Below are 72,089 nucleotides of genomic sequence, written 5' to 3'. Positions count from 1 at the left end.
TCTTACTTTATGTATTAAAAATTATTGATATAGATATGAATATTGCTATGGATATAGATATATAAATATAATTTATTAATTCCAAAAAAAATTATTGCAATTTTTATTAGCTTTGTCCTAATTTTGCTATGTGTCTTACTCTTAATATGTTACCCGACTTAACTACATTGTAAATTACCATCCCTTATAAAAATAAAGTTTTATAATATAAATATAGATAAATAATGACGTTGCATATATCATATAAGTCAAACCAAATATTTTGTTAAGCACCTAAATTAAAGAGATAATATCACATAAACTAAATCTTGAGTTGGAAATATATCATGAAGGAAAATCAGTTAAATTCACTCCTTTTGTTTATCACTTGGACCAAAATTAAAGGGAGAATATTCCTTAAATAGAACTTTAACTATAGAAACATTTCTTGAATAATTTAGATTAGATTTTGTCATAATCCTCTTAATCTATATTAGATTTTGTCATAAAATATATTTAAATTTTGTTTTAAAAGTGCCAAGTGGCTTTTTCTCAGTAAGCCACTTGGCTTAACCCCATGCTTCACTACTCTTCTTTTAATATAATATAGATTTATTGGGTTAGTTTTCTTTCGATTGAGTCAACCGGCGAAGGTCCTTTCTAAGAAACAAGTTCTAAACTCTTTCTAAATTAAATACAGCAAAACAATGGTGGAAAATGATATAAATCATTTTCCTAGATCAAGAGGATCAAGATTTGACCTGCCAAAGAATTTTGGTAAAGAAAAAAAGACTGTACCATTTTTCATGAACGGCATAAGGAAAAAGGGTAATAATCTTCTATCTATGGTGCTCTTCTTTTATTTTATTTATCCACCATAGTCTTTTCACCTTTGAAATTTCTAGTCCTGTTTTCATCTTTTTAACTTTTGATCCTGATAAACTATTTAAATTGACCAAAAATTTGGGGTTGTGTCACTAATTGATTTACTTGGCACGCATCTAAGACCATCTCCAACCTTAACATCAAATTTCACATCAAAACGGTATAACACCAAATTTACTTCAATCATTACACCATTTATTACACCAAAAAAGAATATTTCTTCTCTCTTTTCTATATTATTATTATCTTCTATTTAAAGTTTATTTTTTATTTCCTTTAGACAAATTCTATCTTTTTTCTTCTTCATATTCATCATATATAATTCGCATTCACCACTTATATAATTATTTATTATAAAATTATTTTAAAGGATAAATCAACTAAAAGTGAAATCATTGATAAAAGATAATTAAATAAATATTACATCATAGTCAAATTTAATTTCAATTTTAATGTATCCTCATTTGATGATCTTTTAATTATAATGTATTTTTATTTTATGTATTGTTATTTTTTTTTAAATTTTAGTTTTCACTTTTTAATTTTAGCAATATTAGATATCTTACATTTGCATTTTTTATTTTTAAATAATGGTTATATTTCTTTTTATACAATTATAATAATAATAAAATTAACTTATAATTTTATGTAAATATAATATATACAAAAATTAATATATCAAAAAAATAGGATATAAAATAAAAATTATAAAAATCTTAATATAAAAACTAATTATATACACAATATATGATAAATTAAAAGTTCAAAAAAAATAAAAAGATATATAAAATAATAATAAATCAAATTTGGTGTTAATGAATAGTGTCGCACTAAATTAGGTGCAACACTATTCACGCACTATAATGGTGCAAGATTTGGTGTTCCATTGGAGCAAAAAAGTACCAAATTTTACACCAAATTTAGATTTGGTGCAAAAAATAATGCCTTGGAGATGCCAATAATTTAAGGGTGTCATATTATGGTCAAATAAATCTAGAATTGACTACAAAAGACTATAATTCACATACCAAGAAGGGGGAAATCATTAGGTGAATTTTTACTATATTCATATCTTGATGGACATAATAAGAAAATAACACTTAAGGTATGTAGTTTCGAAAGTAAATTATTTTTTTCTTCTAAAAACAAAAAAACAAAAAACTATTTCTTTAAAAGTTCAACTATCAAATCTTAAAGGCCGATACATAATTTAAACAAGTGTTCTAAAGTTAGTAGGGTGTTTTAATCTTTTTATTTGTTAAGTCATATTTTATTAATACACTTATAAACTAATATGTATAGTCATGTATAACTTGTGCAAACAAGAGGAATAGCAACCAAACATAGCACCAAAATGTTAGAACTTAAAGAACCAAACGTCATAAATAAATTATCTTTACGTCACAAATTCTTATTAGAATCTCTGCATAACTAAATGACCCTTAAATTTGTTGCATCACCATCCTCTCGGTTGATGGATTAACACTCTCTAATAAGAACTAATATGAAGAATATATATCAACATATAAGATTACATTTTTTTTCAAGTCATAAGAAGATATCTATAAAAGAGAAAAGATATTTGCCGCTAAGGGTGTTCATCGGTCCATACATTGAGATATTACACTTTTTTTAGTTCATATTTTCGGTATTTGATTTCTTGAAATGTTATACCAGTATCATATCTAACTAAATTCTGTATTATACAATTTTTCTCCTATCAATTTTGGTTTATTTGATCCGGTAGTTTTAATTTGTTTAGTTTGAATATTACCTAGCGCTTAAAGCCATAACCTATAATGTTCTAAATCAAAATACTCACAAATACAAAAATCAAAAGATTCTAAGATCACCTAACTGTTGATAATTTTTTTGTCCAAGCAAGTATCAACCCATAAAGAGAAAAAACATAAAGGAATAAATTAATCATTGGAAATATTTTGTTACTTATCCGAAGTTAATTGTTGAATTTAGAGAATATAGCAAGAATTAATCCAATAGATGCAACGACAAAAAACAAGTAAGAAATATCCTAAAAATTAGGGGTGGCAAATGGACGGGTTAGGCTGAATTTGGATGGGTAAAGATGGGTTAGGTCAATAAATGGGTCATTGTCCAACCCAACCCAAAGTGTACTTGGACTAAGATGGGCTAAACAGTGGATCATAACCCAACCCGCCCAACTTGACCCATGTTTTAGAACCATACTCATCTCGCATTAAAAAATCTTTTACCTTAAAATGTGTAAGTTGAAAAAAATTTTACGGGTGAGGGGAGGGGTTGGGGTGGGTGGTTGGTGCAGAAAAACGAAAAAATAGAAAACAGAAAATTGAAATTAAAAAAATAGTAAAAATTTTTTTAGGGGGAGGGGGAGGGGGTAGGGCATAGGGTGGGTGGGTGGTGTAGAAAAATTAAAAAAACAGAAAATTTAAACCAAAAAAAAAGTAAATTTTTTTTGAGGGGGTTTGCGGGAAGGGAGAGGGAGGAGGGTAGTGTGGGTGGATGGATGTTGTAGAAAAACAAAATAACAGAAAATTGAAAATACAAAAAAAAAAAAAAAAAGAAAAAAAAAGAAGGTGCAGAAAAACGAAAAAATAAAAAACAGAAAATTGAAATTAAGCTAGTCTTCTTTTTGATAGTAAGAGATAGAGAAAGAGCTTATTAGCTTATTTCAATTTCGAGTCTAAGTTATTGAAATCTTTATCTTCTTATCCCTAAAAAAAGTAATTTTTTAGGGGGTTTGGTGGGGGGGGGGGTGTGGTAGGGAGTAGAGTGGGTGGTGTAGAAAAATAAAAATAATAGAAAATTAAAAATACAAAAAAAAAAGTAAAAAGTGAGGGGGAGGGCTTAGGGTGTGTGGGTGGTGCAGAAAAACAAAAGAATAGAAAATTGAAAATACAAAAAAAGAAAGTAAAACTGGGGTAATTAAGTAAATTTCTAGATAAGTTGAGTTGAGATCCTTTTGTTTTGGGTGAGTTTCATGGGTTGTATTTGGGCTGATTAATGAGTCAGAATGTGTTATAAAAAATAGAGATTTTTTCCTAACTATACCATATATGAAACCTTATTACCCTAAATGTGCATAGTTTGTTAATTACCCGCCCAGTCCACACTTTAACTACAATTTATATACCATTCGACTATTAGGCATTAAAAGGGCAGAATATTCCCTAAAACGCGCTAAAATTAAGGAGACAATCTTGGTGTTAATTGATTCTACATTAAATTCAATTTTTAAAAAGGGAAAGGAGATTTCTCATCTGCGTATTTTTCTCCAGAACTACAATTCAAATTCTCGAAAAAAAAGAACGAACAATTCAAATTTTCGAGTTTCAACAACTCAAAGTTGAAAAAATCTGTTCTTCCATATATTTTTCACCATTGATAGCCATTAAAAAGCTTGAAAGCTTTGAATTCAAATTTGGGTTTTCAAAAATCATTATTTGTTTGGATTGGGTGTTGTTGTAAATAATTCGAAATATGTTTAGGAGTTTATATCTCAATTTTGAGGGGTTTTGGTGAAGATTAGACTTTGGTTTTGACTGAATTTCAGATTGAAACTCGAAGAAGAAGAAGAAGAAGAAGAAGAAGAAGAAGAAGAAGAAGAAGAAGAAGAAGAAGAAGAAGAAGAAGAAGAAGAAGAAGAAGAAGAAGAAGAAGACATATTTCCAGAAATTGTAGATAAATTGTAGATTGGGAAGACTAAAACTTCTACAAATCTTCTACAATTATGTCGAAAATGTCAATTATGCTACAATTGAAAGGAGAATTGGGATATTAAAATTCAATGTATCCAGTTTGTAGATATCTTGTAGATAAATTATAAATTATTTGTATTCTGATTGTAGATGCATTGTTTTCTGTTTTCACAAATCCAAAACGACTAAAGCTTCTACAAAATCTTCTGCAAAAAATAATCTACAATTTATCTACAATTTATCTACAATTTCTACAAATTTACTACATTTATACTACAATGAGAAAAAATATTGACAACAAAATTTGCTCTTCATCTACAAAAATCGTCACTGTTTATTGGATTGGTACATTGAACTTTTCCGACTCCGGCAATTGGATCGTGATATTTCCATCCGCAGAAACTGTAAGCACGCGATTTTTGCCCTATATGAGAATTACTCCCAAAATATTCCAAAAATAAAACAATTTTTTGATTGTTTGCAATTGTTGTGAATTTTGTGTTATTTTTCTTGTATTGTTTGCATTTTTGTCTGTGCATGTTTATTTGCTAAATTAATAAGAAATACAAAAATATGTCGCATTTGCATTTAGGATTTAGGTTTGCAATTATGAGTAATTAAGTTTGTTTTACAAGAATGAAAATTATAAAAATAGGCATCTTTTGCATTTTTAGCATTTAATGTCCAAATTGTGTGATTTTATTTTTTATTGATGTTTAATTTTGGGTGATAATTATTATTAGGAGTTAATTAGTATTTTAAGATAATTTTGGTTTTTATAATTTATTTTAGCATTTTAGTTTTATTAATAAGTAAAAGAAAAGAGAACAAAAAATAGAAGAAAATCGGAATTGGGTCTCCTCTTCAATTCTAAATTTAGGCCCAAAACACCTCTACCCAACCCAAAACCTCACCGGGTCGACCTGACCCAGTCTGCCGCATAACCCAAACAAATCCCAACCCCCCATTTTTCACTCTTCATTTCCCCAAACCCTAAAACACCTACCCGCCCCCTCTTCTTCTCCTTCCAAACCCTCCAACCATGGCTGCCCCATCTTCATCTTCTTCTTCTTCACTTCTGCTCACCTCAACCATGGCTGCCCTTCCCCCCGCCTCTTCTCCTTCAACACACACACACACGCACGAGCAGCCCCACGACCATCCTTAATCTTCTTCGTCTTCGACAACTCTAGTCGAGCTCGAGCCCGTCAATGGCAACCTTTTCACCTTCTTCTGCTTCGTCTTCACGTCGCCATGGATGCAGCAGCTGCCCCGCCGTCCATCTTCCTCAGCTGAACGACCAGCCATGAACGACCCCCCTCCTGCTTCGTCTTCCAGCCGTGAACAACACACACAGCGCCACCAATACACCACCTAAATCCGCCATCGTTTCTGCTACGTGAAGCAGCCCAACGACCACGACAAGCAGCGTTGTTGCTGCTATTGTTGCTTCTTCTTCGTCGACTGAACTCCATCATCACCGGAAATGGCCGAAAAATGGCGACGGAAGTTTGTTTCATCAATGGAATTCGTTTAAAGCTCGTGGAGAGTTCGTGTGAGTTTGTCGACTGACTTTCAAGTTTGTCGTTCCATTTGGTGTAACGTTCCTATTGAGTCGAGATCCATTAGGTCGTTGACAGTCTTGGTTCGAGTTTTTCTATTGCCGTTCGAGTTCGTCGTTGTTCATTTCCGGTTAGTTGGTTTAAGTTTCATTTCTGTCCGTATTTTGTTTGATATTTTCGGATTTGAAATCATTATATGTTTAATTCTTTTCTTTTCGTCGTTTATCGTTTTTTGATTATTTCTTCAGATTGTTTTATGTTTTTGTTTAGTTTAATATAGAAGTTGTTGGTGGTAATGTTGTTAGATTTAATTTGAAGTTCAATTGATTATGGAGTTTAGTGATTTGAATCTACTTGTTTGTTATTGTTGTTGAATCTGAAAGTAGGTTTGTTGTTGAATCTGAAAGTAGGTTTGTTGTTAAAAAATATTGTTCAGTCAAAATAATTCCAGTTGTTTCTTTGTTGTTCATCATTTAGTTTGAATTTGTTGATTGAATTTGATTAGGAATTGGTTATAGCTGCTGTATTTTGGTTAGAATTGATTAGGTGAATTGGTTAGAGCTGATGGGGTAGAATGGTAAATTGCAGTATTTTCAGGGGTAGAATGGTAATTTCAATAATTTCACAGGGGTATTTTTGGAATTGAAAATTTGAACAATTATTTAATCTGAGTGTTCCGTCCACTAGGTACTAATAATATTAAATTAATATATTTTTTTAATACATAGTGGGGGACAAGACATAATGGTGGGGATTAATACATTGTTTAATATAGTGGGGGACAAAACATGCGGTAGTGGGGAATAATGGAATTAAATAAAGAAAAGATATGTGTTAGTGGGAACTAATATATTTGTTTAATATAGTGGGGGACAAAACATTAAGTAGTGGAAGTTAAAGGGGGATGGGTGGAAGATGGTGAGATTTTAATTTTAAATGTTTGAAGTTTGGCTATAAATAAGGGGTCTGAATATTGGAAAAAGGGGGGAATTTCGAAAATATAGAGAGGAGAATTCTGAAAATATTGGAGAGGATTTCCGAAAATATTAAGAGAGAATAGGAGATTTTCTGAATATTAAGAGATATTTGAGGATTTTTCGGAACAGAAAAAAGCATTGTGGAAATTTAAAGAGAGAGTAGTATACACCCGATATACAATCTGAATACACTGGATATACGGTTTCAGAAATTAAGGGTTAAACATTAACTGGTCTTTCAATCTGAAAAAGATTCACTTTGTTTCTACCCGTTGATTGTTGTTGGTGTTTCTGGATTTTCATTTGGTTTGTTCCTTGAGTTTGGTTGGTTATTTGCTACTACTTCACTAGTTGTTGCTGGATTTCTGCTCGGTTTTTAAATCTGTTGTTGGGTGTTCCTGTTGTTGTATGCTACTGCATTCCTGTTGATCTTCCTTTTCTTTTGCTTCCAATATCAGGTACACAACTGACACGCTGGTTACTGTAAACTGAAACATGAAGCATGAATATGAAATGAAGAGTTGAAGTTCTAAATTATCTTAGTTATATTCTGAATTTTATTTGTATATATACATTATTTAGCTTCCTCTAAATCAAAATCATGTAGTTGTTTAATATATATAATGGAACATCTGAAAGTAGCTTATTGGACGAACTGTCTATGTATCCCCTAAAAATAAATAAATGGTGTAGTAACTCTGTCCAGTTAGTTCGTTATTGTTGGATGATTATCATGTCTCAAAAAGCATGTTAGCTGATTTAGACTATTCTTAAACATTCTACAGTTAACTCATTAAACGAATAGACCGTTTCAGAACTTGTAGAATATTGTTTAGCTAGATACTATTGGTTAATTTTAGCATGTAAATGGTCTAGGATTAAAATTATATTGCCAAGTTTTTTTTTAATTTGACAAACTGTGAACATGCCTAGTATAATGTAACTAGGTAGTAACATATGAATGAGATGACCCAGGTCCAGTTTTGTGCCATACACGTTGGGCCTGGGTCCACGTTGGGCAACAGGCTGTCTATATTGTGTTTACATTCTGATTTAACAAATTGCGTTCGGAACCCGATTATAACAATTCGTAAGCATGTAAATAAATTAGGACCTTTTCTCTTTTATTTTTTTAGAGACAAGTTTAATAGAAAAATGTAGGCATTTTAGGATTATCTTTTTAAAATAAATGAGATGAGTCTCACCCAATAAAACGCACAAGTTGCGGGGCTCTCAATAAATGGTTAATAATTATATAGACTTCGGGATCGGTCGTTTAGCAAATTTCACGGCCTTACCCAAAATAATGATACGCTAGTCGCTTTAGGCGCGCCTTTAACAATTTATTTTCTTAAACTCGGGTGCACATTTATGTGACCCAAATCCAAATCTCAACAGAGTTGAAATATGTCGATAACCACGGGTACATTGATGTGACGTGGTTCGAGATATATTTTCACGATGTTGCAATTCTCTGTTAAAATAATAATAATGATAAAAACGGTTAAAAGTTAAAATTGCACTATAGTTTTGAACATGTATTAAAATCAGATATTTTAGCCATTACAACAATTCAAGCGACCGTGCTAGAACCACGGGATCCGGGGGTGCCTAACACCTTCCCTCGGGTCAACAGAATTCCTTACTTAGAATTTCTGGTTCGCAGACTTCATTTGGAAAGTCAATATTTTCCTCGATTCGGGATTCAACCGGTGACTTGGGACACCATAATTCTCCCAAGTGGCGACTCTGAAATAAATAAATAAATCCCGTTTTGATTGTCCTTTAATTGGAAAAAACTCCCTTCTGCGCCCTTTTGAGGCGGCGCGGGCGAAAAAGGAGGTGTGACAGCTCTGGCGACTCTACTGGGGACTCTTTCCCAGAACGTTTTGTTCAGGGTTCAGAATTCGAGCTTAGATAAATTGTTGTATTTGGTTATATATGATTTTCCTACATGCATCGTGCTGAACGTGCTATATGTTACCGCTTTGATATTATCTGAACTGTATATAAATTGTGCCGACACCCTTCTCTCTTCACCTCCGGGGATGTGCTTACTGGTTGAGACTCCCTATTCTGTTAGTGTCATACCTTGAAATAAGAAAGAGGCTCGGATAAGTTACTAAGCCGGATGACCTTTTGGTTCCCGGAAAGTTGCCCCTTCCTCGACTCGAGTTGTCCGCTCGGGCACACAGTCTAGAACACCGACCCAGATTTTGAACATAGAATAACGTGACTTCATGCCGGATCCTTAGTAGGAACGCTTATTTGCATCACGTTGCATTTGACTTAGGGGACTCAACACAGGGGTTGAGTCCGTCTAGGACTAGCAACCTGAAATGAAAAGACCATCCGGATGCATCCTATTTGTTTTCCGTGCATTTATTTGTCTCGCGCCCACATGCTGACCGACTTTTGAATATCAGGAATATTGTGAAATTGAGGAAAAGAAAAAAAAGAGAGAAATAGCGGTTAGGGAGTTAATTGTTTATTTTTTAAAAATCCAATGCCCAAATACTGTTGAAACTCTGCCGAAATTTTGAGAAAATGAAAAAAAAAATGTTTTATTAGTTTGTTTTACTAAAAGCAAAGGAAAAATAGAAAAGGAAAATAGTTTATCTTGCCATGAAAAATGAAAATGAAAAAGAGTCTTATTTTTAAAATAGTTTTTTTTATTTGTTTATGAAAATGTCAAAAATGAAAAGGAAAAGAGTCGTGCTTTGAAAGTGGTTTTGTTATTTGCTGCCAAAAATGAAAAAAAAAAGTCCTGTTTTAAAATAGTTCAGTTAATTGGGCGAACTACGCCGGTTTGATTCTCACAGGGCGTGAGATACGTAGGCAACCCTCATCGGGTCCAACCTCCCCTTTTGCTAAAATAGCCAAAAAAAAATGTGTCAAAATTTTAATTTTTGTCATAAATAAATCGGGTGATGCCGTTTTTGTCAAAAATAGCCGAATGTTCCCAAAAGGGACGCCGGAAGGCTGACTTTGTATAAACGACCACCTTTGGTCATTTTTTAGATTTTGGCCGGTTGGCCCACACAGCTGTGAAATCTTCGTCCCTGAGGCGTTGAAAGGCCGTGTTTGCAATATCGGGTCTTCTATTTTAAAAAGCAATAAAAAGAGTCATAAATAAGTCGGGTGATGCTGTTTTTGTCAAAAATAGCCGAATGTTCCCGAAAGGGACGCCGGAAGGCTGACTTTGTATAAACAACCACTTTGGGTCATTTTTTAGGATTTTGGCCGGTTAGCTAACGCAGCCTTAAAATCTTTGTCCCCGAGATGCTGAAAGGTCGTGTTTGCAACACCAGGTCTTTTATTTTAATTTGAAAAAAAAACAAAGAGTCAGCGGTCAGGTGAATACCGTTTGGATTTTTGGTCAAAATAAGTTGAGCCAGCTTCGGCAGTGTCTTAAACTGTTCTTGCCAAGATAGCCTTAGAGTATCTTTCAGTTGTCGAAAGGCTATTTTCGTAAAAGAACGGACAAGTTTATAAAGTGTCATAAAATTATCCTCCCTGACCTCAAAATTCATGTGAAATTTGGAAGGGGCCACGTTTGCAAAAATAACCGTTTGGTTGCATTTGTCAAACAGGGAAAGGAAGTTGGCCGTTTGTTTTTGAGTTTGTAAATCTTTTGATTAGAATATGTGGGTTGTTTGATTTTCGAGTTTGTAGGTCATCTTTAAACATTTGAAACCCAGTTTGTTTTATTATGAAAATTGAAAATTCCAAAAAAAAAATGTTTCATTGTTGTTACCTTTTATTTAGTCTGAACTACGCAAGGTCTGATTCATGCGGGGTCATGATACGTAAGCAATCTCCATAAGATTCGACCACAAAAAAAATGAAAAAAAATGAAAAGAAAAATGAAAAAAAAGAAAGAAAAATGAAAAAAAAGAAGAAAAATGAAAAAAAAAAAAGAAAAAAAAGAAAGGAAAAAGATGTTGTTAATAGTGAGGACCGACTGAGTCCATTCTAACCTGTTTTGTTTTGAATCGCAAAGAAAGTTAAGGTGGTTGGTTTGTGGTAAGCCTGAAACACAAGATCTAGGAAACCTGGTTGTAATCCAAGACAATGACGCCCAGAATATCACGCAGAATCCTTTACCTGCACATCATGATGCACACTTTGTGGGGATGAGGCCTGATGACAGGGAGCACTCGAATCCTATTGGGAACTTGTTGACCAAGGTTAATGATATTGAAGTTGGTAATGGTCTTGGCAATATTGATGCGAAGCTCAGTGGCTAAAATGTCAGGTTTGATAAGTGGGAGGACGCTCCGTTCCTTGGTTAGCAAGAGAAAAGCTTTTGGTGGCTTATTTTGTTGTTATTTCTATTGTCCAGATTATTCTTAGGGTTGTAATACGGATATTTTCTTGTGTCAAACTTTCTTATCTTTCCATTTTTGTCATAGCGGTTTGTTTAGTTTTGTCCAGGTTTGTTTCGGGATTTTATTCTGGTTTGTTTTTGTTTGTTTTGTTATTCAAACCATTTCACCGTTAGTCTAATGCAAAATCCGGTCTTTTATTATTTCCAGTCATCTTTTTGTCTAGTTCTTTTATCATTTTGTTCAGTGCCAATTCTAGTGACATGACATGCGCACACAGTTTGGTCCTAATCATAAAAGTTAATCATAAAACCATTGAGAGGTGATCAGAACATTTAAAGGAAATAAGGACGGTTTGAGATTATTCGGAGCTCGAGTCATGTGGAACTAGGGCAAGTAAAACATAAAGAAAACCTTTAAAGGCAAGATTCGCCAAATTGACATGAGGGTCGTTCATGATAATGAGAGTGAGAGTGTTGCCCAACGGTGCTTTAGAGATGACAAATGAAAAAGCAAATGTGTGAATATAATTGTCAAGTCCAGCGTCATCAGAAGAGGCCACAAATCTTTGTTTAATTGTGTTGTTTGCACTTGGCATGTTTTGAAGACTGGAATGACGAAGGCATTTTGTTCTGCTACCTAAACACTTTATCCTTCGTTACCCCTTTGAGCCTTATTTATTTTCTTTCATACCCCTCGTTCGGAATCAGTAGCAAAGGTTAGAAACACAAACGTGGAAGAAAAAAGAAAAAGAAAAAAAAGGAAAAGAAAGCAACAAAAACAACAAAAAAAACAACAAAAGAGAAAAAAAATGAAAAGAAAAGAAAAAATGATAACAAAAACAAAAGAAAGTTAGAAGAAAACAAAGGAATTGGAAACTACGTTTGACCTGATTCCTCAAAGAGGATACGTAGGCGCCTCACGGCTCGGTCATAGTGTGCATAAGTGTAACATAGTGTAACAAAAAAATAAAAATCCCCAAGCAAGAAACTAGGGCAGAAGTTATGCTTGATGTAAAGAAATCCGATTCCGAAGGTTGTAAATTTTGAACCCAAATCGATTTGTTTTGAGCCTTTAAAAAACCTTTTTTAGCCTATCCAAAATCCTACATTACAGTCCAAAGAAAGACCTTCTGATCAGTCTTCAAAAAATGCCAAGTTAGACAAATGAGAGAGTCTTACTGGTAAACACTCTGATCTCCAGCAGAAAAGAAATATGAGAGAGTCTAGCGGTAACACCCCAATCCCCAGCTGGAAAGTGATACAAATGATAGTCTTATCGGTGAAAATCTTCACGGGCACCATAAGGCGATGAAAGCTGAGAGAAAAACCAAAATGAGAGAGGCTTGAAAGTGAAAACCCTTCGGGTACTACAAGTCGAATAAAGATTTAGAATCAGATGGAAATCACCAGACGAAAGTTGTGAAAGACGATTAATGACGGAGGATAGGCCATATGTGCATGTCATGACCATTAGAGTTGGTATCCGCATTTGATAGGGTTTTATTTTATAGTTTCCTCATTAGAGAGTCATCTCTTTCCTTTGTCTTTTATTCTGTTCCTTTTTATCTTTCTCCTTTCATAGAAAATTCCCCAGTAGAGTCTGTTTGGTCAGAACAAGTGAGAAATGACTTCAAAATCTTCCATCAGCTTTCCAATTATGCAAGACGAGATCTGACTAGTACATCTAAGTGGTATAGTCAGCAAGGAACAAGCGCGAGGCCAGTGTCAAGAAAGATATCCCCAGCAAGAGGAAATTGACAAAAGGATGGACGAGTGTCAAGAGGGATATCCTCGCCGAAATCAAAGGTTATAGACCTCAAGGCCAAGGCTCGTGGACAAATCAAGAAAGAACAACGCGGAGAGCAACGGACATGATTTGGAAAATTCATATGAGACTAAAAGGTCGGGGAAATGCCAGCTATGCCACAAAAGAAGAGGGATATCCCCAACAGAAAAGGTTGTTTTCAGTGACACGAATAAATAAAGAAAGTGGTTTTATCAGCAAAACATTGCAAAATCCTTAAGGGGAATCAGCTATCATGGAAAAGATACATGGTCAGATGGAAAACAACGTTGAGAGGTTGGTGAATAAGGAATCGACAATAAGGTCCGAAGTTATCGCCCAAGTTTCAAGATAGCCGAACGACGCAAAGCAGGTCAAGTCGTTCTAAGACCAGCATGAATATCATCTCCAGCAAATAATATCATCCCCAGCAAGTTTTGATAGCGTAATGAAACACAGAGCGGGGAAGGGAGAAAGGGAAAAACCATCCCCAACAGGAGTGGCACAACCACTCACCATGTTTTAAAACTAACAAATTTTCTTTGATTTGAAGCAGGAAAAAGAAATCTTATTAATGGCGAAAAAACATGCAACAAGGAAGAGCACCAAAACTGGGGCAGAAAATTTTCTGCCATTGTCGAAAATTTTCTCGGAGGAATGAGGAAATCAATTCAAGTTTTAAGGGATAGCAAGACAGCACGATTTTAAGACAAACAGTCGGAGGTAAGACAATTTCAAGTTTTGAAGTTGGGTTCATCCGCCCTCGAATAGGATATTTTTGGTTCATCCGCCCTCGAATAGGATATTTTGGGTTCATCCTCCCTCGAATAGGATATTTTGGGTTCATCCGCCCTCGAATAGGATATTTTGGGTTCATCCGCCCTCGAATAGGATATTTTGGGTTCATCCGCCCTCGAATAGGATATTTTGGGTTCATCCGCCCTCGAATAGGATATTTTGGGTTCATCCGCCCTCGAATAGGATATTTTGGGTTCATCCGCCCTCGAATAGGATATTTTTGGGTTCATCCGCCCTCGAATAGGATATTTTTGGGTTCATCCGCCCTCGAATAGGATATTTTGGGTTCATCCGCCCTCGAATAGGATATTTTGGGTTCATCCGCCCTCGAATAGGATATTTTGGGTTCATCCGCCCTCGAATAGGATATTTTGGGTTCATCTCGAATAGGATATGATGGGTCTATCCGCCCTCGAATAGGATATGATGGGTCTATCCGCCCTCGAATAGGATATGATGGGTCTATCCGCCCTCGAATAGGATATTGAATTTAATCCTTCCTCAAAAGGACATTTAATTGGTCTCGACCCGAGTGGTCCTGCTTGTATAAATATTGCCAAAATATATATTTTCATAAATCATTGCCAAATGATTTATTTTTCAAAGTTGCTGAAGAAGTCAGGAGCCCGCTTGGAGAATGGAAGCTGAATTATTGTTAAGTTGTTGTTGAAGTTAGGAGCCCGCCTGTAGAACGGAGGTTGTTATATTTTTAAGTTGAAGAAGTCAGGATCCCGCCTGAAGAATGGAGGTTGTGTCATCTTTCAGAAGTCAGTAATGAGGAGGGTTACAAAAAAATCCCCAGCATAACAAGCTTTAATGAAGGGAGCAGTATCCCCAGCAGACCGAACAAAATGATGACACTTGTAAAAGCAAAAGGCCAGTGTCATCCCCAACAGTTTTCGAAAGAAAGGCACCAGAGGAAACGCAAGCCGACAAGAAAGCAAAGCAACCAGAGCGCGTGGAAGATAAATAAGATTTTGTAATTCCTAGTTTAGTCTAGCATCTAGTTTTCTTTCGAGCACAATGTAACAAGGAGATCGGTAAGCAGTAGTAACAATATGCAACAACAGTAACAGCAAAAAGCAGTCCCATGGTAGTCCCAGCTACCAAAACTTCCCGAACTACATTAACCTGATTCTCTTCTAGCAAGGGATATGTAGGAAACCTTTGAAGCAAAAGTTCGGTTAAATCTTTTTCAAAAAAATGCTTCACACGGAGTACTCGGATGGGCAAAAATCGCTCACTTTATCTTTGCACGAAAACTCTTCGTGTCTTCGGACAAAGAGGGGCAGCTGTAAGCACGTGATTTTTGCCCTATATGAAAATTACTCCCAAAAAATTCCAAAAATAAAATAATTTTTTGATTGTTTGCAATTGTTGTGAATTTTGTGTTATTTTTCTTGTATTGTTTGCATTTTTGTCTGTGCATGTTTATTTGCTAAATTAATAAGAAATACAAAAATATGTCGCATTTGCATTTAAGATTTAGGTTTGCAATTATGAGTAATTAAGTTTGTTTTACAAGAATGAAAATTACAAAAATAGGCATCTTTTGTATTTTTAGCATTTAATGTCCAAATTGTGTGATTTTATTTTTTATTGATGTTTAATTTTGGGTGATAATTATTATTAGGAGTTAATTAGTATTTTAAGATAATTTTGGTTTTTATAATTTAATTTTAGCATTTTAGTTTTATTAATAAGTAAAAGAAAAGAGAACAAAAAATAGAAGAAAATCGGAATTGGGCCTCCTCTTCAATTCTAAATTTAGGCCCAAAACACCTCTACCCAACCCAAAACCTCACCGGGTCGACCCGACCCAGTCCGCCCCATAACCCAAACAAATCCCAACCCCCCATTTTTCACTCTTCATTTCCCCAAACCCTAAAACACCTACCCGCGCCCCTCTTCTTCTCCTTCCAAACCCTCCAACCATGGCTGCCACGTCTTCATCTTCTTCTTCTTCACTTCTGCTCACCTCAACCATGGCTGCCCTTCCCCCCGCCTCTTCTCCTTCAACACACACACACGCACGAGCAGCCCCACGACCATCCTTCATCTTCTTCGTCTTCGACAACTCTAGTCGAGCTCAAGCCCGTCAATGGCAACCATTTCACCTTCTTCTGCTTCGTCTTCACGTCGCCATGGATGCAGCAGCTGCCCCGTCGTCCATCTTCCTCAGCTGAACGACCAGCTATGAACGACCCCCCTACTGCTTCGTCTTCCAGTCGGGAACAACATACACAGCGCCACCAATACACCACCCAAATCCGTCATCATTTCTGCTACGTGAAGCAGCCCAACGACCACGACAAGTAGCGTTGCTGCTGCTGTTGTTGCTTCTTCTTCGTCGACTGAACTCCATCATCACCGGAAATGGCCGAAAAATGGCGACGGAAGTTTGTTTCATCAATGGAGTTCGTTTAAAGCTCGTGGAGAGTTCGTGTGAGTTTGTCGACTGACTTTCAAGTTTGTCGTTCCATTTGGTGTAACATTCCTATTAAGTCGAGATCCATTAGGTCGTTGACAGTCTTGGTTCGAGTTTTTCCATTGCCGTTCGAGTTCGTCGTTGCTCATTTCCGGTTAGTTGGTTTAAGTTTCATTTCTGTCCGAATTTTGTTTGATATTCTCGGATTTGAAATATTATATGTTTAATTCTTTTCTTGTTCGTCGTTTATCGTTTTTTGATTATTTCTTCAGATTGTTTTATGTTCTTGTTTAGTTTAATATAGAAGTTGTTGGTGGTAATGTTGTTAGATTTAATTTGAAGTTCAATTGATTATTGAGTTTAGTGATTTGAATCTACTTGTTTGTTATTGTTGTTGAATCTGAAAGTAGGTTTGTTGTTATAAAATATATATGTTAAAAAATATTGTTCAGTCAAAATAATTCCAGTTGTTTCTTTGTTGTTCATCATTTAGTTTGAATTTGTTGATTGAATTTGATTAGGAATTGGTTATAGCTGCTGTATTTTGGTTAGAATTGATTAGGTGAATTGGTTATAGCTGATGGGGGTAGAATGGTAAATTGCAGTGTTTTCAGGGGTAGAATGGTAATTTCAATAATTTCAGAGGGGTATTTTGGAATTGAAAATTTGAACAATTATTTAATCTGAGTGTTCCGTACACTAGGTACTAATAATATAAAATTAATACATTTTTTTAATACGTAGTGGGGGACAAGACATAATGGTGGGGAATTAATACATTGTTTAATATAGTGGGGACAAAGCATGCGGTAGTGGGGAATAATGGAATTAAATAAAGAAAAGATATGTGTTAGTGGGAACTAATATATTTGTTTAATATAGTGGGGGACAAAACATTAAGTAGTGGAAGTTAAAGGGGGATGGGTGGAAGATGGTGAGATTTTAATTTTAAATGTTTGAAGTTTGACTATAAATAAGGGGTCTGAATATTGGAAAAGGGGGAAATTCCGAAAATATAGGGAGGAGAATTCCGAAAATATTGGAGAGGATTTCCGAAAATATTGAGAGAGAATAGGAGATTTTCTGAATATTAAGAGATATTTGAGGATTTTTCGGAATAGAAAAAAACATTCTGGAAATTTAAAGAGAGAGTAGTATACACCCGATATACAATGTGAATACATTGGATATACGGTTTCAGAAATTAAGGGTTAAACATTAACTGGTCATTCAATCTGAAAAAGATTCACTTTGTTTCTGCCCGTTGATTGTTTTTGGTGTTTCTGGATTTTCATTTGGTTTGTTCCTTGAGTTTGGTTGGTTATTTGCTACTACTTCACTGGTTGTTGCTGGATTTCTGCTCGATTTTTGAATCTGTTGCTGGGTGTTGTTGTTGTTGTTGTTGTATGCTACTGCATTCCTGTTGATCTTCCTTTTCTTTTGCTTCCAATATCAGGTACACAACTGACACGCTGGTTACTGTAAACTGAAATATGAAGCATGAATATGAAATGAAGAGTTGAAGTTCTAAATTATCTTAGTTATATTCTGAATTTTATTTGTATATATACATTATTTAGCTTCCTCTAAATCAAAATCATGTAGTTATTTAATATATATAATGGAACATCTGACAGTAGCTTATTGGACGAACTGTCTATGTATCGCCTAAAAAATAAATAAATGGTGTAGTAACTCTGTCCAGTTAGTTCGTTATTGTTGGATGATTATCATGTCTCAAAAAGCATGTTAGCTGATTTAGACTATTCTTAAACATTCTACAGTTAACTCATTAAACAAATAGACCATTTCAAAACTTGTAGGAATATTGTTTAGCTAGATACTATTGGTTAATTTCAGCATGTAAATGATCTAGGATTAAAATTAGATTGCCAAGTTTTTTTTTTTTAATTTGACAAACTGTGAACATGCCTAGTATAATGTAACTAGGTAGTAACATATGAATGAGATGGCCCAGGTCCAGTTTTGTGCCATACACGTTGGGTCTGGGTCCATGTTGGCCAACGGGCTGTCCATATTGTGTTTACATTCTGATTTAACAAATTGCGTTCGGAACCCGATTATAACAATTCGTAAGCATGTAAATAAATTAGGACCTTTTCTCTTTCATTTTTTTTAGAGACAAATTTAATAGAAAAAATGTAGGCACTTTAGGATTATCTTTTTAAAATAAATGAGATGAGCCTCACCCAATAAAACGCACAAGTTGCGGGGCCCTCAATAAATGGTTAATAATTGTATAGACTTCGGGATCGATCATTTAGAAAATTTCACGGCCTTACCCAAAATAATGATACGCTAGTCGCTTTAGGCGCGCCTTTAACAATTTATTTCTTAAACTCGGGTGCACATTTATGTGACCCAAATCCAAATCTCAACAGAGTTGAAATATGTCGATAACCACGGGTACATTGATGTGACGTGGTTCGAGATATATTTTCACGATGTTGCAATTCTCTGTTAAAATAATAATAATGATAAAAGCGGTTAAAAGTTAAAATTGCACTATAGTTTTGAACATGTATTAAAATCAGATATTTTAGCCATTACAACAATTCAAGCGACCGTGCTAGAACCACGGGATCCGGGGGGTGCCTAACACCTTCCCTCGGGTCATCAGAATTCCTTACTTAGAATTTCTGGTTCGCAGACTTCATTTGGAAAGTCAATATTTTCCTCGATTCGGTATTCAACCGGTGACTTGGGACACCATAAATCTCCCAAGTGGCGATTCTGAAATAAATAAATAAATCTCGTTTCGATTGTCCTTTAATTGGAAAAAACTCCCTTTCGCGCCCTTTTGAGGCGGCGCGGGCGAAAAACTAGGTGTGACAGAAACAACGATCGAAAAGCTCAAATAATATCAGGAAATTGGAGTGAAGGATTTTTGTTCCGAATTCTATACGAATCGGAGTCGCATGGACAAAGAGTTATTATGCCGAGTAACACATACAAAGCTGTTATTGAAATTTACGTATCATCTCACTGGTATGACGAATTTTGGTACTCAAATCTGCCTGATTCGTACATAGAGAATAATAGTTTGACTACCCGGAGAGGCCATGGATTGTACAGGGAAGTTTTATTGAATATAGATGAGCATCTGGTAGGATTCGTGGTTCCATTCCCTCTGATTTTCACAGGTGGAATTAATCCTCTGTATTGGGATCCAGTTCTTTCAACAGGGGCATTTGATTTTGACGGAGAAGAGAAAGAATGGGAGGGGGAAAACGGGCTGGTCAGATCTTAGTAATTAAGGGGAGAGAGAAACGTGGGATATATGGACACCTTTAATTAAGGAGTAAGAAACTGCCAATTAATTATACCTCTAAATTAATTATGGTATATAAATGGTAATTTGGTATGCTGAAATGTAATAAACACAAACCTTAAACATTGAGGGTAATAAAGTTTCATATGTGATATAGGAAGGTAAAAATCCCTAAAAAATATTGGGTTAACTTGGGCTCAGCCTAAATTGATCCATGAGCTAAAATATGTTTAGCCCAACCCATTAATCTCTGGGCAGTTTGGGCGAGTTGGATAAGTTTGGACTCAAATTGTCAGCCCTACCTAAAATCATGAAAACCTAGAGAATCAGAGTTAGAATCTTTAACCTATCTTGTTTCTCCATTTTTCTGAAGAAGTACATGGGCTTTATTGTTAGCCTCGACATGAATACCAAAAAATTCTTAGGTAATTTACTATGTTAAAGTAAATAATATGTGTATTATGTAACTAAGTATATATTTCGATATGGTATTGATATATTTAAATTATTTTTTAAAATACAAAATATCGTAGCTAATACCAATTTTTTTTTTTCTGAAATTTGAACCAAATACCAAGATATCGGATACCAAGTATCAAATTTTTTAGTCTTGGTATGATAGTTCGGTATTTACCAAATTATACACAACCTTATTTGCCGATATATGATTTGAAATTGACTAACTACACAATTTGTTAAATTTTTGGTCTAATATTGCATTAATTTTTAGGAAAAAATTAATTTGTATCAATTTGAGGGTAATTTTAAACCTTAGTTTAAAGAGTTTAAAGAGTTTAAAGTTGAGTGTAAATTTAAACCTTTATACCAAAAAATTGGACATGCTAATCCCACCAATTTCATGCAAGATTTCACTAATTATAAGGATTAATACGAGATGAATCGTTAATAATAAGAATAGGATGGACCAAAAGTGTAACCGAATATAAAATTGAACAATTTCAAATAGTATATGGGAAATTAAACCTTTTCCAAAATAATAAGCAATTTCGTTTCACCAGAATGATTCTTTTGGGACGGTTATTTCCTATAGCAAAGGTTGATACCTTATTTATTTTAAATAAATACCCTTTTAAAAAATTATATTTTATAGCTACCTTTTGATTTTTTATAGCCAATATCTATTTATGGTCACCTCCTACCCTTAAGCCATAAAATAAGCTTTATATTATTTTTCTCTCTCATATCCCCTCAAATTTCTCCTATTCTTTACTCCATATCTATTCTCCCTCTCTCTCAGTACTTCCCGATCTCATATCCTCTTTTCTTCTTGTACAATTTCAACAATTGGCAGTGCCTCTATCGAAGCCTTTCCAAAGATTTATTATCAAAAGGGGGAACAAATCCAGCGACGTCTTGCTTCCCAAATCCTTCAGGTGGCAAGTGGCCAATTCTTTAGAGTTTTTTTTTTCCAGAAAATCTTTGGAAATACATCGATTCTGAATGGTACTATTCGTGATTGATTCCCTACTACTTCTGGAATCTATGGAAACTTCGATCACGCACGATCTCCGATGCAAGAGCAGTTGGAATTAAAGGCGGTGCTGGATTGTCGGCAACCGGAGGTAACGGTGACGACGAGCGAGGACTAGATACTGATGTTGCTTCAACGAGACGACATTAGGGTTGTTCTTGAACAAAGACGACGGAGTTGGGGGTTAGGCAATTTGAATTTTCTGTTAATATATTTCAATATATCTCGTTGTATTTCATTGTATTCATTGTCTTTTTTTTCATTGTATTTCAATGTATCTCATTGTATTCTATGTATTTCATTGTATTCTATGTATTTCATTGTATTCATTGTCTTTTTTTCATTGTATATTAATGTATCCCGATGTATTTTATGTATTTCATTGTATTCACTGTCTCGCTATATTCCATGAATATATTCATATGTTTTTTTAATTAATATAATTTATGTATTCAGATGTATTATATAATTTCTTTGAAGATTGCTATGTTTTTGGGTGTTTTTCGGTTGAGAATCTTTTTTTATAACTGAAAATACAAAATTTGTATGTTATAATTGAGTTTGTTGAGTTATATTAGGAGTCTATTATGTTAATTGATTCACTTTCCATTTAAAAACAATGTAATCCCCTATTTCACACCGTGAATACAGTCGAATACAATAACTTGTCCAATTTTAATCCCATGTTTCATGCCATGAATACAGTCGAATACACTCGAATACAAAAATCTGTCTAGCTGTAATCCCTGTTTCACGCCTAGAAATAATACTGTATTCATGAATACAGTAACTTAAATACATCAAATACACTCTAAAAAATCTGAAAATATAACTATAGGAATAATATAGTAAATGGTAGCTACAACTAGCTAATAACCACTAAAATATAGTAATTTCTGAAAGTTTCTCTTTGACCAACATTTGCAAAGTATTTAAAAAGTAACCATAACTTAAACAAATAACAAAAACTCGCTTCTTCTACTTCTCAGCTTGTTCTATGCTAGTTCTACTTTTTCTTCTTCTCTGTACAAACAAGAAAGATAGTAGATGCACAAATAATTTTCATAAAGTCTTATGAAGAAAAAGCGAAATTTTGCCGTATTCTTCAATTGTAATAATTTAACTACTATGCAAAGAAATATGACATTTTTTGAACTGGTCTTTAACTTTTGATTCCTGCCCACGTACGAAATTTTAGAGTCAAAAGTTTAAAGTATTGCCTATGGGACAAATAAAGGAGAAATTCAAAAATAGCCAGATTTATAAGTGATCATTTAAAAATAGTCACAGTTTCAAAAGTAATCAAAATTTAGCCACTTTTTATGTAAAGATAAATCTAAATGAAAACATTGTTTAAAATACGAAAAAATACTCCAGTATAATATACCGGTCCAGCATAATATATTGGAGCACCGGTGCTCCAATCTCCAGTATATTATACTGAAACTTTCCGTGTGTTGGAGTTCCAGCATAATATGCTGGAAGTTCATACACAGGTGTACCGATCTCCAGTATATTATGCTGGAACTTTCCGTATTGCAGCAAAATAATGACTATTTTTCAATGACTTTGTAATTGCTGGCTATTTTTGAATGGCCAGTTCGAAAACTGGCTAGTCCATGCTATTTTTACGAGAAAAAAGGGACAACACTTGTTAAACTTGAAATTTTTGCCACTGGGTAAGCGAGATTTTTTTTAAATCATCCACTTTGAGGGCTATTTATGTACTTCAGCTGGCTATATTTTAAACAATAGCCCTAAATGTGGCTCCGATTTCTAATTTTTTCCCTTTATTTATGGGATTTTTACCTATCTATACCATATATCAAACCTTATTACCTTCATTGTTTAAGGATTGTGTTAATTACATTTAAGCATACCAAATTACCTTTTATATACCATAATTCAAATTAAGGGTATAATTATTCCTTCATTTATTGTAGGCGTGATTTTAGGACCGTATTTTCACGTTATTTCGTTTACCCGCCTCTCTCTCCTCCCACCCCCCACACCCCCTACGATTTACCTTCAGTTAATTCCCCCCCACCCCCACGATTTTCCTTCAGTTTTTCCTCCATTCTCGTACAATCTCTTCTCACCCACAATTACCATCACTTTCTTCTCCACTTAATTACCTTCAGTTGTATCCCCCACGATTTGAATTCACTTCCATCTTTGTCTTCAACTCCTAAATCATGAAAAAAACCAACACTCCCCAAAAAAAAATCATCAAAAGCTATATTAGCTGATATTCCAACCTTTGATTTGGGTGTTTTAACACCAAAATCACCACCCAAAAACCCACAATCGACGCATGCAAGTGAACAAACTACTGGTATTTCATCTCCTAGACAAATTCGTGCGGAAATGAGAAGCAAGCATTTGCACGATGTTGATATTGGTGGAGTTGATAAACTAGTCGAGAATCAACTCAAACGCAAGGGGAAAGAGTTGAGTGTAGATGATTCTCCCAAAGTTCAATCTGTGAAAAAACACAAGGTCTCTCCTTCTTCATCAAAACCAAAGAAGAAGAAACCCTCAAAAAAAGTACCAAAATTGGTTAAGGAAAAAATTTCAATAAAGGTAAACACTATTTATGTTTCCTCACTGTTTTGTAGTTTGATTTTGGTTGTAAAAATCTGTTGTTCAAATGTTAATTTAGTGTTCAAGTGTTTTTTGGCCAAATGTGGTATTATCCTAATTTTGTAGATTATTTGTCGCAATTTTGTAGGTTTAATGGAACTGTGATTATTAGACAGTGTATAACTGTAGTTAGTTTGTAGTTGATTTGTAGTCTGATCGTTAAATTGTAGAGATGGTATTTTTCATTGCAACCTGTATTGCTGCTACATTTAACTTCATTCTAAATACAATTAATCTACATTTTGTGAGTTACTTGAAGTAACTGTTACATTCTGTAGATAATGTTTACACGTGCATTGTTCTTCTTTGATTGTTCAAGTGTATTTTGGTAAAATGTGGTGTTGTCCTAATTTTGTAGATTCTTTGTCTCAATTTTGTAGTTTAATTGGAACTGTGACTCTTAGACAGTGTATAAATGTAGTTAGTTTGTAGTTGATGTGTAGTCTGATGGTTAAATTGTAGATATGTTATTTTTTATTGTAGCCTGTATAGCTCATATATTTAACTTCATTCTAACTACAGTTAATCTACATTTATGTGAGATACTTGAAGTAACTATTTTGTAGATTCTTTGTCTCAATTTTGTAGTTTAATTGGAACTGTGACTCTTAGATAGTGTATAAATGTAGTTAGTTTGTAGTTGATGTGTAGTCTGATGGTTAAATTGTAGATATGTTATTTTTTATTTTAGCCTGTATAACTCATATATTTAACTTCATTCTAACTACAGTTAATCTACATTTATGTGAGATACTTGAAGTAACTGTTACATCCTGTAGATAATGTTTACACGTGCATTGTTCTTCTGTTATTGTTTTGTAGTTATAGGTGTGGGTAGGCTATTCTTCTTCTAGTTATATTTTGTATTTGTCATGTAGTTATATGTAGATTACTGCTTCCTTTTTATGCAAACTACTAATGTTCATTAATTTTATATTTTCTACAGAATGGACCTTACTTTGCACAACAAAATGTTGATTATGGTGTGCTTAGATTCCACAGTTTGTGTGATCCTAGCATACCTAGCCAGATACAAGCTTTACTCTCTCCGAATGCTTTAAGGGTTTTCAGAAAAACTTGTTTTGGTTACTTATTAGGTCTCCCCACAATCTGTATGCAAAACCAATCACTTCATCTTCTGATGAAGTATGAATTGACAAAGTCTACTGACTCATATTTTTCAGTACTATTTAAGGGTAAAAAATTGAATTTTTCCTTGAGAGAATTTGGGTTGATAACTGGTCTTAATTGTGTGAATAAGTTTTCAGACTATGGTTACACTTCCACCTATGTTAGCCCTTTAATGAATACATATTTTCCGAACAAAGAAAGGGTTGAGAAATGGCATTTGAAAAATGTAGTGACTAATAAAGCATGGGCAAACGATGTGGATGCGGTGAAGTTGTGCATTCTTTATATGTTGGAATTTTTTGTTTGTCCTTCTGATAAAGACCATGTGACTTTCATAGACAAGTTTATGTTCTTTCTAATAGAGTCTGGTAATTTTGAGTCATACCCATGGGGTATCAAATCCTTCAAGCAGGTTATTGAATCTGTCCGACATCGTCTTAATCCCCATGTACATTCTTATCTGATACGGGGATGCTCATTAGCCTTGCAAGTGTGGCTATATGAGTGTTGCTCGTCCGTCAGCACCGAGCTTGCTACGAGATGTTCTGAATCTATACCTCGCATTTTAAGATGGTCAGCTACAAAGGGGCAGATTTGGTTAACTGCAATTGAAGAGAAGATGATCAAGCCTGAGTGGATCAAGGTATTTTTTTCCACTTTTGTATGATGCTACAATTACATTCATAATAACTACATTGAATCTACATTTTTTTGTCACTTGAATTAACTGTTATTTTCATCATTCAGTTCACAAACATGATTGAATCTGGAGAAGAGCTTGGAGTGCTTAATCTGCCAGACAAGATTCAATATGAAGATGAACATGGTGCTCAACCATCACATGTTCCAACTGCTGCTTCTCCATCATTTGAACCCAAATATACAGATTGTCAAGAGGACATTGAATCTGTCAGTAGCAAGCTCATGAAGTTGGAAAAGGGGATTGTGCAGGTATTATGAATAACTACAATATATTGACATAATTTGCTACATTTTGACTTCATTACATAACAATTATAGTATGTTATACATTGTAGTTAATTTGTGGTATAAATCTATAACAATTATAGTTTGTTGAATTGTAGTGTAACTGTAGCAGTTAGAATAAGATTACCAACTAATTATATATTTAATTTTTAGGTTGATGGAAAGTTAGATGCCTATAGGAAGGCTGTTTTTTAGGAACTCTCAAGCCTTCGAGAGTTCATAGATCAATCTTTGAAGGGTGTTATGAATGTGATAAACAAGAGGTTTGATTTGGACGAGTCAAAGGTAAGAATTTACATATAATTTTGTACTAAGACTAATTAAGACATATGAATAAAGTAGTCTCAAATATTCCCCAAAATTGTAGTTTGCTGGTAGTTCAACAAAAAATAATTACCAACATCAAGGAGAGAACAACCAGCAATTCCAGTTCAATGCTGGTGATCAACTGCATGGAAGCACAAGCAATACAGGTATCTACAAAATTCCTACATACATATCTACAAATTTCAAGACAAGCATTATTTAATTATACTAATCATTTTTTTACTATGTGTTGCAGCTACAATTTCTCCAGAACATTTTCAACCACATGTTGACTTATATCCTGACTTCCAAGAAGCAGCTGAGGCATATAAAGCAGGTACAGAACCATTCCTTCATTACAATAAGGTTTTTATGCAAAATTTTAATAATTTACACCTTAACTACATATTCCTACATATATCTACAATTCTCATTTCCAATTATTCATTCAAGCTGAAGTTTCAGCAGAACATCTACAAGGAAATATTGAGGAAGAACCAGTAATTGATGAAGTAGCTGAGGCACAACAAACAGGTAATATATTCTCTATATTCTCTATAACTCCATAATACTGTTCATATCTACATAGATCTACACTTATCTACAGAAGGTGAAGTTCCACAGTCGCCAATTCACGGTGTGACTGTGACTGAAGTTGTTCCTGAAGGCATTGATAAAAAAGTTGTTCCTGAAGGCATTGAAAACAAAGGTTTGACATTGGATGACTTTGAGCTGCCAGAAAACTTATCACAGTTGGTCATGTATGGCGAGCCCATACCAGATGAATCAACCCCTGTTCATCCCGGTAGAACCAGGCAACCGGGAAAACATGCACGATCACCTTTCACATCTTTGTATAGTTCTGGAGGCAGCACATCTGTTGGACCTAAATTTTTTTACCTCAAGCACCCCTTCACAAGTGTCATAGGTGAAAATGTAGATCCTGAATTGACAGAAAGGTTCACCAACTGGTTATACATTCGTAGTGATAAAGTATCTAGGAGGTATGAATGCTTCATTTTACACTGTCTGTTCACCATTTTTATACTTTAAAATTGTAATTCATTTTGTAAATTTTTTGTATTTGATCATCTTTTTTTTGTTATTACAGGAGGAAATATTACTTTTCCAAGAAGGATAACCAAATCAAGCCTTGGTTGGATTTTGGTTGTGAAAAGATTGATAAGAAGGACTGGTTTTATGACCTTGCTCACCCCGGACAAGTCATCAATAACACAGTAAGTATAAAGAACATAATCATTCACAATATCTGTTTTGTCTTCAGCTGTGTAGTGTAATTGTAGTTTATTTTTCAGCTATGATGTGTAATTGTAGTAATATTGTAGACAACATATATATGTTACTATATTTATGTCTCAGCTGTGAAATTTTGCTTTTTATGGACCTTATGTATCATATGTGATGATGATTGTATGTACAAACTGGAATTTTGGTACTTTTGACTGACTTGGAATCTCTGTGTACCACAACTGTAGTTACCTTGTAGTAATATTGTAGAGCTTGTGATTGTGCCTATTAATATTAACTGTAGGTTGAACTTGCTGATTATTGGGACCTTAAGTTAGGTGGTATGTTTCATTTGTTCCTCTGTATAGTGAATAAATGTAGACAGTGCATAAATATAGTTAATGTGTAGTTGTTTTGTAGTCTGATGGGTCAATTGTACATATAGTACTTGTTCACTATGGTTCATACAAACTACAATTAAATTACATTTTGTGAGGTACTTGGACTAACTGTTATATTTCTGTAGTTATAGTGTAGCTAATTTGCAGCAATCTGTTAGAGTTTTTAATAAATTCAAATTGTAGTTAATCTGTAGCTGTCTTGTAGACAAGTGTGGTTACACCGTACCTTATTGTATATGTTTATTCTATTTTGGCAGCACATTGATGTTATTATGTATTATCTGCGAAAAAGAGGCAAATATGGCCCCAACAATAATACTAGGTTCACAACCACGGATTGCTTGTTCAAGACAAAGATTGAAAGAATCTATGACAAGTTCATAAGTTCTCCACCGGAACAAAGGTATTCGGTTGTTAAACCCGAGGATGATGTTGGAGAATATATTCTTGGGTACAGAATTCTTGCTAATGTTGCCTGGGATCTTGTTGACTATGTGCTCATACCTGTGAACCTTGTAGAGAACTTCCATTGGTTGTTGCTAGTTTTTGACATAAAGGACAGACAACTTTATGTTTATGATTCCATGGTGAGAGCAAACCGTCATAAAACAGTTGAGACATTGGTTGACAAGTTTTCAATCATTATCCCTCTGTATTTGTCATGCACTGGTTTCTATGGTAAACGTAAAGACATTAACTTCAAGAGCACAAAGGCATACATCGAGAAACCAGTTACGGACCCTCTCGACATACAATGGATGGTTGCTGAGATTCCACAACAAAAGGAAGGCTCAGTGTAAAAAAATAATCTCCCTTTCTATATGTTTAATTTTTTTATTTTAATCATTTGTTATATAATGAAAAATTCTCATCTTATGCAGCGATTGTGGTGTATTTGTGGCTGCATTTGCGGAGTATGTTAGCCTTGGAGATTTGGCAATCCCAAAGGAAGATCTTTCTGATATTGACCAACACCGTAGACGCTATGGAGCTCTACTGTGGGACTATGCAACAAAGAAGCAAGAAGATGGGTCAATCAGTGAGAGTGAGGTTACTGGCAGGCTAGCAAGGAGGAAGGGTGCTCCGGCAAAAAACGAGAGGACTAGAGTGCAACGAAAGAAGAAATAGACTATTGTGTTCCTAGTTTGGTCTGTGAAATTTGGTAGTTGAATTGGAAAACAATGTAGGAAATATGTCGTTTTGGTTTTCTACAACACTTTTTGTTGATTACATTATACTCGAGTACTCTGATTACATTTTTACAGCAACAACTTTGTCTTACAATTTGACTTTAATCTTCAAGTTATTTTTATAAATACCTTCAAGTGCGAAGTAATATCTGTATATAACTATCATTTGTCACACAACATAAAGATAAAATAAATACAGGAATCATATAAATAATTTAGCCATCTTTTATCAACAAGGTTTATCAAAAAAATTCAATTTATCTACATTTAAACTACGTCAAACTACATTTTAACTACAACTCCTCTACATATGAATAACAGGACTACAGTTCTAACACAGTTAAACTACATATTCACTACAATCTGGATACAATTTACGTTGAATGCATTCTTTATTAATATCAGTTTTTTTGTATACAGTAAATATTAAAGTTTAACTATTCTATAAAAAAAAGACAACTTTAGATGCTTGACAGAATACATAAAAACATAAATAGTGCAGATACACAAATTGATGTTTATACTTCTTATTCATCTTCAAAAACTTAAACAATTACACAAGAAAATCCGATAATTTGAGCTCACTAACATTTATTTTGAATAACTATTCTAACTACATGATATTCATTTCTTTTTCGGCGCATTCTTGCAAGTTCTTTTGTTATGCCCTTCACCTTCACAATTGCCACATGACACCTTGTATTTCTTTGACTTTATTTCATCAAATGTTTTATATCTTTCCTTGTGAGGTCTCCCTGGCTGCCTTTTATCTCCCGCCGGTGGCTTTACTACCTCATCCAAAATATGTTGTGGCACATCCCATTTGCCTTCATCAGGAAGAGGATTTACTGGCATTTCATAGGTAAGCAGAAGGCTCTTCCTTGTGTAATACGGAGAGCAATAGTTTTCGTATGTTTCATTCCTATGCCTTAATGCTGCCAAAGCATGCGCACATGGAAGTTCATCAAGTTGGAATTGTCCACAGCTACATTTCTTGTTTTCTAGACACACAATGTACCGCTTCACACCATCTAACACAGTATGTATATGATCTGTTGAAGCCCTCACCTACAATTGAAGACCAAACAGAAATAATAATACATCAATCATTAAAATGGATTATCAACAATTTACCTACAAATCAGCAACAAATATATTACAGCTCATCTACAAACTATTATTACCGACAATTTGACTACAGTTTAACTACAATCTGGAAACACTGCAGCTAGTACTTTTTTGATTCTACTGCACCAAAAAAAATATCTTACCCTTAGTTTCTGAGATAATGTACTGTTGTCTTCCAATTCTTTGTTGTATTTGTGACCAAGGTATGTGAAAGTACCCTTTGCCTTCGATAACTTTTCTTTTGTCCAACGTTCAAGAAGAGTCCTCATATACTCAAATAGATCAAATATTGGAAGCTCTCTTGCATCTTTTGTTACAACATTCAACGACTCGGCAATGTTTGACGTCATAGTAAAAGTTCTATTCACCGTTGCATGTACTCTTGACCATCTATGATAGCCAATATCATATAGGTAAGACTTTACACGCAGGTCTACCTCTTCAATCTTCAACATCCTTTCATTAAATTCATCCAGAGTGTATGACCGTGCTGTAGCAAAGTACAATTCATGTAATTGTAGATGTCCCTTCTTGAATTTTGACCTTATATTTGTCCATATATGCCACATGCAAGAGTAGTGTGCCAATCCTGGATAGACAACTGATGTTGCCTTCAGTATACTCTCATGCCTATCTGAAACAACACACATTGAAGGTCTTTCACCATATGCCTCCTTGAATTTCTCAAAGAACCACTTCCAAGACGCGTCGTTTTCAGAATCAACCACAGCATATGCCAAGGGAAAAATAGTACCTACATTTTTAAGACATAAAATATGATTAAATAACAACTACAATATATATTGAGAAATATAGACATGTTAACTACATTCTTTTATATAACTACAAAATAACTACAATTTAACTGCATTTTAAAGACTGTCTACAAAATAAGTACAAAATTATTCCATTATTTACCTGCTGCATCCATGGTGCTTGCTGTCAGCATAATCCCCCTGTAGGCTGACTTTAAGAATGTCCCATCAACCACTACTACCGGCCTACAATGTTGCCAACCATTTATTGATGTACAAAGAGCAACAAATGCGTATAAGAAGCAATCATCTGCTGCCTTCTTCAATTTAACAACAGAACAAGGATAATTCTTCTCAAGAATATAAAAATATTTGGGTAATTTGTTGTAGGAGTCACACGGATTCCCTCTCAAAAACTGTAAAGCTTTTTCCTTTGCTCTCCATGCTTGCATGTAGCTTAGGTTCAGTCCATGTTCGGATAACATGTCAGTTTGTATGTCCTTTGGTGTGTAAACAGTCTTAGGATCACAATACTTTGGAACGACCATGCTACCAAGTACTGCTGCAGTACGTTTGCGCTGTATGAATGTTTCGTCCATTAGGCAGCATGTGTGTTGAAACTTCTTATCTTGAACATTGCCGAATCATTAATTGACGTTGCCTTGAAATGCCATTTACAGCTTTCAGCAACACATATAAGCCAGTAGCTACAAAAGAAATACAATATTTACACAAATTTATGAAAAAACTACAATTAACTACAAACTGACTACAATTTAACTACAATTTATAAAACCCACCTATCTTCAATTCATACACTGATTTTGCTGATATATTATCCACAAATAACTACATACCTTCTATGACTAGATCTTTTTACTCTGAACTGGAACTTGTGCATCACTGAATAATTCTTCATTGCAGCAGCTACTGTTTGCTTGTCCTGATAAACTTGTCCTTCTTCAATATATGTTTGCGTAGATTCAGTTATTATTTCACTTTGATATTCCTCTATAGCTGGTGAGGATGGAAATTCAAGTAAGTTTAGGGATCCAGACGAACCTGCAAACAATAAATTCATAAATGTAGTTTCTATGTAGATAATTTTGAAAGCAACATTGCTTTATCCTTTTCAGTACTATGTGAGCTTTGTAGTTTAATTGTAGGTAATTGTAGTAATATTGTAGATAACATAGTAACACCATAACTCTCTGCAATGTCGAATCAAACATACCTGCACTGGTGCTTTCATTGTTGATTGCCAATTCCATATTGAAATCTCTTACGCTTATACATAAAGGATACAGACCTAAGTTTTTATTCTCCTTTTTGGTTTCCATATACACACGAACCCCCATATCATTCCTAATCTCCATTGGAGGACAATTCTCGTTCACAATGTATTTGATTTCTATAATTTTATCCGATGTATCAATCGATAATTGTTCTGCAATTGTAGAACTGAGAATTCCGTAGCTTGCATTATCATCTACCACAATGGCATCAACTTCAAAATCTCTAAATCTGCCATAGTTATCCCAATTACCATTCGATTTCAGCATTATTGGGATTTTTGACATGATTTCGTGTAGTTGATAGGAAAAAAGACGAAGAACAGATATAGTTTCTACAATTTGAGTACTGATATCGACGAAGAGCAATTTTGTACAATTTGAGACGAAGAACAGATATAGTCTCTCTTCAGTAATTGTACAATTTGATTGCGTTTTTTGTTGTAGCTGATATCAACAGAGATCTCTTTCTGTTGAGGAAGGAGAGAATTACGCAACTGGTGCCTTCATCAGGAAGAGGTGCCTTCATCAGGAAGAGAGATCTCCTTTGTTTCAAAATTCGAATAAAATCGTTGACAGAATCACATCAGATCTGGTGCCTTCATTTTAGGGTTTTTTTAATGGCAAAATCTACCTATTTTTGGATTGGTATATAATTTGTAGTAAAAGTGTGGATTGCATGGGTAAATAACAAATTATGAACATTTTTGGTAATAAGATTTGATATATGGTATAGATAGGTAAAAATCCCTTTATTTATTAGTATGTTTATTAATTAATTTTCATCACGTAGCATAAGCTCCCAACACTCGCATCTCTCTTTCTCAATTCAATTTGTTCTTTTTCTTTAAACAATTCCCAGTAATTTTTTCCTTCTTCTTTTCGTAGATCTCAGATATAAATTCTTAAAAATTCTCTTCGTTTTTTCTTTTCTTCTGAGGTTAATAAATGGCCTCAATTCCTTCAAGTCCTCGTACTGTAGAAGAGATCTTCAAAGATTACAACGCTCGTAGAACTGGCATAGTTCGTGCTTTAACTTATGGTACTTCATGCATAAATATAGATACCCATGTTCTTTTTTTTTTTTTTTTAATAAAGTTTCGATCTTTTTTCCCTTTTGGTTTGTAATTTGGTATTTTCTTGAATAATTGAGTGTGAATCTTTTTGGTTTTGTTTTCCAGATGTGGATGAATTCTACAATCTGTGTGATCCAGGTAATTTTTAGTTGAATTTACTTTGTCGTTTTCTTGTAGATCGTGGATTTTATGGCTTTTGATTGTAGTAATACATGATGCTGTCAATTTAAATTTTTTGAGAACTGGATGTGAAAAAGAAAACTGATAATCTTAGTTTGACTATTTAGTGCTAATAAATGAGTTTTCTGTTAGTCTACGAAAGTGTTTATTTCTAAGATTTTTTGTTGATTTAAATAGTTTAGATATGTTTTTGCTTAGAGAAATTATATTTGTAGGAACATTGTTAACAAGGAGAATTTTGAACAAAATGACATGAACTGTGACTTTGTTTAAAGAAGAGTTTTAACTGGACCTGTTGCGACTTATTTTAGTTTTTTCCTGTTTCTTAAAAGGTAAATTTGTCTTGTTTGACATTTTTTCTTTTTGTGTGATTTTTAAAATGTGTCATTGCTTGGGTGTAGAGAAGGAAAATTTGTGTCTGTATGGACATCCAAATGAAACTTGGGAAGTCAACCTTCCTGCCGAGGAAGTACCACCTGAGCTCCCAGAGCCAGCACTTGGGATAAATTTTGCTAGGGATGGAATGAATCGTAGAGATTGGCTTTCCCTCGTTGCTGTTCACAGTGATTGTTGGTTGCTTTCTGTGTCTTTCTATTTTGGAGCTCGCCTTAACCGAAATGAAAGGTACTCTTTTGGTGGTTATTATAATTGAGATAAATCGGCATTTACAGATTTTGAGAACACTTTATGAAAATGCGGGATCCCTCTGCTGTTCCTCTTGTGAAGCGTAGGGGTACTTTTGTAACTCTTAACGGTCACCTTCCTCTCCCGTCCCTTAGGTGGTTCCTGCTATCACGTAGAAGTTCATGGAAGAAGAGGGATAACTTTCTCTTTGTATGTAAAGTTGCTAATTGGCTATAATTGAATGTTTTAGTGGTTGAGTGAGGCAATTTTCGAGGGGGAACTTCCCAATAAGCCATTGTAAGCATTGGAATCATCTAATTATCTTGAATTCTTTTCACTTCTCTGGCTTTGTTGATAGAAATTTGCAAAAAACTCCTTGTACATATCATGGAGCATTTTCTCTTTTTGGATTTTATACATTTAAGGAAAATATTAGAACGAAGATAACTTTATTTTTGTTATGACTTCATAGAGAAATCTCGTGAGAGTTTCTGCAGCCAAAGTGTCTTAATTGTGTAATGGAGGTGAAGCTTTAAGAAAGAGAACGTTAATGAAGCAGGCAGCATACTAAACCAAGGTCTAGGTCTACCGATGTTCAAATGGTGATCCATCTTATAATTGGTCTAGATTTCTGAAAAAAGCATAAAAAACAGAACTTGGTCCGAGAGTCTATAGTATTTGATATGGGCACTTAATAGGGAAAGTGAATTTGCAAGATGGACCTTTAATGCTTGTAGCTGATATAATTAATACATCTGCCTTTAGCAACACACTGAAGACGAGTTATCTGAACCATATTTAATCAAGAAACGATGCTAATGCTGTTTTGACCTTTCAGTGAATCCTATAAAGTATAAACTGGAGTACCGTCTAATTCTGCCTATGTTATGCTACGTGTCAGAAAGGCCTGATCATAGTATTTCTTGGCATTTATTGTGCGTTTTCTATGAGGATTCTCTGTACTGGAGAAGCACGGTTATTCTCAGTTATACATTGAAATGTTGGATACGGTACATTGTTAAGACTGTCATTCAACGGTAACAGTGCTCGGTTTAAGCAAATAAATAGCTGCTCTGTGCTATCAGGTCTCTATTCTGCACCTTCCACTTCATTCAATCTTGAAGTGAGACAAGTTCTGTTTGTCCAAAAGATGAATTCTTCTTTAGTATATATGGTTATATATTTTCCTGATGGGGCAGAGGGGATGCATTCTGTTGGTTGTATATCTTTGTCGTGCTTGTCGTGTATTGAGATTGTAACTTTTTTCTTGAAGATTTTAGTGTTCACCAAAACAGCCTTTTGGTAGTTAGGATTGATTACATGTATCTTCCATGTGCACGTACCGCCCTTTAAAAGTTAGTTCTACGAGTTCTGATGTCTATCCTTAACTTTCTATAAAGTACATAAATTACTGCATAATTTTTTTTATGAAGGGGAATTTTATAGATGGCATCCAGAAGATGCAAGAAGTACAAAAGAGAGTACATAAAAGACAGTTAGCTATGAACAAAAAGAGCTAAGCAAGAGCTAAAGAGCTAACAAAATCAAAAAAGTTAATATGACAATCATTAGGAGCTAAATTGTGCCAACTATACAACCATTGAAGACATCTAGCCTTAAGAACCATAGAAGGAGTTGATATCCCATCAAAGCACCTGCAATTCCTTTCTGACCAGACACACCAAAAGATGCAGGCAGGAACCATCTGCCAGATTTTCCTGATGGACTAAAACTTTCCAAAGAGACCAGCATTCATAGACTTATCAATTTACTGCATAACACTTCTCTGTGCTTTTATCTTCTGTGAGTACCGTCAGATTGTTCACCGACTTAAGCTGTGGTCTGAAGTGATGTAGATTATTGAAGCTTTTCTTTGCAGTCTTTTCACGTACTGGGCATAATTGAGAAACTATATTCTGCTGTAAACGTTTGATGTGGTGTATTGCCAGTTCTTAATTTTGTTTGCTCAGATGTCAATCTACTCTTTAATGGTTTTACCCCATGATTTCTGAAAGGCTGACCATTTTATTTAATGCTGGAAATTGTTTCTTTGGATGTTAGACATCTGAAGTGGAGGAACATCTATAGTCATGCAACTTAAATATGCAAAAGCTTCAGAATCTCCATTGTTCAAGGGTGTCTAGACTTATCTTGCCACTAGATTACCTTGATTTAGATGTAGAAAGTACATTATGTTTTCTGAGTTGATATTTCCTTCTGGTTGCACTTTCTTTAGGGGACAACCTCTTGGCGCTAATAACAAGTCTTAGACACTTTGCTCTATCTAATCTAGATTACGTTTCTAGTAATAATAAACATGCATTTGCGTATAAAGAGAAAAATTGTTAAGGAAATTATCACCTGTTTGCCAAGGCGCTCTCTTTCCTAGAAATCTCATAGTTTACTCTTCTTGGAGGGGAAAAGTTGCACATTGCTCCATCCCTTACTTTGCATTGCATCTAATCCTTTTTCTTGGGTATTGCTTTAGATAAAGTTGTTGAATTGCCTTATTTATAGTCCTATTCACCACTTTCATCACCCCATTATCTTCTTTTCTGGTGGATGAATGGAGGTTTGTAAGAGGTTAAAAGAATTACGACATAGTCACTCTACCGGCCATTTGTGGACAACCTTCTGATTTGGTCCTTTTTAACTTGTGCCTGGTTAAACTATACTTTATGTGTAACTTTTCTGCTGGAAAGTCTTATGTTATCCTGATTTTCAATATAGTGTTGCCAAAGGCACGCTTTAAGCGCGCTTAAGCCCTGAAGCGAGGCTCAAAACATGTTGAGCGCCTCCTCACTTAGCAGGCGCTTCAGTGTCATCATCAAGGCTCTAAGGCATACTTTTTCTTGCCAACGAGCTTAACGCTGAAGAAACGACACTAAACAATTGATACTTCACTCTATCATAATTGTTTTTCAATTTTTTTGTCCATATGTTAGTTATTCATGTTTATGATTATTAGTGTTGGACTACACATAAAAAATTGTTTTTTCCCTCTTTTTGCGCCTTTCTCAAGTAAAGCCCACACTTTATTTGCGATTTGCGCTTAAATTCCCAACGGAGCTTAGAGCTTTTTTTGTGCTTTCGTCTTTGATAACTCTATTTCGATACTTGTTGGACAGGAAGCGTCTATTCAGCATGATGAATGATCTGCCCACCGTCTTTGAAGTTGTGACAGAAAGAAAGCCTCTAAAAGATAAGCCCAGTGCAGATAGTGGGAGCAGATCACGTGGTAGCATAAAGGTAGGGAAAACATCCAAGTCTTCCCTTTAGTTTGTTTGTAGGTCCCCTTGGTATTAGGACTACTAATGCATAATATCGGTAACACCATGGTACTCTTATATTGAGTTCCTTTAGTTTCTCTCTCAGAGTTTCATGATCGACTATGTATGCGCTTGCTCGCTCTCTCCCTCGTTGCTAAATGCCATTCCCCCCGTTTTGTGCAGAGATCTAATGATGGTCAGGCTAAAAGCACCCCAAACCTGGCAGATGAAAGCTACGAGGAGGATGAAGAAGAACATGGGGAAACACTCTGTGGAAGCTGTGGTGGGAACTACAGCGCTGATGAATTTTGGATTGGCTGTGACATCTGTGAGAAGTGGTACCATGGAAAGTGTGTGAAGATAACACCTGCTAAAGCTGAGAGTATAAAGCAATACAAATGCCCGTCTTGTATGAAGCGGGCAAGACAGTAGTCATCTCATGAATCAGAGGACAGGGGGGCATCAATCCTATTGTTTCGCCATTAACAGAATAGTACAGCAATATTACATTTGTAATGGATATGCTATTGTAATTTTTCTTTTCTTATATATGCTTAGAAAGGGGATAAAGAGGTTTCTCTTCTATCCTTGATCCATGTTCGGATGTTGACCAAATCCCAATATATAGAAAGTTGGTTAATTTACTTTACATGCTCTTATCATGTTAAATGTTTCATGGTTATTTGTAAAAAAAGAATGTTTGTTGTTACATAGTGCTTTGTTATTTTGATGGTTGCATAGTTTGTTACATAAACTAATGAATAAACAACAACAACAACCTAGTATAATCCCACATGTGTGGGGTCTGGGGAAATAAACTAATGAATGCTGTTGGATTATGTAGACTACATGCTTTTTTACCAGGTATAATTTCCAGAGAAAGACCTGATTACATCGATAAGTGGTCTGTAAAGTTTTTATTAATGGTGTGCTATTTGGATTTAGTTAACGGTATCAACCAAAAGATGAAAATAGATGGAACATATCAAGATTCAGAGTGGTAGCTGCTGTCTGAAAAATTGAGAATGAAAGCTGGCTTGTAGTTAGCCCGTTGTATGCCTTATTTTGTCTTCTAACTCGATTCTTTAGGCAGGTTTAAGATAATTCCAATAGAAAAGTGACAACATTTACCACTCTTGTTAGCTCGTTATTGCTTATGAGTTTAGTTCTCTTCACCAAATGATATAAAAAGCAAGATCTTGTGTATAAGAAGTTGGGGACTCTTTTTAACTTAGCTTGGTTTATTCCGAAAATTAGCAGCATTCTACCTACCCTTTTACATAGAATCCATCAACTTGTTAACATTATCTTGACAACAGCTTTACTTTAAGTCTTCTTTCTTTGGCATAGCTCCTCTGCAATGCCTGGGAAGTTCAAAGAGCTGCTGAGTTCCAATATGGGTTCGAATCGGTCCGATTGTTCATCAAAGGAGAGACTGAAATGGACTCAACAACTTCATGACCTGTTTGAGAAGGCAGTTACTCAGCTTGGAGGTCCAGAAAGTAAGCATACTTTTATTTACTTAATTATGTATTTGTCACGCTATCTCACGTGCATGCCTTTTCTAGTAATGTGTGGCGGTGAGACTTGAACCGAGAACCTCTTGCCTGCTCGATTTCATAATGAACTATGTGACCATCTCAAATGAAAGTTTAAACCGTTTTGTAAGAGCACACGTTTATTTATTTAATTATATCTCAATACCTTTTAAACACATCGTTTTCATCCCTTTTTCATTTCTTATAAACTAAATTGGCTTGCAGGAGCAACACCAAAAGGAATTTTGAAGGTTATGGGAATTGAAGGACTGACTATCTTCCATGTTAAAAGCCACCTACAGGTTTTTACTTATATCCCTTGTGATGATCTCTTTCCTAATTGCATATCATTTCTATCTTTTGTGCCAAACATCTTTCCACCTCTTTCTGATTCATTTGTAGTTTCTGTTGTCATAATGCTAGCCTTGTTACTTCCTAGGTTAAAATATTTAGATGGATACAACATTCAAGCATACAGAGGCAAATTCAAGATTTAAGCTTTTTCCGTTCAAGATTTTGATTTTCCCTGAAAAATATGTGTTCATAAATAGGAGTCTACTTTCTAGTGTTTTTCATGCACACATGTATATATATGTTTTGTGCGTAAAATAATGAATTCAATTGAACTCACTCCCAACACCCTAGGTCTGCCTCTGAGTTCATAAGCTTGTTCATAAACGTCCTATGTTTTTTGGTCTTTTTCTCTGTTTTGCTAACTTAGTACTCAACTGATCATGTATGTATGCAAAAGCTCAAATCTTTGCTTTATTATTATTCACTTCTTATTTTCTCTTTCAATCACAACAGAAGTACAGGATGTCAAAATTTGTACGTGAAGATCCCGTTAGTAAGTCTCTTCCCTTTTACAGTTTTGGAATTTCCATTTCCTACATGCAAGTTATGTAATATACTAACGTTTTCTAGTTTTCTGGCTTTTCATTTTCTAACATATAGTTGGCAAGTTTGAAAGGAGAAGCATTTCAGAAATTTTGCCAAATTTCAGTGCCACAGCGTGAGTTACTTCTTCATTCCTTAAACCTTATACAAAGTTCTTCCTCCAACCATTGTTTTCACTCTTAACGAAAAAAAAAAGGGGAGCCCGGTGCACTAAGCTCCCGCAATGCGTGGGGTCTGGGGAAGGGCCGGACCCTAAAGGGTCTATTTTACGCAGCCTTACCTTGCATTTCTGCAAGAGGCTGTTTCCACGGCTCGAACCTGTGACCTTCAGGTCACATGACAACAACTTTACTAGTTACGCCAACGTTCCCTTTCTATTTTCACTCTTAATATTGCTCAAAATTTGGTATGAAATGTTAATGGATTTTACTTATATAAACAAATAGTGTAAATAATATCTATATTCTCAGTGTATTTTAACCTGTTGTAGTAGGTAACATGCCTTATTTTTCAGGTTACTACTTATCAATAGCTATTTGCTGTTAGTGTAAAGAAGTTAAACTCAATGTTAATATGTATAGGGGCGCTCAACTTAATGAAGCACTACAAATGCATATGGATGCACGAAGGCGATTAAGCGATCATCTTGAGGTAAATTTTAAATTAGTGATTTTCATCCATGTTTAGAAAGTTTTTAAGATGAAATCTTCTATGAAAGGTTCAAAGAAACTTGAGGATGAAACTTGAAGCACAAGGAAGATTTCTAGATGGAATAATGGAGGAACGAAAAGCTCATGCTTCAAGTTGTAGGCTAAGCTGCAAGTCCTACTCATATTCACCCTTGTCATTACCATCTCTATGTGATGAATTATCTGAATCAAACGTTAAAGAACTCGAATCTGATTCCGAGGTTGATAGAAACGAGATAAGGTCTGTCGATCCTGAATGTCAAGCACGAAAAAGGAGTCGAATCGATGAAGATGTAATATTGTCTCATCGATACAATAGTAATGTTGCATATTCATCACTCACTTCTGGACCTCAAAATCATCCTTATAGTTCACCACATGAATTACCATGGAGTACTCTTGCAACTTACCAGTCACCTCATATGCCTGCTTTTTATGATTCTCTTATTTAATCAACTTACTCAAAATGTTCTTGAATTTAAGAGTATTGGCCATGGCTTAATATATTTGAGTGAAAAAAAACGTGTGTTAGGCCAAATATTGTATTTAAATAAAACCACCAATTGTGTGATAAGTTATAGTATAATCTTGATAACTAAGGGCAATCTACATCTGGGGCTGTTCTTTGTCATTAAGAATTCAAGGTGGAGTATATATGTAGATATATATGCTTTGTACCTCTTACCAATTTAATGAAGAATTATGATACTTGCATCTTCTTGTTTGTTTGTTTGTGCATCTATGATTCTCATTCTTTCATTTTCTTTTCTCTAAAAATTTTTGTTCACTTTATCATTGGTCATTTGGTTGGAGGGATTAAGAAAATAATCTCAGCTTAGGTTGGAGGTTAAGAAAATTATCCCCGCATAACTATTGTTGTGTTTGGTTAGTCTATAATATAGCTCCTACATCATATATATATATATATATATATATATATATATATATATATATATATATATATACTATACTATACTAAAAGTGGGAAGACCCTCTAAAGTCGAATTACTTAAATGCCCTTCAAAAGCTGAATGACCATATTACTCTTTAAATCAATGAAAATGAATATGTTAGATGAAAATATTAGGTGGTATTGAATTGGGATTCTTTCATCTGCCATCAGTTATAACGTGTTGTAGGTGTGCACATCTTTTTGCTTAATAAATAGGAATGATCGTTTAGTCTACTGTAGTTATTAAATGTTCAGTTTGTCAATTTTTTTAAAGCTCCACCTCTATATCAGTTTTGGTCCTTTGAGATGCTACCAAAAATAACATTTATGGGTAAACTTTTTATATCTTTTATTGTACTTATAATAGTGCAAAACAAAGTGCCAGATCAATTTAACAATTTTCTCTTCTTTCTATAAGAAATTCCATTTTGCCCACATTATCTATTGTCTCTTTTCATTTGTCATCTTTTGCTCAGCAACATCTTGATAGGCAAACTAATTTCTTTTTCATTTTCTCATGTCTCCTACCATCTAGAGGCTTGTATTTATGGGACAACTGTGTACTATAATATTACCTTTCTGCAAAAGAACCATTAGAATTAGTTTATGGTCTATTTGCCAACGGAAGGCTTTATTGTTTTCCAGTCGATTAATCCTTAGAGGTTTTGTCTATTCTAGAATGTTTTCTTTTTAAACAAAGGATAGAAGTTTGATAAGAAAGTGTAGTGATATATACTCATTTGTAATAGGAGTAGTACGATTCTTTTTCTTATTTTTCATATCTCGATTACAAAATAATGTGATTGTTGGGATGTCGGATACACTATAACATGCGCGTCTGTATTTACTGTCTTTAGTTGGATGTAATTTCTGGCTTGTGTAGATACATTTTTTCTGCTTTGTTTGATATGTACTGCAAAGTGAGACTTTTATTGAATCTTAATTTGTATGATCCTCTGTTTTTCTCATTACATCATATTGAACAATTTTTACATCATTATTTTTCGTTATTTTCAATTATTTTCTTTGGTTGGTTAAGCTATATATATAATTGGTGTTTTTGTTTGCACTACATAATAAAAATTTTACAAAGTACTTTACATTGATTTGATAAAGTATTAATACTGAAAAGAAAAAAGTAAATGAAATTGCTGGATATATAATTTTTCATGGTCTTATGTATAGAGATTGACAAATTAAATGGAATGGCATAATTTTTGTAGCTACTTCCATCCCTTGTACCAATTTTGTTAGCCTCTCAATTACTCATGCAAGGACACTGTTTTGTATATTTTCGATTCGTTTTTAAAACTCCAAGCAAATATTTCTACTATTTTGTTTTATACAAATATTTTAGTAGTTGTCCCTAAACGAGGAAGGTACTTATGATGTGTGGTAGTAACTATTATAATAATTATGGCTGACACGTACAAAAAAGTTTAGAATAATTAAACTTACACAGTTAGAAAGAGAAGTTTTTATTGAAAGTATGACGAATCTGTTATAAAATAAAAGCAATGCAGTAAAATGTAAACAAGAAGAGATAGAGAGAATGAAGAAGTGTTTTCTTTTTTTACTTTGGTGTAATTTTTCATTGCAATTACATGGCCTTTTATAGACATAAAAAGTAAAGATGATGGACATAAAATAGGAAATTTAATCTTTAAGTTATTCACAACATGAGCATTCAATGTAGCATTCAATGTAGTATCCAATGTACAAACTATTCATAACACTCCCCCTTGGATGTCCATATAAGATAATGTGCCTCATTAAAAACTTACAAAAAAAAAATATTGGGATGTACATAGTTATTTATAATATGCATTGCTTGCTGCCTCATTAAAAACCTTACCAGGAAAACCCAGTGGGACAAACCTTGGCTAAGGAAAAGAGTGCAGCATGTAGTTACTTCCCCTGATGAAAAATCACTTAATGTCTCGAAGACGACACATTCCAATCTTATATACCAGCTTTTCAAATATTGAGGTTGGTAATGCCTTAGTGAACAGATCAACCAAATTATCACTTGAACGAACTTGTTGTACATCTATTTCACCATTCTTCTGAAGATCATGAGTGAAAAAGAATTTCGGTGAAATGTGTTTTGTTCTATCTCCTTTGATATATCCTCCTTTCAATTGAGCTATGCATGCAGCATTGTCTTCATACAATATTGTTGGAATATTCTCTTTCGAAGAAAGACCACATGTTTGCTGAATGTGTTGAGTTATAGATCTTAACCAAATGCATTCTCGACTTGCTTCGTGAATGGCTATTATCTCTGCATGATTTGAAGAAGTAGCAACCATAGTTTGTTTTGTCGAACGCCATGATATGGCCGTACCTCCACTTGTAAATAAATAGCCTGTCTGAGATCGACCCTTGTGTGGATCAGACAAATATCCTGCATCTGCATAACCAATCAATGATGGTTTGGATTCATTTGAATAAAATAAACCCATATCAATGGTCCCTTAGAGGTATCTGAATATATGTTTAATACCATTCCAATGTCTTTGTGTTGGCGAAGTACTAAATCTTGCCAATAAGCTTACTGAGAAAGCTATATCTGGTCGGGAATTATTGGCAAGATACATTAATGCCCTAATTGCACTAAGATATGGTACTTCGGCACCAAGAAGCTCTTCATCATTTTCATGAGGTCGGAATGAATCTTTCTTTATATCAAGTGATCTCACAACCATCGGGGTACTCAATGGATGTGCTTTATCCATATAGAATCGCTTTAAAAAATTTTCGGTGTATGTCGATTGATGGACAAATATTCCATCTTTCATATACTCAATTTGTAGACCAAGACAAAATTTTGTCTTTCCAAGATCTTTCATTTAATATTCTTTCTTCAAACAGTCTACTGTTTTTGGAAGCTCCCCAGGAGTTCCAATGATATTTAAATCATCAACATACACAACGATTATAACAAATTCAAATCCAGACCTTTTTATAAAGACACAGGGACAAATTGGATCATTCTTGTACCCTTCTTTCAACAGGTATTCACTCAGGCGATTGTACCACATACGTCCTGATTGTTTCAATCCGTATAAAGATTTCTGAAGCTTTATTGAACAAGTTTCTCGAAAATTTTTATATGCTTCTGGCACTTTAAATCCCTCAGGTACTTTCATAAAAATTTCGTTGTCTAATGATCCATACAAATAGGCTGTAACAACATCCATTAGATGCATATCAAGTTTTTCTTGTACTGCCATATTTATGAGATACTTGAAGGTGATAGGATCCACTACAGGAGAATATGTCTCCATATAATCAATTCCAGGCCTTTGGGAAAACCCTTGTGCCACAAGTCGTGCTTTATATCTAACGACTTTATTTTTATCATTTCGTTTTCGCACAAAAACCCATTTATACCCTACTGGCTTTATGCCTTCAGGTGTTCGAACTATGGGTTCGAAGACTTCACGTTTTCCAAGTGAAGTTAACTCTGCCTGGATAGCGTCTTTCCATTTTGGCCAATCATTTCTCTGTCTACATTCATTGACAGATTTTGGTTCAAGATCCTTATCTTGTTGCATTATTTCAACAGCGACATTATAAGCAAAAATGTTATCGATAACAATATTATTTCGGTTCCATCTTTTCCCGGTTGAGACGTAACTTATTGATATCTCTTTATTTTTATTATTTTTAGGTACCTGGACCTCCCCTAAGGTCTTATCATTTGTTACGTCTTGGGGCTCTTCTTGAGCCACTACCTCTGTGTTATGTTCACTTTGATCACTTGCTCCTTTTCTTCTTCGAGGATTTTTATCTTTAGAACCGATTGGTCTACCACGTTTCAAGCATGGCTTAGACTCATTTGCTTTAATTAATTGTTCTGTCGGGATATCAACTCGAATTGGAGCATTAGCAGCTGGAATATGTGACTTAGTCACCCTTGGTAGGTTAGTGAATGCATCTGGCAATTGATTTGCAATATTTTGTAAATGAATAATCTTTTGAACCTCTTGTTCACATTGATTTGTTCGAGGATCTAAATGAGACAGTGATAATGCATTCCAATCTATCTTCTTTTTCAGCTGCTTATTTTCTCCCCCTAATGTTGGATATACTGATTTATTAAAATGGCAATCAGAAAATCTTGCCGTAAATAAATCTCCAGTCACCGGCTCTAGATATTTTATAATAGAAGGAGATTCATATCCAACATATATCCCCAACCTTCTTTGAGGACCCATCTTTGTGCGTTGTGGTGGAGCAATTGGAACATATATCGCACAACCAAAGATCCTAAGATGGGAAATATTTGGCTCCTGACCAAAAGCCAATTGCAATGGGGAGACTTTATGATAACTTGTGGGCCTTATCCGCACAAGTGCTGCTGCGTGCAAAATAGCATGACCCCATACTGAAATGGGAAGTTTTGTTCTCATAAGCATTGGTCTAGCAATTAATTGGAGGCGTTTGATCAATGATTCTGCTAGACCATTTTGTGTATGAACATGAGCAACCGGATGCTCAATTGTTATCCCAGTTGAAATACAATAATCATTAAAGGCTTGGGATGTAAACTCACCGGCATTATCAAGACGAATTGTCTTAATTGCATAATCTGGAAATTGTGCTCTTAGCTTTATTATTTGAGCCAACAAACTCGCAAATGCCATATTGCGAGTTGATAGTAAGCACACATGTGACCATCTTGTAGATGCATCTACCAAAATCATATAATATTTGAATGGTCCACATGGAGGGTGAATGAACCCACATATATCACCCTGTATACGTTCCAGAAATGCAGGGGATTCCATCCTAACTTTAATAGTTGATGGTCTAATAATTAATTTTCCTTGAGAACATGCAGCACAAGAGAATTCCTTAAATTGAAGAATCTTCTGATTCTTCATTGCATGTCCATGTGAATTCTCAATTATTTTACGCATCATATTAGAACCAGGATGGCCCAACCGGTCATGCCAAATAATAAAATTATCTTGATTAGTAAACTTCTCGTTTACTACGACATGTATTTCAATTCTGCTAATACTTGTGTAGTATAAGCCGGAGAAAACAACAGGTAACATTTCAAGCACATATTTCTTACCGGACATTATTGTAGTAATATAAAGATATTCAATCTTTTCATCATTTGTAGTCTCAATATGATAGCCATTTTGGCGAATATCTTTGAAACTTAATAAGTTTCTTTGAGATTTACTACAATATAGTGCTTCATCAATAGCCAAATTTGTTCCTCCTGGTAGTAATAAATTGGCTCTTCCAGAACCTTCAATTAATCTTGTACTACCGGATATTGTATTAACATTCGCTTCTTTCATTACCAAATAAGAGAAATATCTCTTATCTTTTAAAATAGTGTGTGTTGTAGCACTATCCAGAAGACATATATCATCTTTATTAATCTTGAGTCCAACTGAAGACTGGGGAATTTTCATATTCTTCATAAAAAAAACAAATAATACATCATAAAAAATATGAAAGACAAGCAGGAAAAAAACATTAAGAAATACATTAGAAATGTAGAAACTAGCAACACATGATGCATTAAGAAAATACACTCAAGAAAAATAAACTAGTTGCAAACATAAACATAACAACTTTTATAGCTTCATTCCCCAGTAAGATGATTAGTTCTTCAGTCAATATCGTCAAAGAAGTCCCCAACTTCTAAATGAGTAATATTTGTTAGGCCTTCAAAATCATCATCTTTATATGCAAGATGTGTCTTAGAATCATATTTATTTGAGGGACCTGCTTCATCATCATTATTTTGAAAGGTTAAGTGTGCCTCCACATTATTTTCTTTTTTCTTGAGGGAGGCTTGATAAAGTTTGACAAAATGTTCTGGCGTACGACAAATGCGTGCCCAATGACCTCTCATACCACATCGGTGACACATACTAGCTTTACCTTTTGAATGATTAATTTGAGAACCCTTATTGTTCTCCAATTTATTTCCACCATAATGACGATAATTGTTTCGCCCCCTGCCACGTCCACGTTTACGACCATGTCCACGACCACGGTATTATTTTGTTTTCTTTCAAACTTATCATATGTTGCTACAACATTCACTTCCGGAAATGGAGTTGACCCAGTGGGACGGGCTTCATGATTTTTCATTAATAGAGTATTATTCTGCTCAGCCACAAGTAGGCATGTGATTAACTCAGAATATTTCTTAAAACCTTTTTCATGGTATTGTTGTTGTAGCACTACATTTGAAGCGTGAAAAGTAGAAAATATTTTTTCCAATAAGTTCTCATCTGTGATAGTATCTCCATATAATTTTAATAGAGAACTTACTTTAAAGATAACAGAATTATACTCACTTACGGTTTTAAAGTCTTGCAACCTTAAATGTATCCACTCATACCGAGCTTTCGGTAATACCGTAAGTTTTAGGTGGTCATATCGATCCTTCAAATTAATCCATAATTCAAGTGGATCTTTTACGGTTAAATATTCAGTTTTTAACCTTTCATGTAGATGATGACGAAGGAAAATCATGGCCTTCGCTTTATCCTGATTTGATGCTTCATTTCCTTGTATAATAGTATTTCCAAGACCTTTAGCGTCAAGGTGAATTTCAGCATCAAGAACCCATGATAAATAGTTCCTCCCGGTGATGTCAAGTGCCACAAATTCAAGTTTTGATAAATTTGACATAGTGAAAACTATCATAAAAGATGAATAAGTTAGAGAAATAATTATAATAATAAACAATTAATGCTGATAACGTGTTATAAAATAAAAGCAATGCAGTAAAATGTAAACAAGAAGAGATAGAGAATGGAGAAGTATTTTCTTCTTTCACTTTGGTGTAATTTTTCATTGCAATTACATGGCCTTTTATAGGCATAAAAAGTAAAGATGATGGACATAAAATAGGAAATTTAATCTTTAAGTTATTCACAACATGAACATCCAATGTAGCATCCAATGTAGTATCCAATGTAGTATCCAAAGTAGTATCCAATGTACAAACTATTCATAGCAGAATCAAAAATATAACATAGTGCATATTTTGACTTCATTCATACGAGGTAGTATCATGAATATTTAATAATGTTAATTGTACGTGCAATTTAATGTTTAATTTATAGCCAGTCAAATATTTTTAGAATATATATGTATAAATATATAATTGTAAATACATTATGTAAATACTGATATGGGATACACGTGTAACGCATGTGCCCAGATACTAGTAATTAATTTATGTAACATTAAATTATGCGTGATTTTATGTAGTATTTATTTATTTATTTATGCATGATAAAATGTGAAATAAGAATGCATATGTAAGTAAATTAAAAATACAAGTATTTAATGATAAAAATACCCTTAAGGTAAGTAATTCCTAGACAACATTCTATATATTATAAATCATACCATAACAATTCTTACATTATGATTCACCACATATACCATGTCTACATTATAGTTAGTGAATTACTAATATGTGAACCAAACAAACAAAACAGAAGTGATATCATCTAAGCGATAGAGAAAACTTATAGATGGGTGGTCTTACTACGATCAGTCAAGGATTTCCAAGTTTACTTAGGGATGTAAACCAAATTATCGACTTGATTAATAAGTTAGTTTACTGAGTAATAAAACCTAAATCAAACACGAGTTTTATATTAGTTATTCAAGTAAATTTGACTGGGTGGTGCATCACATACAGAGAAAATACTGAGTTTACTCAAACCTAACTACTGATCAGCTCAATTAAATAAAATTCAGTTCCATAAAATATAAAGAACCAAAGTTGACGAGACTCTTTAAGCTTAATAAGAAATAGAAACAAGTCATAGTAATAGTTTGGGGTGAAATCATTTGGTTCAACTTAAGACTTTGAAACTCAACCAAGTCAGTCAGATAAAAAGGATTTATGAAGGAAAATAGTTTATTATAAATCTATTAATGATCTCTACAAATCTTTATTTCCTCCGCACATAAAATAAATTATTAATATCCTTATTTATAATAGTACGAAATTTATTTTAACTAAAAACAGAAAAGCCTATTCCTATATTAATTCTAATTACAAATCCTATTTAGATATAAATTAAATAATTTTGCAAGTACCAAATCCTAAATAACTAAGGTTTTCTATTACAACTTTGAATTAGTTTTCCAACATTCTCCCGTAATTCAAAGTTGTATACGTTTGACTTATTTGTTTTGCAGTTATGTTGGAGCACTTCTCTCCAACTTTCACTTTTGATGAAGCACACATCTCCATCCCTCAATTTGGTTGAAGCACCTGTCTCCAACTCACGTTGATGCACTTTGTCACCAACCGTACTTGATGTACTTTGTCACCAACACTAAATTTTGTTGAAGCCCCTGTCTCCAACTCACGTTGATGCACTTTATCACCAACCATTGATGCACTTTGTCATCAACACTCAATTTTGTTGAAGCATCTGTCTCCAACTCATGTTGATGCACTTTGTCACCAACACCCAATTTCGTTGAAGCACCTGTCTCCAACCCCCGTTGATGCACTTTGTCACCAACACCCAATTTTGTTGAAGTACCTGTATTCAACACCTGTTGATGTACTTTGTCACCAACACTCAATTTTGTTAATCTTCATCTTGTGCCATATTTGTTTGCACCTCTTTAAATATTCTTACAATTCTAGCTAAATATTCCCCCTTTAGTATTCGCTTGAATAGATTAATTGTTGGGTTTAATTTAGTTGATAGTTAATCATAACTCCCTATGAGTACGATATCTGGACTTACAATTCTATATTACTTGTATGATCACGTATACTTGCGTGTGTATTTGGGACCAACAAGTTTTTGGCACCGTTGCCGGGGACTTAGAAATTAACTATTCTACTAGATTAGATTTTTACTTTTTGTCTATTCAAGTTTTATTTATTTATTTTATCTTAGTTTAAAATTTTATTATCTTTATTTACATGGTATCTTGGAATGAGAATTGGTCAAATATTGGTTATTCTTATTGGTGATCCATGTCCATATTGTGGGTGTGACAAAATTGTGAATCTCAATTGTATGGGTGGAATTTTGTAATGTGTATGGCCGTCAAGGTGATCATTGGGAGGGTTGTCTTAATTCTTATTATCCTTCTCAGAACTCTTATTATGATGTTTCTAATAATGTTTATGAGTTTGATATGAGCAATGAAGTGGAGGATGAGGAATGTGTTGCCCCTATTATGGAGATGATGAGGCAAGTAGCTGAGCAACAAGATAAAAATCAAAATGCTATACAAAGAATTAGTGCAGCAATCATGAGAATAAAGGCCGAGGCGGAAGAATTGGCTAAAGAAAGCGAGTTCCTGCAAGAAGATAATTTTGAAGAAGCAGATACAGTGAGCCAATCTTGGCTAGAGGAACAAGCTCAGCTAATAAAATTTCACGAGTCTCTCCGTGATGGTCTTTCAAATATGACAGAACAACTGATAGAAGGAAGAACTGAGCTCAGGCAAGAGATAAACCAATTTGGCTCAGATATCCATGACCTGCAGGCTAAATTGAATAAAAAGGTTGAGGCGTCTGATGCCCTACAACTAATTTTTGTGGATACTGGCCAGCTTGTGGAGCGGAAATAGGAATTTCAACCATTTGACCAAAATATATTATGATGTCAAGATTAAGAAAATGTACAAAAGTGAGGATGTTAAAAGTGAACAAGTTTTAAAGTTGGAGCGTATTGAACCTCATTTGTCATGATCCGACGAGGGCCATGACCGGCGCTAAGTGAGTCTAAGACTACTAAGCAAGCGTACCTCATTTTTCCCACATAAAAAAAATCCGGCATAGTCTCCTCTGTACCGAGAACAAACCAAAGCTTTAAACCTGTTAGTTTTCAATCAACATGTGTCCAATGCACCATAACCCTAGTAATTTAACATGCTAAGATTAGGAAATATTGACAATCTCAAGCCACAAGCTCCCACCACAACTATATAATTTTTTTAAGCTACGCTACCGCTAACACAAGCCAAAATACAATCCCAAGGCTAACTTAAGGAGCAAAACTCTAGAGTTTAACAAAACAACATACTAAAGTAGTCTAACAAAATGATAGCCCATGCGAAGCAAGTGCGGGGATTACCGGATCCATCATTCGCTCTGTCTATCGCACTTCCTGAGTCAAAGTGTCAGCCTCACCTAGATTATCTGTGGGAGAGAAAAAGGAAACAAGAAACACGGTCAGTCACACTAACTGAGTGAGTAATAATATCAACAACAACATTTATTTGGGACAAGTATAGATAAAATATCATGCATTTTATAAGGTTTTCAACAATATGCTATTTAAACCAATATAACAGTTTGTGGATGAAAACAATGAATTAAGTAAGTAAAATCATCATGATTCAATAATTATCTGTATCATATCCTTTTTGATTTATAGTGGGAAGTACCTAAACCAGAGTCGATATACTTTTTGACACCATGGGTCTACCATGACCGTCTGACTACCCTGTTAGCTAGGTTCCCTTCTAGAGGGTATGGGTGTGATGTATACAAGTCTATCATACAAGATGCACCAGGTCTAACGATCCCAACGTTTGATAATGAAGATCTGGCCAGGTTGATTCCCAAGGTCCATTACTTTATAACGCAATGAGTTTTCATACTTCTTTCTAACAAAAATATTGGGTTCCAAATATATGGAAATCGTGAATAAATACAATTTCAAAGCATGTCGTGATAAATAAAACTTAGGTATTAAAGCATTATTGTGCATATATCAATATGTATTGAATTATACCATTACTTGTCCATATACAAGTAAATAAACTTTTGTCAAAATATTTTTGATGCAGGAAACTAGTTTCAAATATGCTATAGTTGAAAATCAACTATGGAAGAGTCATCACTCACGGTACTCTTGCCGAATGGCTCCAAGTAGCTTCCAATAATTGCGTCGCCAAATATCAATTATCTAAAAATACATTATAACATTTGAATATTAATTACTCTTAAATTCATGAAATCAAAGTATTCCTAGTAATATTACACTTCTCAAACCCGTTGCAATTCTACTACCCAACCTAAAACTAGAATAGAACTAACAAAAGTTGGCATTTTATTATAAAAGAAAGCTTTTTGTTCAATTTCAATCGGTATTAATTTAATCATATCCTTCACAGACTTTCTCGTATACATATTATTTTGAGAGGAAGAAAGTATTTCGATTAATTCAAGTTTGATGCCAAAAATCATCCTTTGCCCCAAATTCAAACATTTCTATTAAATTTCAGATTACATCTTCAATCTTGGCTATTGTTGCTAATTACTCATAAAAAGAATGGATTCCTTAGTGATTAGGCATATCAGAAACTTACTTGCACAAATCAAAAAGGGAGAAAAGTAATTGAGTCTTCTTCCACACTATTTGTATTCAAAGTTTTAAAGGTAAAATCTTCTACTTCTCCTGGCTTCCTTTCCTCCTCTTTATCGTATCTTCTTTGTTTCTCCTTTTTCTTTCTTCTTTTTCTTCTTTTCTTTTTGTCTTTTTTTCTTAGTAGATTGCTGCTGGGCAGCTTCTGTTGAAACCAGCAACGCTGGTTTATACTCTCTTTTGAACAATCGACTTTTTATCTTTTGTCTCTTGACCGCCTCTTTTTTTCTCCTTTTTTTTTGATTTTTTGGGTCAGATTTTATTATATTCAAGGTCAATGGGCTGGTTTACCTAAAGAAAATTTATTTAATGGGTTGGAGCCCAATATTTTTCTTTTTGGGTCTTTACATTCTTTTCCCCTTACGAAAATTCGGTCCCCTACTTTTAAACATACACATACTTCTGGATTCAAACAAGTGGGGATATTTGGCTCGCATCACTTTATCGTCTTCCCATGTTGCCTCCTCGCTAGAGTGATTTTTCCATACTACTTTCACAGTCGCAATTTCTTTCGATTGCAACTTCCTCACTTGTCTGTCGACTATGGCCACTGACTCCTCTTCATAAGGCAAGCTCTTATCTAATCAAATATTCCATGTTTGAAGCACATGAGAAGGGTCCGGAATGTACTTTCGCAATATAGATACATGAAACACCGGATGAATAGAGGATAATTCAGGTGGAAGTGCTAAACGATATGCCACGACACCAACTCTGCCAAGTATCTCATATGGTCAAATGTATCTAGGACTTAACTTTCCTTTCTTACCAAATCTTAAAACACCTTTCATCGGTGAAACCCGTAAAAAACATGATCACCTACCTAAAATTCTAATTTTCGATGCCTCTTGTCCACATAAGCTTTTTGTCTACTTTGAGCTGCTAGCGACCTTTGCCTGATTAATTGAACTTTTTCAAGTGCTAATTGTACTAAACCTGGACCCAATACCTTTGCCTCGCCAACCTTAAACCAACTAATGGGAGACCGACATCGCCTTCCGTATATCGCTTCATAAGGTGCCATTTGTATACTTGCTTGGAAGCTATTATTATAAGCAAACTCAACCAAAGGTGGATATTGGTGCCAACTACAGCCAAAATTTAGGACGCAAGATCTCAACATATCCTCCAGTGTTTGTGTAGTCCGCTCGGACTAACCGTCCGTCTGCGAATGAAATGCAGTACTCAGGTCCACACGTGTTCCTAGTGCTCCCTGAAATGCTCTCTATAAGTGTGAGGTAAATTGGGACCCTCTATCTGAAATGATGGACACCGGGACTTCGTGGAGTCGAACAATCTCATCTATATAAATTTGTGTATAACGCGTACCATTATATGTGGTTTTGACCAACAAAAAATGCGCTGACTTCATAAGTCGATCTACAATCACCATATAGAGTCATAAGCTTTAGGAGTTCGTGGCAATCCACTCACAAAGTCCATGGTAATTCGTTCCCACTTCCATTCTGGAATTTCAAGCTGTTGCATGAACCCCGCAGGTTGTTGATGCTTGGACTTTACTTGTTGGCAAGTGAGACATCGGGTGACATAGTTTGCGATGTCTTTCTTCATGCCATCCCCCCAATATAACTGCCGAAGATCCTGATACATCTTTGTTGATCCGGGATGGACCGAGTACTTGGAGCCATGTGCTTCCTCAAGTATCGTGTGTCTCAAGCCATCGATATCAGGTACACAAGTACGATCCCCCAATCGTAGTACCTTATCCCTATCTAGAGTAAAATCTTTACTCTTCCCGGCAGCAATGTCGTCTCGAATTTTGCACAACTTCGAATCCAAATATTGCTTCGCCTTGATATCCTCTATTAATGATGATCTGGCTTGAATATGTGCCAATAATGAGCCTGTTTATCCCAAACTAAAGTTTATTCCACAATCTTCTAATTTGTGGATTTCTTTTGCTAGGTTCCTCCTTATTAGTGCAATGTGAGCCAAACTACCCATAGACTTTAGGCTCAACGCGTCATCCACCATGTTAGCCTTACCTAGGTGATACAATATCGTGCAATCATAATCTTTTAGTAGCTCTATCCACCTTCATTGTCGGAGGCTCAAATCTTTTTGTTGGAAGATATATTGGAGGCTTTTGTGATCGGTATAGATCTCACATTTCTCTCCATATAAATAATGTCGCCAAAGTTTGAGTGCAAATACAATTGCAGCCAGATCTAAGTCATGTGCCGGATAATTTTGCTTATGTTTCTTCAATTGCCTAGAAGCATAAGCTATGACTCGGCCATTCTGCATGAGAACACACCCAATTCCCACTCGGGAGGCATCACAATATACTAAAAATCCTCTGGTCCAGAGGGAAGCACCAATATCAGAGCTGTTGTTAGACATTCCTTGAGTTTCTGAAAATTTCGCTCACATGCATCTGACCATTGAAATTTCACATGTTTTTGTTTCAGCTTCGTCAAAGGTTCCGCTATCTTTGAGAAATCCTGCACAAAGCGTCGATAATAGCCAGCAAGACCTAAGAAGCTTCGTATCTCGGCTGCGGTGGTTGGACTTGGCCATTTCTGTACCGCTTCCACTTTCTTTGGGTCAACTAAGATCCCTTCCTCGAATATAATATGACCTAGGAAGGAGACTCGATCCAGCCAAAATTCACGCTTAGAAAACTTAGCATATAACTTATGTTCTCTGCGTGTCTGCAGTACCATCCTCAAATGTTGTTCATGATCCTCATAAGTCTCGGAATATACAAGGATATCATCGATAAAAATAGAAATAATTTGTCCAGGTACGGCTTGAACACCCTATTCATCATGTCCATAAATGCTGCTGGTGCATTCGTTAGCCCAAAAGGCATCACTAAAAATTCATAGTGTCCATACCTGGTTCGAAAGGCCGTCTTTGATATGTCTTCACCCTTGATGCGTAGCTGATTGTATCCTGACTGTAGGTCAATCTTTGAGAACATCCTTGCACCGTGGTGTTGGTTGAACAAATCATCAATACGCGGTAATGAGTATTTATTGCGTATAGTGACCTTGTTCAACTGTCGATAGTCTATACTTAATCTCATGGACCCATCCTTCTTCTTTACAAACAAAACTGGTGCACCCCAAGGCGAAGTGCTCGGTCTAATGAAACCTTTATTTAATAGATCTTGCAGTTGTTCCTTCAGTTCTTTCAACTCAGTTGGTGCCATTCGATATGGAGGTATCGATATGGGCTATGTTCCAGGTACTAGATCAATGCCGAAGTCAATTTCCCTAACAGGAGGTAACCCAGGTAGATCTTCTAAAAACACATCAAGGAATTCTCTAACCACATGAACATTCTCTAAATCTGACTGTAATGTTCGTATCTTTGACAAACGCCAAAAATCCCTGGCAACCCTTATTTAACATTCGATATGCACTCATAAATGATATTAGACTATTCGAAGGTGTTCCTTGGTCACCTTGTAGAATGAAACTTGACTCACCCGGTATGTCAAAATGAACTGTCTTAGAATAACAATCAACGATCACATGGTAGGAAACTAACCAGTCCATGCCCATGATCACATCAAAGTCTACCATGTCTAGCTCATTCAAGTCTACTAATGTGTCTTTTTCCCTAATACTAATTTGACAAGAGTGTTACACTCGTTTAACTAGTAAAGATTCCCCAACTGGTGTAGCAACTACAAAAGGGGCTAATAACAACTCCGGGAGTTTGTTAAACCTCATAGTAAAATATGGGGACACATAGGAATGGGTGGATCCAGGGTCAATTAAAGCAATAGCACCAAATGAACATATTGAAAGTGTTCCTGGAGCATAATATTATATGTTAAATCCCACGACATCATATGAACACAATGAGAAATAGGGTAGTTCAAATTCATTAATATAGTAACATCGAGTTGACACAGTAAAAGTATACATGTGACGACTGCATTAGATGCTTGGGCATCTTGCATGGTAAGACCAAACACTCGGGATTGGCCCCTGCCATCCGCTCCTGATCCTCTACTAGTTGGGCCTTTGTTTCCAGCGCCTCTACCTACTAACCTCAAATTCTCCATAGCAGTCTGAGTTGCAGAGATGGCTGGGGTGGCATTTGTCGGTGTTGACGCCTGACTAGTCCCTTTTTGATAGCATAGGCAATTTCTCTTGTAATGTCCCATCTGACCACAATGAAGGCGTGCACTGATTTCTCTCCAGCATTGGCTCGAATGAACCTTATGACAACTAGGACAAGTAGATATAGTGTGGATAGTTTGCCCAGGTGTCGGTACCAAACCTCTAGGACTCTGTCTCGAGGCAGAAGCACTAATAAATGGTGCACTCCTTGGATGATTGTGTGATCTTGTGCCTCGACTAGTACCAATACCCCTCCAAAGGATCCTGTGGTTTTTGTCCTCTTATTTTGAGCCTTAGCTGCATTCTCTTCAATCCACCGAGCCTCTACCTATCTTGCAACATCCACTGTCTGTGTGCAAGTTATGTCATTTTTAGTCAAATGTGAATCGATTAGACCTCGTATGAACCTATTATGCCGCATAGCATCATCATCCACTAGACGTGCTACATATCAAGATAAACGAGTGAACTGAATATTATACTTATTCACTGACATCTCTGAGGTTTGCTTCAACCCCTCAAATTGAGCTGCCAAAGCATCTATACGGCTCATAGGCAAGAATCACTCAATAAAGGTAGTGCAAAATTCACTCCAAGTTAAGGGACGTGAACCAATTGGCTGGCCTACCTTAAAGGACTTAAACCTTTCTTCTGCAACATCCTGCAAACAATAGGCAGCCAACGCAACCGACCTCGTGCTGGAACATTCAAGTGCATCTAATGCCTTCTGAATTCCATCCAAGAATAGTTGTGGGTCCTCGGTCTCGCTAGCCCCTATAAATATGGGAGGCTTCAGCTCCAAAAACTCTCGAATTAGTTTCCCAAGTGGCTGTTCATTCTGGTTATGGCTGTCACCCTTTTTAGGCATTGATGCAGCATTGCCGCTATCACATCGGTAGTACCACCACCTTGAGGCTGTGATGGGGGGTATCACCTCGTCTTCAGTGATCGAGGGGACAACCTGTCTAGCGGTATGCCTTGACTTCTCCTTCGACCCCAACCTGAGTTTGGTGGAAGCATAATTCTTTCTGACATAGCGTGTGGTACCTCGCACCTATTTATCTATCTGGTCACACTATTAGCCAAGCGTGACTTTGCCATCTATAATGATAAAAACTTTGTTAGTTTGCTTACTTGGTTCTAAACCGCATATATCACTCTTTTAAGATTCAATAAAGAATAAGAAAGACAAGTCCTAATTGGTTTCTACCGATCCCCAATTGTGCATATAGTGCACAACATATACACAATTAAGCCTCTACTAAAATTGTTGCTCCTTAAGTCATATTCTAAGTCTAAAGTTTCGATACCAACTGTAACGACCTAATCGGTCGTTCCGAGAGTTATGACCCCGTTTCCCCCATTTCTACTTCATTTTGTGTGATTTAGCTCTTTTATGTTGTGTTGAGTTGATTGGCTCGGGTTCAGAATGGTTGTAGAGAGAAATGAAACACTTAGTCTCTTAAGTTGACCCTTTTAGTTGGAAAAGTCAACCGGAAGTTGATTTGTGAGTACACGACCCCGGAATTTGGTTTTTATGATTCAGATACCTTTGGGAGGTGATTTGAGACTTAAGAGCGTGATCAGAATGTGTTTTGGAGGTCCAGAGTAGATTTAGGCTTGAATTGGCGGGAATTTTGGCGTTTCCCGGTTGATATGTGAGATTTTGATATAGGGGTCGGAATGGAATTTCGGAAGTTGGAGTAGGTGTGTTGTGTCATTTGTGATGCGCGTGCAAGAATTTAGGTCATTCAGACGAGGTTTGATAGACTTTTTGATCGAAAGCGAAATTTGGAAGTTTTTGGAACCTTAGGCTTGGATCCGATGTTATTTGGTTGCTTCGATGTTGTTTGAGGTGTTTCGAAGATTGGCATAAGTTTGGATAGTGGTATATGACTTGTTCATACTTTTGGTTGAGGTCCCGGGAGCCTCGGGGTAATTTCGGATGGTTGACGAGAAGTTTGGAATTGGGAATTTGTAGCTGAAGCTGCTGAAGTTCTGTCATAACCACACCTGCAGCTTGGAGACCGCAAGTACTGGCTCGCAGAAGCACCCAGAGGGTCGCAGATGCAGAAATAGGCATGGGGAGCTAAAATCGTAGATGCGGGTGTTCGAGCGCACCTGCGATAGCGCATGTGCGGGATTTTAATCGCAGGTGCAGTTTTGAGCGCTTAAGTGATTTGCGCAGGTGCGTACCTGGGTCCACAAGTGTGAGGTTTTGTACCGCAGAAGCGGTTTATCTAGGGCAGAACATATATATTTGTCCCTTTGCGATTTTGAGTGGGTTTTTCACCATATTTCATTCGGGAGAAAGCTTTGGAGAGCAAATTGAAGAGGGAATTCAAGAGGGTTTCGTGGAGGTAAGATTTTAAGACCCTAAACTTGTTTCTATGATGGTTTTTGACTGATTAAGCTTGAAATCTATGGAAATTAATAGCAAAATTGAGGGTTTTAGGGCTTGGAAATTGGAGACCTAAAATTAGGGATTTGAGGGGTCATTTGTGGTCGGATTTTTGTACTTTTGGTATGAATGAACTCATGGGAGAATAAGGATTCCATGATGTAATTTTGTTGGATTCCGAAACGTGGGCCAGAAGGGTCGGGTTTGGCAATTTTTAGGATTTGTGTTGTAATTTGATTATTTTCGCATGGGTTTTGTTCCCTGAGTATATATTGATGTTATGGTTTTGATTTTGGTTAGATTAGGGTCATTTGGAGGCCGAATCAAGAGGAAAGGGCGTTGCGGGCTAGAGTTTGGCTTGGCTTGAGGTAAGTAACGCTTCCAAACTTTGTTTTGAGGGTTCGAAACCCCAAATTGTGTGTTCTATGATTACTATTGAGGTGACACAATGCTAAGTGACGGGCGTGTGGGCGTGCACCGTGAGAAAGGCGACCTGGATCATTCCATGGCACCACCTAGTGACTCTTTTATGTTGATATATGTGTTGTAATTATGTGATTTAGTTAATAAGCTGCAAATCATGCTAATTATCTTGTTATGGCTTCATGCCAACATTGTTGAGACCTGAGAGGTCATTTCTTGCTGTCATGTCATTAGCTTCATTTATAATTTATACTCAGTCCTATTCATGCATATTATATCATGCCTCGGTCTCGATTATTGCTACTTGACATATTATATCATTGTTCGGGCTTGTATCATGACATTTTAGCCCGTGTGTGTGAGACTGGAGAGTATTGACTGAGTGAGGCCGAGGGCCTGATATTGATTGACAATATAGGATCGGGCTGCATACTGCAGTGAGATATTGATCATGCCTTCGCTGGCATTGATATAGCGCTTTGGCTCAAATAAGCCCCTCCGGAGTCTTTACACCCCCAACAAGCGCAGTTGATGATATTGAGGGATGGATCTTCCCTGGACATGGATCTTGTCCGAAGTATTGGTATGGAGATGGATCTTATCCATGAGGCTAGATTGGCCTGTTCCTCGGTACTGGACTAATAGTTTGATGTATATATATATATTCCGGTATGGATATTCCCTGGGCCTTGTGATCCATATACAGTACCGAGTGGTTGTGAGGTTGTCATTATTATTACTAGGAGATGGAACTTCTTCGTAGGCTAGATTGGCCTTCCTCAGTACTGAGTGACTGCTATCAGATATATATATATATATATATATATATATATATATATATATACGGGATGGATCTTCCCTAGGCCGTATGATCCATATACCATACTGAGTGGATGAGCATCGAGTTGTTGGGTGCATGGGGTACTTGCCATAGTGCATTTCATACAGTATGTGGATTGACATGTAGATGTAATGAAGTTATACTCCTTTATCATGTTTATACTTGCTCAATTTCCCTGTTATGAGTTGTTTGATTAACTGAAAACATGCCTACTTTCCTATACAATATTCCTGTTTATTTTTGAAGAGGTTGAGTTCGTCACTACTTCTCAGTCCATAGTTTGAGCTTGTTACTTACTGAGTTGGTATACTCACTTTACCTCATGCACCTTGTGTGCAGATCCAGGTATCTATGGTCCCAGTAGTAGCCGTTGATCGAGGTCGCAGGCTGTGGAGTTGCTGAGGTATCTGCATGGCGTTCGTTGGCCTTGGCTCTCCTTCTCACTTCCAGTTTTATTTTTTGTTGGTTCTTAGACACTTTGATAGACTCTGTATTTACCTTAGACAATCATGATCTCAGTGACACCATGGTTTTGGGATGAATGTATTGTAATATGAATCTTTCTCTTATGTCTTAAACGATTTGTTTTAAAAATGATGAATTTTTTCCGCAAATGATTTTTAATAATTACACTGTGATATTGAATTGCGTTGGTTTGAGGCTGGCCTAGTTCCATGAAAGGCGCTGTCATGACGGGTTGGGTTTTGGGTCATGACAAGTTGGTATCAGAGTGTAGGTTACATATGTATCACGAGTCATGAGCGGGTTTAGTAGAGTCTCGCGGATTGGTACGGAGACGTCTGTACTTATCCTCAAAAGGCTGCAGAACCTTTAGGAATCCCACATTCTTGAATTCTTATCGTGCGGCATTGATTCAGCTTGAAATGTAACTCTTTGAATTCCTTCCACGTATTCGTGTGCGCGTATCAACACTCGGTATCAGTTGTGCACTGGTAGCTTGTGATTCCCTGATCAATGGGCGAGATGTGATTCCTGTGTGCTGATGTTGGGCTAATCTGGAGGACTTGAGGCAGGAATTTATTTGTAGCTGGGGCACTGAGGTGTTGATTGTGTGAGCATGTGCTTATGGATTTATATGTTCGGTAGTGTCCCCAGTAGTGGGAGTGATAATCGGATGGCTATGCGATGAGTATGATGTGACGGTGGGATGTGTTCATATATTTTTGAATGAGACGAGAAGGGTCTGTTTTGGGGTAGCAAGAACTACCAGGTGCTTGATTTCCATCATGATTCGATGTATAGTCCCGAGTTTTGGGTGTGTTGAAGGATATTTTCATATTGTCTAGTTGGGAAGTGAAGTAAATTTTGTATTGTAATATGAGTTTAGACTCAGGAAGATTTGGTGATTGTGTGATGCTTATGGCGGTGGAAGGGTATAAAGAGAAGTTAGATTTAGGCGGAGCAGGTGGGTTATCTCCTGTAGAGTGTTTTGAAGTTGTGTGATCCCTATGTTGTTTGTTGCAAGTCCTCTTTTACCAGTGAATTATATGCTGCAGTTTGAGTTTGGATCATGTATGAGAGTGGGTTTGACTGTTACGAGGATGAATGTGAGACTTGCAGATGATTTAAAGTACTAGATAGTTTGTGTTGCACGAGCTTATGAAGGATTTAGTTTAACCTCACCAGGGTATTATAGTAGTAGTAGAGTATTGGCATTGTGATTTCTGTGTGTTTTGACCTATGGCTTTGAGCCAAGTGGAGGAGTCCACTATTGATTAGATGATTGCACGGTTATGTGTTGTGTTGGTTTTACTTTGAGGTATATTAGTGAATTAGTCATGGCTTGCAGGGATTGAGATCGAGGATGGCTCGAGTAAAGGAAGTTTTAATAAAGGTTATGTCATGCTTTATGAGTGAATGAAAATCACAGAATGACTTGAGTTTTTATTTGTGAAGGATGTACGGTGCATAGAGCAGGAAATTTATTTGGTTGCATTAAGGTGGGGTTACTTTCATAGGTTGTTGTTCTCATGGGGCACGGGTCATTCGGTTTGTTTGATTAGTGTAATTGAAACCTGAGTAGGTTGGATGACTCCCAAGAATGATTTTAATGGATTCAAGACTTATATGTGATAATTGGAGATCTTCAGGAGGTGTATTTGCCCAGAAACTAAGGTTTGCATTGGAGGGTGTCAAGACTGTGGCATTCCTATATCATTATGAATTCTACACATCAATATCAGGAAGGCGAAGGCAATGACTTTATATTCACGGGAAGTCTCTTGAGGGTAAGCATTTTGAAAGTGGTACCTTTGGGGATATTTAAGAGAGTATTCAGCGGCTATAAGCCTTAGACGGTGCGGTTTCATGCCTGAGTCCCGTATGGTGAGTCTGGGCTGAGGATTGTGGTATTATGACAATGGGAAATATCAATTTGAAGGAAATTTAGAGTAACTTGGATGAATAGGACAACTTGGTAGTAGGCCGGATCGGCATGGTAAGGGATATGATTAGTTCTTTGGATGCTTATGAGGTAATGAGTTTCTATAGGTATTTCATGGCAATGCTCTTGGGTTTTGATGACTCGCGTAGCTTGGTTGAGTTAGAAGGATTCAGTCCTGATGGTTTGGTTTTGTGCAAATAAAATTCAGAGAGTTTGTGATGGTTTCTACCACGGTTAGGGATGCATAATTTCTACTGGCATGAAGAGCATGTGATGTATAGCAACTTTCTTCTAGATTGGATCGAATGGGAAAGTTCTTCACTAGTGAAGTACGTAGTTGCTTGTGGCTTCGGAAGGGGTTATGAAGTTCCTATATTTATCATAGGATGACATGATATATGTGGTATGTTGTGTGGGGTTGAAATTTGCATGTGAAAGGTCACAGTTCAGTTATGAAAGGAAGGTCATAAATTCTTAGGCAACACGGGTAGTTTCAGATGATTAGGTAAATGATATTGCTAATTGGTATGGCTGGTAAGGGTAAACATTTCAAAAAAGGGCAATGTGCTTGAGTTAAGGATACTTCATTAGTATTGTGGCACTCTCCTTTTTGATCGACTATTGGTATTCGAGGTTTCTTGGTGGCGCAGAGGAGTTATAGGAGTATCCCTCGTAGAGTGATTGAGTATTAGAGGTGTGGTACATATTCGAGTGGTAGAGTTGGGGTCTGATATAGTGATTCGTACGCTTTATGGATTTGAGGACTGGGAGTTCTCATAAGCAGGTTATGTTGTGGTTGTGGATTGCATATATCGGCCCTGTATGGTATTTATTGGGGTTTGGAGACCCGAGTGGATCCTTTGTTGCTTAGTATGTTAGATTGTGGTGTGATGCTGCGTATGGACCGGTTATATTCGTGTCGTGTTATTCTAGACTGTTGCGCTAAGACAACGACGTTGGCTATGCCAAGGATGCCACTGATTGAGTGGCGAGATTCGATGGATTATGTTCCCAGTAGGGTGATTTCGTTTTTGAAGACCCGTCGGATGGTTGGGAAGGGTTGTCTCCTTATTTGACCTTCGTGAGGGATTTTCCGGATGTGTTCCTACGGTCGAGCATGTCGTCAGATAGGGTTGTTGATTTCTGTATTGATTTGGTGCCGGGCACCATATCGTATGGCACCGACAGAGCCAAAGGAGTTGGAAGAGCAGCTTCAGGAACTCCTTGATAAGGGGTTCATTGGTAGACCTATGTGGATGTGTGTTCTGCATCGAGATGGCTTTGTTGACTTCGAGTTGCTATTGTTGAGGGATGTGTTGATTCGGTTGTTATTGAGCTTATTAGTGTTCTGAGGTGATCCATGAGTTACTTTTCCGTGTTGCGAGGCGTTATGATTTTTTGGTTATAGGCACATATGGTGCGATTCTATTGGGGCCTCATAGTGGAATTCGAGCAGGAAGAGTATTGGGTATTGATTGATGGATGGCATATCGGTTGTGTCCTTTCGGGTTTGCATGGTGTTGTGTTATTTGTTTCACCGTGGTTGTGATGATTTGTTTTTGGTACTCGACATCAAATTGCGCGTGTTTGTTGGCCTTGAGCGTAGCGACTTGAGGTGTTTTAGGTGGACCAGTGTTTGGGTAGGATCGTGCATTGCAGCGAAGTTATGTGGAGGTATGATCCTTTGGGTTGGAGTTGTATGTTCTAGTTCTACGATGTGTGATGGGTTCTCAGTATTTTGTTGTGGTGGTAGTGGTGAGCTTGCAGTACAACTCTCTCGTTTGAGTCACTTTTCCATGATTTGAGTACATTTGGACTGTTGCTTATTGGTGCACGGGTCGCACGGGTTGTGGATCTAGATTGTAATAATATGTCATGTCACTAGAGTAGTTGTGTTGGATGAGATGAGGTCATTGAGATCTAGAATGAATACTATCGGATTCGATTTTAGCATGTTGGAAGGATAATGTCAGGATTCGGCTTAGAAATTTACTATGGTTCATGCCAAAGGAGAGAGAGCTTCATGAATGGTTGATCTGAGAAATGATTATGATTCTGCATGTTTCTTTCATCATTGATAGTATATGAAAGTACTGGAATGAGACTTTAATTGGTAAGAGGTTTATTATCGGTATCCGGTTGTTGTGTGCAACTGTTGTGAGTGGAAGTTATCGCTACGAGTGCTTGAGTTATGCGGTATATATTGTGATTGCATCTAGGGTGGAAGATATGGTTGCTACAGCGTGTTCAGATTTATTCGGTGCATAGATGTGAGATTATGATCTTATAGATACTTTTGGGAGTGGAGATTGGGTTCTAAGGTTACTGGGCTAGGTTGGATTGTGAAATTCTAGTTATGTCGTGTTATTGGACCTATATGGGATAAGGTGACGTGGGATCACCCCCGAGTATGTGCATGGTAAGGTTATACAACGACTTGTTAGCTTTTGGAACAACTCTGGGTACGTTCGAGGACGAATGCATGTTTAAGTGGGGGAGAATGTAACGACTTGATCGGTCGTTCTGAGAGTTATAGCCCCATTTATCCCATTTCTGCTTCATTTTGTGTGTTTCAGCTTTTTTATGTTGTGTTGAGTTGATTGGCTCGGGTTCGGAATGGTTGTAGAGAGAAATGAGATACTTAGTCTCTTAAGTTGGCCCTTTTAGTTGGAAAAGTCAACCGAAAGATGACTTGTGAGTACACGACTCCGGAGTTTAGTTTTTATGATTCGAATAGCTTCGGGAGGTGATTTGAGACTTAGGAGCGTGATCAAAATGTGTTTTGGAGGGTTGGAGTAGATTTAGGCTTGAATTGGCGAAATTGGAATTTTGGCATTTTCCGTTTGATAGGTGAGATTTTGATATAGGGGTCGGAACGGAATTCCGGAAGTTGGAGTAGGTCCGTCATGTCATTTGTGACGTGCGTGCAAAAATTCAGGTCATTCAGACGAGGTTTGATAGATTTTTTGATCGAAAGCGGAATTCGGAAGTTTTTGGAACCTTAGGCTTGGATCCGATGTTAATTGGTTGATTCAATGTTGTTTGAGGTATTTTAAAGATTGGTATAAGTTTGGATTGTGGTTAATGACTTGTTCATACTTTTGGTTGAGTTCCCGGAGGCCTCGGGGTAATTTCAGATGGTTGACGGGAAGTTTGGAATTGGGAATTTGCAGCTGAAGCTACTAAAGTTCTGTCGTAACTGCACCTGCACTTGGGGACCGCAGGTGTGGGCTTGCAGAAGCGCCCAGAGGATTGCATATGCGTAAATAGGCATAGGGAGCTGAAACCGCAAATGCGCGTGTTCGAGCGCACCTGCGATAGAGTAGGTGCGGGATTTTAATCGCATGTGCGGTTTTGAGAACTTAAGTGATTTGTGCAGATGCGCACCTGGGACCGCAGGTGCGAGATTTTGTACTATAAAAGCGGTTTAGCTGGGGCAGAACATATATATTTGGCCCTTCGCAATTTTGAGTGGTTTTTTCACCATATTTCATTCTGGAGAAAGCTTTGGAGAGCAAATTGAAGAGGGGATTCAAGAGGGTTTCGTGGAGGTAAGATTTTTGGACCCTAAACTTGTTTCTATGATGGTTTTTGACTGATTAAGCTTGAAATCTATGGAAATTAGTAGCAAAATTGGGGGTTTTGAGCTTGGAAATTGGAGACATAAAATTAGGGATTTGAGGGGCTATTTGTGGTCGGATTTTGGTATGAATAAACTCGTGGGAGAATAAGGATTCCATTGATGTAAATTTTGTTGGATTTCGAGACGTGGTCCCGAGGGCCGGGTTCGGAAAATTTCGAAATTTGTGTTGTAATTTGATTATTTCGCATGGGCTTTGTTCCCTGAGTATATATTGATGTTATGGTTTTGATTTTTGTTAGATTCGGGGCATTTGGAGGCTGAATCGAGAGGAAAGGGCATTATGGGATAGAGTTTGGCTTGGCTTGAGGTAAGTAATGCTTTCAAACTTGGTTTTGAGGGTTCGAAACCCAGAACTGTGTATTCTATGATTACTATTAAGGCGACGCAATACCAAGTGATGGGCGTGTGGGCGTGTACCATGAGTAAGGCAGCCTGGGTCATTCCATGGCACTGCCTAGTGACTCTTTTATGTTGATATCTGTGTTGTAATTATGTGATTTAGTTAATAAGCTGCAAATCATGCTAATTATCATGATAAGTCTTCACGCCAACATTGTTGAGACCTGAAAGGTCATTTCTTGCTGTCATGTCATTAGCTTCATTTATAATCTATACTCAGTCTTGTTCATGCATATTATATCATGCCTCAGTCTCAATTATTGCTACATAACATATCATATCATTGTTCGGGCTTGTATCATGACATTTTAGCCCGTGTGTGTGAGACTAGAGAGTATTGACTGAGTGAGGCCGAAGGCCTGATATTGATTGACAGTATGAGATCGGGTTGCACGCCACAACGAGATATTGATCATGCCTTCACTAGCATTGATATAGTTCTTGGGCTCCGAGAAGCCCCTCCCGAGTCTTTACACCCCCAGCGAGCGCAGTTGATGATATTAAGGGATGGATCTTCCCTGGATATGGATCTTGTCCGAAGTATTGGTATGGAGATGGATCTTCTCCATGAGGCTGGATTAGCCTGTTCTTTGGTACTGAGACTATAGTCTGTGATGTATGTATATATATATATATATATATATATATATATATATATATTCCGGGATGGATCTTCCCTGGGCCTTGTGAGCCATATATGGTACCGAGTGGTTAAGATGTTGTCATTATTATTACCAGGAAATGGATCTTCTCCGTAGGCTATTGGCCTTCCTCAGTACTGAGTGACTGCTGTCAGAGATGTATATATATACGGTATGGATCTTCCCTAGGCCGTACGAGCCATATACCGTACTAAGTGGATGAGCATCGAGTTGTTGGGCACATGAGGTACTTGGTATAATGTATTTCATACAGTATGTGCATTGGCATGTAGATGTAACAGAGTTATACTCCTTTATCATGTTCATACTTGCTCTATTTCCTTGTTATGAGATGTTTGATTAACTGAAAGCATGGCTACTTTCCTGTACAATATTCATGTTTATTTTTGAAGAGGTTGAGATCGTCACTACTTCTCAGTCTATAGTTTGGGCTTGTTACTTACTGAGTTGATATACTCACGTTACCCCCTGAACCTTGTATGCAGATCCAGGTATCTATGGTCCCAGTAGCAGCCGGTGATCGATTGTCGCAGGCTGTGGAGTTTCTGAGGTATCTGTATGGCGTTCGTAGGCCTTGGCTCTCCTTATCACTTCCAGTTGTATTTTCTGTTGGTTCTTAGACACTTTGATAGACTATGTATTTACCTTAGACGCTCATGATCTCAGTGACACCATGGTTTTGGGACGAATGTATTGTAATATAAATCTTTATCTTATGTCTTAAACGATTTGTTTTAAAAATGATGAAAGTTTTCCGCAAATGATTTTTAATAATTACATTGTGATATTGGATTGCGTTGGTTTGAGGCTGGCCTAGTTCCATGATAGGCGCCATCATGACGGGTTGTGTTTTGGGTCGTGACACCTCTGTCATGGTCCAACGAGGGACATGACCGGTGCTAAGTGAGTCTAAGACTACTAAGCAAGCCTACCTCATTTTTCCCATATAAAAAAAAATCCGGCTGAGTCTCCTCTGTACCGTGAACAAACCAAAGCTTTAAGCTTGTTAGTTTTCAATCAACATGTGTCCAATGCACCATAACCCTAGTAATTTAACATGCTAAGTTTAGGAAATATCAACAATCTCAAGCCACAAGCTCCCATCACAACTATATAATTTTTTCAAGCTAGGCTACCACTAACACAAGCCAAAATACAATCCCAAGACTGACTTAAGGAGCAAAACTCTAGATTTTAACAAAACAATATACTAAAGTAGTCTAACAAAATGATAGCCTACGCGAAAAAAGTGCGGGGCTTACCGGATCCATCATTCGCTCTGTCTATCGCACTTCCTGAGTCAAAGTGTCAGCCTCACCTAGATTATCTGTGGGAGAGAAAAATGAAACAAGAAACACAGTCAGTCACACCGACTGAGTGAGTAACAATATCAACCACAAAATTTATTTGGGACAAGTATAGATAAAATATCATGCATTTCATAAGGTTTTCAACAATATGCTATTTAAACCAATATAACAGTTTGTGGATGAAAACAATGAATTAAGCAAGTAAAATCGTCAAGATTCAATAGGTATCTGCATCATATCCTTTTTGATTTATAATGGTAACCAGAGTCGATATACTTTCTGACACCATGGGTCTACCATGACCGTCTGACTACCCCGTCAGTTAGGTTCCCTTCTAGAGGGTATGAGTGTGATATATACAGGTCTATCATACAAGGTGCACCAGGTCTAACGATACCCATGTTAGATAACGACGATCCAGACATGTTGATTCCCAAGGTCCATTACTTTATAACACAATGAGTTTTCATACTTCTTTCTGACAAAAATATTGGGTTCCAAATATATGAAAATCGTGAATAAATACAATTTCAAAGCATGTCGTGATAAATAAAACTCAGGTATTAAAGCATTATTGTGCATATATCAGTATATATTGAATTATACTATTACTTGTCCATATGCAAGTAAATAAACTTTTGTCAAAATATTTTTGATGTAAGAAACTAGTTTCAAATATGCTATAGTTGAAAATCAACTATGGAAGAGTCATCACTCACAGTACTCTTGCCGGTACTCTTGCCGAATAGCTCCAAGTAGCTTCCAATCTTTGCATCGTCAAATATCAATTATCTAAAAATACATTATAACATTTGAATATTAATTACTCTTAAATTCATGAAATCAAAGTATTCCTAGCAATATTACACTTCTCAAACCCGTTACAATTCTACCACCCAACCTAAAACTAGAATAGAGCTAACAAAAGTTGGCATTTTATTATAAAAGAAAGTTTTTTGTTCAATTTCAATTGCTATTAATTTAATCATATCCTTCACAGACTTTCTCGTATACATATTATTTCGAGAGGAAGAAAGTATTTCGATTAATTCAAGTTTGATGCCAAAAATCATCCTTTGCCCCAAATTCAAACCTTTCTATTAAATTCCAGATTAAATCTTCAATCTTGGCTATTTGTTACTAATTACTCATAAAAAGAACGGATTCCTTGGTGATTAGGCATATCAGAAACTTACTTGCACAAATCAAAAAGGGAGAAAAGTAATTGAGTCTTCTTCCACACTATTTGTATTCAAAGTTTTAAAGGTAAAATCTTCTACTTCTCCTTGCTTCCTTTCCTCTTTTTTATCGTATCTTCCTTGTTTCCCCTTTTTCTTTCTTCTTCTTCTTCTTCTTCTTCTTCTTCTTCTTCTTTTCTTTCTGTCTTTTTTTCTTAGTAGATTGCTGCTGGGCAGCTTCTGTTGAAACCAGCAACGCTGGTTTATACTCTCTTTTGAACAATCGACTTTTTATCTTTTGTCTCTTGACCGCCTCTTTTTGGTGAAGGGTCTGGGGAGGGTAGTATGCACGCAAACCTTACCCCTATCCCGATGGAATAGAGAGGTTGTTTCTGATAGACGATCCTCGGTTCAAGAAGACGAAAAAGAAAAAAACAAAAATAATATATCAGTACCATCAACAGAAAGACTCAAGCTGATAGATAAAAATTATTTCCAGTACAAAACAAAATTAAAATAATGGTCCTAAACATATACAAGCTTCACAAGACAAAACCAATATATTGTACATTATAACCCTTTTCGTCCTATCAAGCAAAAACAACCCTGAAACTGATTTTCTGTAGCTAATTCAGATGTGTCAATTGCTTCCAACATCATAACCACCTCATGCATCTCTGGTCTCCTTTTAGGGTTTGCATCCCAACATTTCTTCATTATATCAGCCAAAACACTTGGACAAGAGTTTGGTATTTCAGGCCTTCGACCTTTGTAAATATCAGGAGAAGTTTTAGAAAGGGGAATTTGTTCAGGATATGGCATTGAACAACTGTATATTTCCCACAAACAAATTCCAAAACTATAAACATCACATTTATGATCATATGGCAAACAAGCAAGAACCTCAGGAGCCATATATCCCATTGTGCCATTTTGGCCTGTCATATCAATAGGACAAGAAGCCACTACTCTAGAAACTCCAAAGTCTATTATTTTCACTCTTCCTTCATTGTCAAGAAGTAAATTCTCAGTCTTCACATCTCTATGAACAATTTTTTGTGAGTGAAGATAACTCAACCCTTTTGCAACATCTAACGCTAGTTTAATTACAGTATGTAACGGTAACTTCTTGATGTGGTTTTTAATGAGGTAGGATTTGAGTGTGCCTCTAGGAAAAAATTCTACCACAATGCAATATCCATCTTTCGTAGGACGACGACGATGTTGGCTATTTTCAGATTTGAGTTTAATTTCAGGCACTTTGTTTTTCGAAGCTCCGATTAACTTAGCAATATTTGGGTGACTTAGGTTGTACCATATAGAAACTTCTTGTGTAAAAGCCTTTGTTACTATAGCTCTTCTATCTTCATCTCTCAAATCAAGTATTTTAACTGCGACTTCTTTTCCATTGTAACCTCCTTTGTAAACTGATCCATATGCCCCTTGACCAATAAGATTCTTGACCTTAATTCTTTGGCAGTCCAATTCCCATTCTTCTTTCTTGATTACTTGTACTTTTGGTTCTTCACTTTCACAGCACTTGTGATTGTTAAATACTCGATCTAAATGTCTTTCAAGCTGCTCGTCCATTCTTCTCAAATCAATCTCTGCTCTAATTCTTGTTTCTGCCATCTTTGAACACAAAATGGTATAACCAAATAATTGTTTGGTTGAAGAACAGAAAGAAGAAAACCTTTCTAGGGTTTTTATGTTATTTGGAGTTATAATAATATGAAACATATTTTGACTAGAAATAGAAAATCCTAATTAAACATGAATCAAATAACTTG

The 72,089-nt window shown here is 35.9% G+C and overlaps 4 protein-coding genes and 1 long non-coding RNA gene across 5 annotated transcripts; 2 read left to right on the top strand and 3 right to left on the bottom strand.

Annotated features, from left to right (window-relative positions):
• The first annotated feature begins 26,185 nt into the window (after nt 1-26,185).
• On the top strand, nt 26,186-29,068 carry LOC138873836 (uncharacterized). Its single transcript, XM_070152317.1, has 7 exons — nt 26,186-26,270; nt 26,353-26,458; nt 26,548-26,628; nt 26,899-27,295; nt 27,403-27,529; nt 28,198-28,736; nt 28,822-29,068. The coding sequence occupies exons 1-7, from the start codon at nt 26,229-26,231 to the stop codon at nt 29,066-29,068; spliced, it is 1,539 nt and encodes a 512-aa protein (XP_070008418.1). The 5' UTR covers nt 26,186-26,228.
• A 686-nt stretch (nt 29,069-29,754) lies between these two features.
• Nucleotides 29,755-30,908, bottom strand: LOC138873835 (uncharacterized). Its single transcript, XM_070152316.1, has 2 exons — nt 30,402-30,908; nt 29,755-30,198 (listed from the first exon to the last, which is right to left on the bottom strand). The coding sequence occupies exons 1-2, from the start codon at nt 30,906-30,908 to the stop codon at nt 29,755-29,757; spliced, it is 951 nt and encodes a 316-aa protein (XP_070008417.1).
• Nucleotides 30,909-33,069: 2,161 nt separating this feature from the next.
• LOC104245277 (PHD finger protein ALFIN-LIKE 1-like) lies at nt 33,070-38,103 on the top strand. The gene is made up of 5 exons (XM_009800868.2): nt 33,070-33,347; nt 33,487-33,519; nt 33,963-34,185; nt 37,314-37,434; nt 37,638-38,103. The coding sequence occupies exons 1-5, from the start codon at nt 33,254-33,256 to the stop codon at nt 37,884-37,886; spliced, it is 720 nt and encodes a 239-aa protein (XP_009799170.1). The 5' UTR covers nt 33,070-33,253; the 3' UTR covers nt 37,887-38,103.
• Nucleotides 38,104-51,318: 13,215 nt separating this feature from the next.
• Nucleotides 51,319-53,118, bottom strand: LOC138872645 (uncharacterized). Its single transcript, XR_011401119.1, has 3 exons — nt 52,883-53,118; nt 52,419-52,479; nt 51,319-51,707 (listed from the first exon to the last, which is right to left on the bottom strand). It is a non-coding gene; the product is annotated as an uncharacterized lncRNA (long non-coding RNA).
• A 17,726-nt stretch (nt 53,119-70,844) lies between these two features.
• LOC104245282 (serine/threonine-protein kinase 54-like) lies at nt 70,845-71,931 on the bottom strand. The gene has a single exon (XM_009800872.2). It carries the CDS (start codon nt 71,929-71,931, stop codon nt 70,870-70,872), a length of 1,062 nt encoding a protein of 353 aa, XP_009799174.2. The 3' UTR covers nt 70,845-70,869.
• Nucleotides 71,932-72,089: the final 158 nt, after the last annotated feature.

The sequence above is a fragment of the Nicotiana sylvestris genome, chromosome 7, assembly GCF_000393655.2.
Source record: "Nicotiana sylvestris chromosome 7, ASM39365v2, whole genome shotgun sequence".
Lineage (NCBI taxonomy): Eukaryota > Viridiplantae > Streptophyta > Magnoliopsida > Solanales > Solanaceae > Nicotiana > Nicotiana sylvestris.
Note: the sequence above shows the minus strand (reverse complement) of the source record. Positions and strands in the feature narration are given on the sequence as shown.

Excerpts from the sequence above, each read along its gene's own strand:
- LOC138873836 (XM_070152317.1), top strand. The coding sequence starts at position 26,229 with ATGAATGTGATAAACAAGAGGTTTGATTTGGACGAGTCAAAG. Across the intron at positions 26,629-26,898 it reads AGCTGAGGCATATAAAGCAG|AAGGTGAAGTTCCACAGTCG; the intron begins GTACAGAACCAT and ends ACTTATCTACAG. Across the intron at positions 27,296-27,402 it reads AGTGATAAAGTATCTAGGAG|GAGGAAATATTACTTTTCCA; the intron begins GTATGAATGCTT and ends TTGTTATTACAG.
- LOC138873835 (XM_070152316.1), bottom strand. The coding sequence starts at position 30,908 with ATGTGTGTTGTTTCAGATAGGCATGAGAGTATACTGAAGGCAACATCA. Across the intron at positions 30,199-30,401 it reads CATTATCTCAGAAACTAAGG|GTGAGGGCTTCAACAGATCA; the intron begins GTAAGATATTTT and ends CTTCAATTGTAG.
- LOC104245277 (XM_009800868.2), top strand. The coding sequence starts at position 33,254 with ATGGCCTCAATTCCTTCAAGTCCTCGTACTGTAGAAGAGATCTTCAAA. Across the intron at positions 34,186-37,313 it reads CGCCTTAACCGAAATGAAAG|GAAGCGTCTATTCAGCATGA; the intron begins GTACTCTTTTGG and ends CTTGTTGGACAG. Across the intron at positions 37,435-37,637 it reads GATCACGTGGTAGCATAAAG|AGATCTAATGATGGTCAGGC; the intron begins GTAGGGAAAACA and ends CGTTTTGTGCAG.
- LOC104245282 (XM_009800872.2), bottom strand. The coding sequence starts at position 71,931 with ATGGCAGAAACAAGAATTAGAGCAGAGATTGATTTGAGAAGAATGGAC.